Raw genomic sequence first — 72,089 nt, 5'->3', positions numbered from 1 at the left:
TTACCTTATACACACACCATAATAATACTCCTTTGTAGAAGCACAGCACAATCCATTTTAATAGATTTTTGAGCGCAGTGTGTAATGTTCTATTTTTTCTATGGAACATTTAAAATGTTGGTGTTGTGTACTTGAGTCATATTGCCATCATATTGCAGTCTACACGTATCTCTTATGTTTGACTGGTCACACTTATCATTAGACCATGTACCAAATAAAATTGCTTGGAGGTCGGTAAGAAACCAGTACTAAAACATACCGGTGCTTGGTATACATCCCGAATGAACAGCGTAGTAAGTTGATGACATCACCTCGCAGAGCCGTGGCCAAGTTGGGGCTGGAAATCTTTCCAATCAGTTGGTAGGTCTGCTAGCATTAGCATCCTTAGCTCCCTCATCGCCGGTGTCTCGATGCGTCACAACAGGTGAGTGCTGAGATTATTTGTGCTGCCACTACTTATTTAACGCTGATTCCAAACTTTACAAATGACCATACTTTTTATCCAATGGACCATTCTTTTTTTTTTTTTTCAATCCAAACTTTAACCACAATTTAAATGTAATATTCAGGGGTGCATAGTTGTGGGTTCTGTCAGTACCAACATATACTGTATGACCCAATCCAAAGCACTTTCCTCACGCATGATGTAGATGAACTATAACTGACAAATACATCAACACTTGGTGCAAACATCCTGCTCATTCAACTTTCTGGACATTATTAAACACATATATATCATTTAGAAATGCAGCATTGATGTAGACCACTGGGAATATCTAGCTAGCGATCGCAAAGTCTGGAGGCGTTTAGTTGCCCTCGGCACCAGCCGTCACAAAGTAAGCATGCGTCAGGACAATTTCAGGAGAAGAGAGGAAGCAAAAGGTGCGTGAAAGCAGAGCCAGCTCCTTTCCTCCATCAGGAATCACTGCTGCATTACATATATATATATATATATATATATATATATATATATATATATATATATATATATATATATATATATATATGTGGGAAAAATCACAAGACTACTTCGTCTCTACAGAACTGTTTCATGAGGGGTTCCCTCAATTATCAGGAGATTTACATACATATATATATATATATATATATATATATATATATATATATATATATATATATATATAATGTATCAAATGTATATAATCTATTGTATTGATATGTACACCTGTAATTGCCTTTTATAGCTGCAGCCTAAGGCACACCTGTGCAATAATCATGCTGTTAAATCAACATCTTGATATGCCACACCTGGGAGGTGGGATGGATCATCCTGGCAAAGAAGAAATGCTCACTAACACAGATTAAGACAGATTTGTGAACAATATTTGAGAAGAATAGGGATTTTTAGCTCTTTGCCTTAAAAAAAAAAAGTGTTGTGTTTATAGTTTTGTTCAGTGTATTTATGTTCAACCACGGTAGTCACTACTAATACCTAAAGAAAAAATGTTTACTAACACACACTTAGACAGATTTGTGAACAACATTTCAGAGGAATATGTACCTGTACCACTGTGCTGCCTGTATATATATATATATATATATATATATATATATATATATATATATATATATATATTAGTACAGGGCAGGCCAAAAGTTTGGACACACTTCCTCCTCATTCAATGTGTTATCTTTTTGTAGATTGTAGATTGTCACATCAAGACTATGAATGAACACATGTGGAGTTATTCTAGTTTCTTCAAAATATCCACCCTTTGCTCTGATAACTGATTTGCACACTCTTTGCATTCTCTCCATGAGCTTAGTTAGTTGATGAGTTGTTGTAAAACAACAACAAAACATACACACTCTGGTGGCGTGGTGCGGTGTTCCACGCCATGGTCTGCTGGGGTGGGGGGAGCATGGCCAGAGACAGGAGCAGACCCAACAAAGCAACCCAGAGAGCCGACTCCACCGTCTGCCGCACACCAACTTTTAGCCAGTGTCCAGTCCACTTGGAAGAGCGAGCATACGTCCAATCAGAGTGAGGCGTCCGACACACCTACACAAACACACACCTGTGCTGTATATGGTCATCGTAAAATTGCTAAATCAACAATTTCAATGTCAACGTGTGCAAAGTACTGTACATGTTTTTAAGAAATACAGCACCACTACCACTATTGTTACATGTGTACCTTCTCCCACAGTTTCATCTTGTGTTTATTAATAATTGTCAAGAGGAAGACACCGGGGAAGAGATGAAGACTCAACATGAGGGAAATGTGCTCTTCTGTATTATTCATAAGCCACTTGAATGTCTGCCAGACAAAAAGTCCCCTCTGTGAAAATGACTGGAGTCTCCGTAATAATGATGTGTTATTAGCACAGATGTTAGGAGCGTACAATGTCTGCCATGAATATAGATGTAGCATTGTGCCTACTAGCTTGTGATGCTGTTGCTGCGTCTAAAGACTCTCTTTCCTCCCACGCTGCAACGAGAGGCTATTTTCTGCACTGCTTTACAATTTCTAATAAAAAGGAACATTCATAAATTCCCCCTCTCTGCCGTCCTGTTGTTCTACCAGAGAAGGGACCAACAAAGTGTGCGGCATCGTCCAACACTACACCACCTTGCTGGGGTTGTATGAAGGCTGCACAGAGTTCCTCCTTCCCACACATTCTAATCTGGGGAGGTGAGATCATGGCGGGTGCAGGTCCAGCCTGAAGAGACAACACTTGAGGAGGACTTGGGCCTTGGAAATGAAGTGGGACTGCATCTGCATCTGCATCCGCATCCGCATCCGCATCCGCATCCACATCCTGCATTGACAGCTGCCTCCCTCTGGCTTGTGGAGCTGAAGCCCCCCCCCCCCCCCCACACACACACACACACACGCACACGCACACGCACACACACTCACAAAAACCCACCCCCTCCCCCACTCCTGCACACAGCCTGCAGCAATGCCAGCATACACGCCAGACTTCCATAATCCAATAAATGTTGCTTCCCGTGCTAGACTCGGTCAAGTTAGGCGCCCTGCAAGACTCCATTGAGAGAAGACTTCTTAAGCCTAGCTTGCAGGAGTGGGAGGGAAACACTTTTTTCTTCTGATTGGAAACCCCCCCACAACCTTGTGATCTCCGTCCTCTCTCTAATCCCAGACTATCCCATCATCTCCTCAGCCAGCAGGGAAGTGAGACATGATGCTGTGATGATGTGGAAGGAGGACATCTTGAAGACAGATGAAGGACTGAAGACAAATATATGTTTCATTTGTTTCATGAAGGAGCTCGTGAATTGAAATACTTGTAACTCAAGTCGGTGAATTGAAATTCTATTAGACTTCTGTGTCCCCCAAACCACCACAATTGGAACATGTTAAAATATGTGTTTTTTGTTTGAATATATTTTCTGTAGGAGGACAAACAAGACACAAACCTTCCTAATTGTTGTAAATCTCACTGTTTATATTATACATGCTTCACTGATGAGAGGATTTGGCCAGCACCATTTTGTCCTACTCATTTCAGCCATCCTTGAACTCATCGTAGTTTGTTTACATGTACAACTTTCTCTGAAGCTGCCACAGAAAGACGTGTTTTATGCCACGCCTTCTTTGTTTCATTTTGTCCAACAAACGTTTTATACTGTGCATGAATGCACAAAGGTGCGCTTTGATGTTTTTGACTTGTTGGAGTGCTAATCAGGCATATTTGGTCGATCCATGACTGCAAGCTAATCGATGCTAACATGCTATTTTGACTAGCTGTGTGTACATATTGCATCATTATGCCTCGTTTGTAGCTATATTTGAGATCATTTAATGTCCTCTAATTATGTCCTCTGTGTGTTTCATTTATATTTGCATGTCTCATGACACATTATCTGTATGTAATATTGGCTGCATTTCTCATAGTTGTTTGTGTACCATGTCGTTCCAGACCACAGCAAACGTTACCTAACTTGCAAAGATCTCCATAAATGATTCCCGGGCGCGGCACCGCTGCTGCTCTCTGCTCCCCTCACTTCCCAGGGGATGTTAAAGAGGATGGGTCAAATGCGGAGGACATATTCCAGCACACCTAGTGTGTGTGTGACAATCATTGCTACTTTAACTTAAAGGTTGTAACAAATATATTAGAAGAAGACAGCTTGTTGTTTCCTTTAACTTGGACACACACATCTATACATTTGGACATTCTGAGCCACTCATTTCCAGAAGTGACCTCATCCTGAGAAGCCTCCATTTTACTAAAGATATCCAATGTTGCAAAAATGTGTAGAATAAAAACTAAAATTCAACATTTCTGTCAACGGGGATTTGCATCAGCCTTTGATAGTTGGCTAATATAGCTAATAATATACACACTTACTGTACATTGATTGATTGATTGACACTTGTATTAGTAGATTGCACAGTACAGTACATATTCCGTACAATTGACCACTAAATGGTAACACCCAAATACGTTTTTCAACTTGTTTAAGTCGGGGTCCACCTTCATCAATTCATGGTATTCATCATGTGTTGACTTCATTATAACACTTATCAGATGTATTTTAAAGTCATTTTGATAGTAGGCTAATATAGCTAATATAGACACTTACATCATGTGTTGTCTTCATTATAACATTTATAGAAGACTTTTAATGTTTTTGTAGTTCCAGCCAGGATTGTATTTATTTTTTGGTCCAATATGGCTCTTTCAACATTTTGGGTTGCCGACCCCTGACTTAGACACTTATTACATCTTCTTACCGTATATTTATACTTACATATTATTATTACTAGACCTAATTAACTACATAGACTCTATCTGAGCATCCCCTGCTCTACTCACTGCCATTTTCTATCATGCCTGAGGCCAACTGGCTTACAAATCAAACAATTGTGGTTTTATTTATCATCTAAATTATTCACCTGTTTGTGTGTGTGTGAGTGTGTGTGTGTGTGTGTATTGTGCTCTGTTTATTTGTTGTCTTTCACCTTATTACCAGGGCCTGTTTATGCAAGTAAAGTAGCTTTTTATGAAAAAAAACTTCAGCATACAAACAATAAGGTTTTCAAAAGGATCTGCATTCAGACAGCGTCTTATCTAAAAATGCATGTTTAATATTTTACCCTGAGTATATATTTGGGTCAGCAATTTGACAGTAAAGTGTCTCCTTTTGTTGACACACACACACACACACACACACACACACACACACACACACACACACACACACACACACACACACACACACACACACAAACACACACACACACACACGAAACACTCTGCTCTGCTTTGCCATTTATAATGCTACCGTTTTCAAAATGCTGTTGTCATGACAACAAGCAGCCAAAACAAAATGTTTAGTAGCAGCCAATCACTTTCTGTCCTCTATTTCAAAGTCGCTCAACAAGTTATACAGGTGAAACTAAAAATAAAGTGAGATATGTCAAGCCTTGTTTTGTTATACTTTTCATGATCACAGCTTACATTTTTCCAGGTTGTTTCGTAAAAGACGTAAGACATTATCGTCAAAATGCAATCAAAAGAAGACTTGAAATGTCTTACTTTGCATGTTGTGAGTTTGTTTTCACCTTGTCAATGAGAATACTGGAATAAACAGACATTTTTGGGGAGTTTACACTGTCCGATGAAAAGGATCAAACAAGCTCTGCTTCTTCCTCCTCCTTTTCGGATGTTCTGTAATGAAAGGACTGGAAGTGTGTGATGCATAACATTGTGTGCTTTCATCTTCTGCATAAACTGAACTGAACTAAAATGAACACTTGCACAGTTCAAAATGTCCACAAAGGAACATAAAAAATCAGAGTTATTTAATTCCCCCCTTGCCCATCTCTCCATAATTACTGATATTTTTTACCATTTTTGTAATGTTAGCATTTTCATAACAGGGAGAGAAAATAATGGCAATAAATAGATGGCATGAGGAGTGAGAGAAAGAAGTGTATGGAAATATAAGTAAAACAGTTGAATGACATAAAACAATAAATAAAAACACTAATAGAGCATGAATACATAGATAAATAAATACAGAATATACTGTAGATTAAACAATAATTATAAATGAATGTAATGAGGATACATGATCATGACTTTGGGTGAGAGGCGGGGCTTACACTGGACAGGAAGTCACCTGACATTGACAGGAACAACCATTCACTTCCACATTCACACCTGTGGGCCATTTAGACAACCCAATTAGCCGAGCATAATTCTGTAAGGTGGGAGGAAGTCAGAGTGCCCACGCACGGGGAGAGCGTGACAAGATTTGACTGTGAGGCAGACGTACTCTCCTGCCTCAACTTTGACCGAGAAAGCCCACATTTAAAGCAACCACAGCTCGTGGGCTAAATTGCTGTGAAAAAGCTTTTAAAGTGGAGCGGCGTTGTCTGGCTACCTTTTTACCTTCGACAAGGACAGCAATCACATTTATCTTTTCATTGTCAACATATTTCTCTGCTAATGGAATATTCTCAATGAATTAGATTAGATTAGATTGTTTTGCTCATCTAATGAGTCACGATGGTCATCTAAATAGTCACTATGGTCATCTAATTAATTACTATGCTTATCTAATCAGTTACTATGCTCATCTAATTAGTCACCATGGTCATCTAATTAATTACTATGGTCATTTAATTAGTTACTATGCTCATCTAATTAGTTGCTATGGTTATCTAATTAGTCACGATGGTCATCTAATTAGTTACTATGGTGATCTAATTAGTCACTATGTCATCTAATTAGTGACTATGGTCATCTAATGAGTCACTATGATCATCTAATTAGTTACTATGGTCATCTAATTAATTACTATGGTCATTTAATTAGTTACTATGCTCATCTAATTAGTTGCTATGGTTATCTAATTAGTCACGATGGTCATCTAATTAGTTACTATGGTGATCTAATTAGTCACTATGTCATCTAATTAGTGACTATGGTCATCTAATGAGTCACTATGATCATCTAATGAGTTACTATGGTCATCTAATGAGTTACTATGGTCATCTAATTAGTGACTATGGTCATCTAATTAGTGACTATGGTCATCTAATTAGTTACTATGGTCAGCTAATTAGTCACTATGATCATCTAATGAGTTACTATGGTCATCTAATGAGTTACTATGGTCATCTAATTAGTGACTATGGTCATCTAATTAGTTACTATGGTCAGCTAATTAGTCACTATGATCATCTAATGAGTTACTATGGTCATCTAATGAGTTACTATGGTCATCTAATTAGTGACTATGGTCATCTAATTAGTTACTATGGTCAGCTAATTAGTCACTATGATCATCTAATGAGTTACTATGGTCAGCTAATTAGTCATTATGATCATCTAATGAGTGACTATGGTCATCTAATGAGTGACTATGGTCATCTAATGAGTTACTATGGTCATCTAATGAGTTACTATGGTCATCTAATTAGTCACTATGGTCATCTAATGAGTCACTATGGTCATCTAATGAGTTACTCTAGTAACGTAAGTCCCAGCAGCTCAGAGGAGGTACCAAGCAGTGTGGGCGGGGAGTGTTTCCACAGTGTTTCCACAGAGTGTGAAATGTGGGTGTCAGGGACAGACGTGGAAGGAGATTTTGACAACAAAGTTGAAAAGCGTAGTGATATATGACATATATCACATTGTAGTTTTTTTTTGATTTTTTTACCCTTTGCGTTTATATTTCACTGTTTGTTGCATTTTTGTTGTGTTTGGCTTGATTGTAAAATATGTGGATGCAGAGGGGGTGTGGCCTTCATATGTTAGATTAGATTAGATTAGATAGAACTTTATTTATTCCGTCAGGAGAGTTCCTTCAGGAAAATTAAAATGTTCAGCACAATCCCATTCAAGATCAAACATTACAGGGAGACAGAACAGGATCGCTGACGGGTCTGCAGCCTTCCAGCGCCCCTTACAAAAAAGGTGAGATACAGGTAAACAAGGGGGGGGGGAATGGGAGAAAAAAATAGAAGACTAAAATAAAATTTAAAAAATCTGTCTACGCCTGGGCCCTAAAGTGGGGGTCTAGACTTAGGCCAAGGGAAAAAAAAGAACTCATAGCCATAGAACACATCCCTCTCACATGTGTGTAAGAGGGCTTATTAGTGATTCCCAAAGCCCAAAAAAAGTCTGCGGGCTATAGAGCGTTTTCATTTCGGGCTCCAGTACTCTGGAATGCCCTCCCGGTAAAAGTTGGAGATGTCACCTCAGTAGAAGCATTTAAGTCTCACCTTAAAACTCATTTGTATACTCTAGCCTTTAAATAGACTCCCTTTTTGGACCAGTTGATCTGCCGTTTATTTTCTTTTTTCTCCTATGTTCCACTCTCCCTTGTGGAGGGGGTCCGGTCCGATCCGGTGGCCATGTACTGCTTGCCTGTGTATCGGCTGGGGACATCTCTGCGCTGCTGATCCGCCTCCGCTTGGGATGGTTTCCTGCTGGCTCCGCTGTGAACGGGACTCTCGCTGCTGTGTTGGATCCGCTTTGGACTGGACTCTTGCAACTGTGTTGGATCCATTGTGGATTGAACTTTCACAGTATCATGTTAGACCCGCTCAACATCCATTGCTTTCCTCCTCTCCAAGGTTCTCATAGTCATCATTGTCACCGACGTCCCACTGGGTGTGAGTTTTCCTTGCCCTTATGTGGGCCTACCGAGGATGTCGTAGTGGTTTGTGCAGCCCTTTGAGACACTAGTGATTTAGGGCTATATAAGTAAACATTGATTGATTGATTGATTGAAATATCAAACATCAAAGAACACAAAGGACATGAAAGCCATTAAAGCAGCCACTTCTACATACAGCTATGAATAAAAACTGAAAGAAACAAATACACCATGGTGGTCTCTGATGTGTTCCACTCCATGGTCTGCTGGGGTGGAGGGAGCATGGCCAGAGACAGGAGCAGACCCAACAAAGCAACCAAGGGAGCCGACTCTACTCTCGGCCGCCCACTAACTCTCGGCCAGTGTCCATGTTGTCAATAATCACTGTTTTATCCTTCAAAGTTAATATTTTAAATCCCATATTTTTTATTTTCATGTACATTCTGGGTGTCTCATTCAGTCCAAAAAATTAAGATTCCATTCCGTTTTTTAAGGCGGTTTGGAGCATTCAGACATTATTGTTAGGTTTTGTATTAGTGTTCCTAAAAATAGATATGCTGGCCCCCCCAAAAAAATGTTTTTCTCTAAATTTGGCCCCCGAAGCCAAATAATGCTCTAAAGGCTGCCTTGAGGGACGCATCAGTTATGTAAATGACAAGTTGTTTTATGTTTGCTGGTTGAAATGTCAACGCAGAGATCTGCCATGCTGGTGACAGTGGTCCTACTTCCTGTTTACCAGTGGTTATACAACTTGTTTTTGTTTCCAAGTCCCACATGAGCAAAGACCTGGTTCTCTGAGTACCACCATCATGGCCAACATTCACATTCAGTATCATAGTAGGCCCAAGTATTCAATATATCCAGGCAGGTTTTATTTAACATATATATTTAATATTTTGGCCACTGTAACATTACACACAGTTTGAACAGTAACACTTTGTCTGGAATAAATAAAACACTGTACTTGAATTCAGTGATTCTTTGGTTTACCGGCAGATAGAGGCCGCGCACCAGCAGTTGTAGACTTGCAGAACCACTGCTGCATACAACAGGAGCACTGGAGTGGTTTTCCTGGAAGGAATTTGCTGCAAAATGTTTTTCTCCCAAGTTTTGAAGTGAACTCGTACAGCCTCCGCACCGCCTGTTGCACACCCCTGCTGGATCATCAGTTCTTATTCTGTGTCTCTTTAATATATAGAAATCCAATATTGGTTTATTTCCAAATCAATATACTTCTAGAGGCACTTCTTTTTTTTTTTTACAACATTTCTTCTGTGAAGGTTCCCAAGGCGAGGTGATTAAGAATGTTGTTTCTTTGTCCTGCCTTGGTGGGAATCCTGCTTGAAGGGCATGAATCGGATGCAAATTCAGATTAAACCTTCTCATCGCTCTTCTTTCTTCTTTCTTCTTTCTTCTTTCTTCTTTCTTCTTTCTTGCTGCAAAGAAGTCCAGGGGGAGTCATGCAAGTACAGGAAGTGTCTTCTTGTGGTTCCCCGGGCAAATAAACTCAACACGCTTGTCTAAGATGAGGTCTTTTTTGAAATGTAGTGACAACTCTTTTACACCAGTTGATCTGCCGTTTCTTTTCTTTTCTGCTCTGCGGGCACAGGTCCGGTGGCCACGGATGAAGCGCTGGCTGTCCAGAGTCAGAACCAAGGGTGGACCGCTCGCCTGTGCATCGGTTGGGGACATCTCTGTACTGCTGACCCGTCTCCACTCAAGATGGTGTCCTGCTGGCCCCACCATGGACTTGATTCTCTCACTATTATCTTAGATCCACCGTGGACTTGATTCTCTCACTGTTATCTTAGATCCACCATGGACTTGATTCTCACACTATTATCTTAGATCCACCATGGACTTGATTCTCACACTATTATGCTAGAGCCACTCAAGGTCCACTGCCCTAGTCGCCCTGGGGGTTGGGGGGGGGGCACAGACAGGGGGAGCTCCCGGCCAGCAGGCTGGTCCTATGGGAACCAACACACGGGCCTGGATGGCGAGGACGTCCTGCACTGATGTACGTGGACATCCTGAAGAAAGATGCGGGAGATGAAAGTTCTAAAGAGCTGGTTGGGTGTATGGAGAACCAGAATGATTGGAGACTCCGATGGGAGCTCGTCTGAGGACGATTGAGAGAGACAATGTTTTATGGAAGTCAACGTACGTTTATTTTTATTAGGAAATGATGATCATGCCATGGCCGGCCTGTCCCCAAGGGTGAGGGGGTAAAAAAAAATGATAGGTCAGATTGGTGTAGCTAGAATTAAGCCAGCATCATACACGTATGTAGTAGGACCATGGGAGATATCTACATACATGTATGTAGTAGGACCATGGGAGATATCTACATACATGTAAGTAGTGGGACCATGGGAGATATCTACATACATGTATGTAGTGGGACCATGGGAGATATCTACATACATGTAAGTAGTGGGACCATGGGAGATATCTACATACATGTATGTAGTGGGACCATGGGACATATCTACATACATGTATGTAGTGGGACCATGGGAGATATCTGCATACATGTATGTAGTGGGACCATGGGAGATATCTACATACATGTATGTAGTGGGACCATGGGAGATATCTACATACATGTATGTAGTGGGACCATGGGAGATATCTACATACATGTATGTAGTGGGACCATGGGAGATATCTACATACATGTATGTAGTGGGACCATGGGAGATATCTACATACATGTAAGTAGTGGGACCATGGGAGATATCTGCATACATGTATGTAGTGGGACCATGGGAGATATCTACATACATGTAAGTAGTGGGACCATGGGAGATATCTACATACATGTATGTAGTGGGACCATGGGAGATATCTACATACATGTAAGTAGTGGGACCATGGGAGATATCTACATACATGTAAGTAGTGGGACCATGGGAGATATCTACATACATGTATGTAGTGGGACCATGGGAGATATCTACATACATGTAAGTAGTGGGACCATGGGAGATATCTACATACATGTAAGTAGTGGGACCATGGGAGATATCTACATACATGTATGTAGTGGGACCATGGGAGATATCTACATACATGTAAGTAGTGGGACCATGGGAGATATCTACATACATGTATGTAGTGGGACCATGGGAGATATCTACATACATGTAAGTAGTGGGACCATGGGAGATATCTACATACATGTATGTAGTGGGACCATGGGAGATATCTACATACATGTAAGTAGTGGGACCATGGGAGATATCTACATACATGTATGTAATGGGACCATGGGAGATATCTACATACATGTAAGTAGTGGGACCATGGGAGATATCTACATACATGTATGTAGTGGGACCATGGGAGATATCTACATACATGTAAGTAGTGGGACCATGGGAGATATCTACATACATGTATGTAGTAGGACCATGGGAGATATCTACATACATGTAAGTAGTGGGACCATGGGAGATATCTACATACATGTATGTAGTGGGACCATGGGAGATATCTACATACATGTAAGTAGTGGGACCATGGGAGATATCTACATACATGTATGTAGTGGGACCATGGGACATATCTACATACATGTATGTAGTGGGACCATGGGAGATATCTGCATACATGTATGTAGTGGGACCATGGGAGATATCTACATACATGTATGTAGTGGGACCATGGGAGATATCTACATACATGTATGTAGTGGGACCATGGGAGATATCTACATACATGTATGTAGTGGGACCATGGGAGATATCTACATACATGTATGTAGTGGGACCATGGGAGATATCTACATACATGTAAGTAGTGGGACCATGGGAGATATCTGCATACATGTATGTAGTGGGACCATGGGAGATATCTACATACATGTAAGTAGTGGGACCATGGGAGATATCTACATACATGTATGTAGTGGGACCATGGGAGATATCTACATACATGTAAGTAGTGGGACCATGGGAGATATCTACATACATGTAAGTAGTGGGACCATGGGAGATATCTACATACATGTATGTAGTGGGACCATGGGAGATATCTACATACATGTAAGTAGTGGGACCATGGGAGATATCTACATACATGTAAGTAGTGGGACCATGGGAGATATCTACATACATGTATGTAGTGGGACCATGGGAGATATCTACATACATGTAAGTAGTGGGACCATGGGAGATATCTACATACATGTATGTAGTGGGACCATGGGAGATATCTACATACATGTAAGTAGTGGGACCATGGGAGATATCTACATACATGTATGTAGTGGGACCATGGGAGATATCTACATACATGTAAGTAGTGGGACCATGGGAGATATCTACATACATGTATGTAATGGGACCATGGGAGATATCTACATACATGTAAGTAGTGGGACCATGGGAGATATCTACATACATGTATGTAGTGGGACCATGGGAGATATCTACATACATGTATGTAGTGGGACCATGGGAGATATCTACATACATGTATGTAGTGGGACCATGGGAGATATCTACATACATGTATGTAGTGGGACCATGGGAGATATCTACATACATGTATGTAGTGGGACCATGGGAGATATCTACATACATGTATGTAGTGGGACCATGGGAGATATCTACATACATGTAAGTAGTGGGACCATGGGAGATATCTACATACATGTATGTAGTGGGACCATGGGAGATATCTACATACATGTAAGTAGTGGGACCATGGGAGATATCTACATACATGTAAGTAGTGGGACCATGGGAGATATCTACATACATGTATGTAGTGGGACCATGGGAGATATCTACATACATGTAAGTAGTGGGACCATGGGAGATATCTACATACATGTATGTAGTGGGACCATGGGAGATATCTACATACATGTATGTAGTGGGACCATGGGAGATATCTACATACATGTATGTAGTGGGACCATGGGAGATATCTACATACATGTATGTAGTGGGACCATGGGAGATATCTACATACATGTATGTAGTGGGACCATGGGAGATATCTACATACATGTATGTAGTGGGACCATGGGAGATATCTACATACATGTATGTAGTGGGACCATGGGAGATATCTACATACATGTATGTAGTGGGACCATGGGAGATATCTACATACATGTATGTAGTGGGACCATGGGAGATATCTACATACATGTATGTAGTGGGACCATGGGAGATATCTACATACATGTATGTAGTGGGACCATGGGAGATATCTACATACATGTAAGTAGTGGGACCATGGGAGATATCTACATACATGTATGCAGTGGGACCATGGGAGATATCTACATACATGTAAGTAGTGGGACCATGGGAGATATCTACATACATGTAAGTAGTGGGACCATGGGAGATATCTACATACATGTATGTAGTGGGACCATGGGAGATATCTACATACATGTAAGTAGTGGGACCATGGGAGATATCTACATACATGTATGTAGTGGGACCATGGGAGATATCTACATACATGTAAGTAGTGGGACCATGGGAGATATCTACATACATGTAAGTAGTGGGACCATGGGAGATATCTACATACATGTATGTAGTGGGACCATGGGAGATATCTACATACATGTAAGTAGTGGGACCATGGGAGATATCTACATACATGTATGTAGTGGGACCATGGGAGATATCTACATACATGTATGTAGTGGGACCATGGGAGATATCTACATACATGTAAGTAGTGGGACCATGGGAGATATCTACATACATGTAAGTAGTGGGACCATGGGAGATATCTACATACATGTAAGTAGTGGGACCATGGGAGATATCTACATACATGTATGTGGTGGGACCATGGGAGATATCTACATACATGTATGTAGTGGGACCATGGGAGATATCTACATACATGTATGTAGTGGGACCATGGGAGATATCTACATACATGTATGTAGTAGGACCATGGGAGATATCTACATACATGTATGTAGTGGGAGCATGGGAGATATCTACATACATGTATGTAGTGGGACCATGGGAGATATCTACATACATGTAAGTAGTGGGACCACGGGAGATATCTACATACATGTAAGTAGTGGGACCATGGGAGATATCTACATACATGTATGTAGTGGGACCATGGGAGATATCTACATACATGTAAGTAGTGGGACCATGGGAGATATCTACATACATGTATGTAGTGGGACCATGGGAGATATCTACATACATGTAAGTAGTGGGACTATGGGAGATATCTACATACATGTATGTAGTGGGACCATGGGAGATATCTACATACATGTATGTAGTGGGACCATGGGAGATATCTACATACATGTAAGTAGTGGGACCATGGGAGATATCTACATACATGTAAGTAGTGGGACCATGGGAGATATCTACATACATGTATGTAGTGGGACCATGGGAGATATCTACATACATGTAAGTAGTGGGACCATGGGAGATATCTACATACATGTATGTAGTGGGACCATGGGAGATATCTACATACATGTAAGAAGGGGGACCATGGGAGATATCTACATACATGTAAGTAGTGGGACCATGGGAGATATCTACATACATGTATGTAGTGGGACCATGGGAGATATCTACATACATGTAAGTAGTGGGACCATGGGAGATATCTACATACATGTATGTAGTGGGACCATGGGAGATATCTACATACATGTATGTAGTGGGACCATGGGAGATATCTACATACATGTAAGTAGTGGGACCATGGGAGATATCTACATACATGTAAGTAGTGGGACCATGGGAGATATCTACATACATGTAAGTAGTGGGACCATGGGAGATATCTACATACATGTATGTAGTGGGACCATGGGAGATATCTACATACATGTATGTAGTGGGACCATGGGAGATATCTACATACATGTATGTAGTGGGACCATGGGAGATATCTACATACATGTATGTAGTGGGACCATGGGAGATATCTACATACATGTATGTAGTGGGACCATGGGAGATATCTACATACATGTATGTAGTGGGACCATGGGAGATATCTACATACATGTATGTAGTGGGACCATGGGAGATATCTACATACATGTATGTAGTGGGACCATGGGAGATATCTACATACATGTATGTAGTGGGACCATGGGAGATATCTACATACATGTATGTAGTGGGACCATGGGAGATATCTACATACATGTATGTAGTGGGACCATGGGAGATATCTACATACATGTATGTAGTGGGACCATGGGAGATATCTACATACATGTATGTAGTGGGACCATGGGAGATATCTACATACATGTAAGTAGTGGGACCATGGGAGATATCTACATACATGTATGCAGTGGGACCATGGGAGATATCTACATACATGTAAGTAGTGGGACCATGGGAGATATCTACATACATGTAAGTAGTGGGACCATGGGAGATATCTACATACATGTATGTAGTGGGACCATGGGAGATATCTACATACATGTAAGTAGTGGGACCATGGGAGATATCTACATACATGTATGTAGTGGGACCATGGGAGATATCTACATACATGTAAGTAGTGGGACCATGGGAGATATCTACATACATGTAAGTAGTGGGACCATGGGAGATATCTACATACATGTATGTAGTGGGACCATGGGAGATATCTACATACATGTAAGTAGTGGGACCATGGGAGATATCTACATACATGTATGTAGTGGGACCATGGGAGATATCTACATACATGTATGTAGTGGGACCATGGGAGATATCTACATACATGTAAGTAGTGGGACCATGGGAGATATCTACATACATGTAAGTAGTGGGACCATGGGAGATATCTACATACATGTAAGTAGTGGGACCATGGGAGATATCTACATACATGTATGTAGTGGGACCATGGGAGATATCTACATACATGTATGTAGTGGGACCATGGGAGATATCTACATACATGTATGTAGTGGGACCATGGGAGATATCTACATACATGTATGTAGTAGGACCATGGGAGATATCTACATACATGTATGTAGTGGGAGCATGGGAGATATCTACATACATGTATGTAGTGGGACCATGGGAGATATCTACATACATGTAAGTAGTGGGACCATGGGAGATATCTACATACATGTAAGTAGTGGGACCATGGGAGATATCTACATACATGTATGTAGTGGGACCATGGGAGATATCTACATACATGTAAGTAGTGGGACCATGGGAGATATCTACATACATGTATGTAGTGGGACCATGGGAGATATCTACATACATGTAAGTAGTGGGACTATGGGAGATATCTACATACATGTATGTAGTGGGACCATGGGAGATATCTACATACATGTATGTAGTGGGACCATGGGAGATATCTACATACATGTAAGTAGTGGGACCATGGGAGATATCTACATACATGTAAGTAGTGGGACCATGGGAGATATCTACATACATGTATGTAGTGGGACCATGGGAGATATCTACATACATGTAAGTAGTGGGACCATGGGAGATATCTACATACATGTATGTAGTGGGACCATGGGAGATATCTACATACATGTAAGTAGTGGGACCATGGGAGATATCTACATACATGTAAGTAGTGGGACCATGGGAGATATCTACATACATGTATGTAGTGGGACCATGGGAGATATCTACATACATGTAAGTAGTGGGACCATGGGAGATATCTACATACATGTATGTAGTGGGACCATGGGAGATATCTACATACATGTATGTAGTGGGACCATGGGAGATATCTACATACATGTAAGTAGTGGGACCATGGGAGATATCTACATACATGTAAGTAGTGGGACCATGGGAGATATCTACATACATGTAAGTAGTGGGACCATGGGAGATATCTACATACATGTATGTAGTGGGACCATGGGAGATATCTACATACATGTATGTAGTGGGACCATGGGAGATATCTACATACATGTATGTAGTGGGACCATGGGAGATATCTACATACATGTATGTAGTAGGACCATGGGAGATATCTACATACATGTATGTAGTGGGAGCATGGGAGATATCTACATACATGTATGTAGTGGGACCATGGGAGATATCTACATACATGTAAGTAGTGGGACCATGGGAGATATCTACATACATGTAAGTAGTGGGACCATGGGAGATATCTACATACATGTATGTAGTGGGACCATGGGAGATATCTACATACATGTAAGTAGTGGGACCATGGGAGATATCTACATACATGTATGTAGTGGGACCATGGGAGATATCTACATACATGTATGTAGTGGGACCATGGGAGATATCTACATACATGTATGTAGTAGGACCATGGGAGATATCTACATACATGTATGTAGTGGGACCATGGGAGATATCTACATACATGTAAGTAGTGGGACCATGGGAGATATCTACATACATGTATGTAGATATCTCCCATAGTCCCACTACATACATGTAAGTAGTGGGACTATGGGAGATATCTACTCAAACAATCTATGTGGTAATAGATGATATAATAGAAGCCCCAATGATGGAGTTATTGATTGATAGTAAGCACCATTTATGACATCAAACATTGAGGAAGCAAAGTCACTATTGCTTGTTAACAAAAGTATTCATGTTTTGTCAAAGTAGAACTTTCAGTCCATCTGAATTCCAGAAGAAAACAAGTTGTATCGAGTTCCCCCCGTGACATGTTGCTGGAGGACTTCCACCATCTTTCAGAGGACTGTCCTCATGCACGTCCTCCGAGTTACCAAGTCAAATTTCCCACAGTTCCTGGCACTTCCTTGCACTGACCTGCAGATGTAATAAACGCCACTGACACGTCCAAACAGAAGACATATTGCATGTGACGACTTTGGATCATAAATGAAGGAAGAACTGCGTCCACAAAGCAAGCGCACGGAATGAAATATTAAAAGACGTCCATTCAATCAGGCAAATCACATTTTCCCCACGCTCGACTGAGCAAGTTAGCACACGGTCATCGCATTGAAGACATTTTAATAGACACATTTACATATTGCGCAATCATTCCAACAGAAGGCAGATTCAACAATGAGGATTTTTACATTTCCTGCATTTTCTGTGCCAAATGCTGCAGAATCACCCCAGCAGAAAAGTTGGCCACAAGTTGGCACCCGCTGACAAAACCAGCTAAGTTATGTTCAATTGTCTTTCATTTCTGTCTGTGCCTCTTTATTTGACTGACGGCTGATGTGCCGCTTCTCAGTTCCTTACACACGTTGTGCTAAACTGCAGCTGCTGGGACCCTCTGTCACCAAAAGTAGGCTGGATTTTTGTAATTATTGTACGAGGTGTCACAAAAGTTCCAGCACTGGTGACTCGCAAAAGTAGTCGCCCAATTTGGATATTTTAGCCTTTTACTTCTTTTATTAAGTGGTCAATGTACAAAAGCCAAAAGCAGTCAAGTTGTCACCTTCTGTCAATGCTAAATAAAAAGAGAATACAACAAATCCTTTTCAACTTAAATTCACTTGAATAGACTGCAAAGACAAGATATTTCATCTTCACACTGAGAAACTTTAATTTTTTTGCAAATAATCATGAACTTAGAATGTAATGACAGCGACACATTGCAAAAAAGGCCTTTTTACCAGTGTGTTACATGGCCTTTTCTTTTAAAAACACTCAGTGTAGGTTTGGGAACTGAGGAGACACATTTTTGAAGTGGAATTCTTTCCCATTCTTGCTTGATGTACAGCTTAAGTTGTTCAACTGACACCCTTCTTATATTTTAGCCTGCACACATTTTCAGTGTCTGGACTACAGGCAGGCCAGTCTAGTACCCACACTCTTTTACTGTGAAGCCACGCTGTTGTAACGCGTGGCTTGGCATTGTCTTGCTGAAATAATCAGGGGCGTCCATGATAACGTTGCTTGGATGGCAATGTATGTTGCTCCAAAAGCTGTATGTACCTTTCTGCATTAATGGTGTCTTCACAGATGTGTAAGTTACCCATGCCTTGGGCACTAATACACCCCCATACCATCACACATGCTGACTACAACACTTTCACCCTACAACAATCACTAATACACCCCCATACCATCACACATGCTGACTACAACACTTTCACCCTACAACAATCACTAATACACCCCCATACCATCACACATGCTGCCTAGAACACTTTCACCCTACAACAATCACTAATACACCCCCATACCATCACACATGCTGACTACAACACTTTCACCCTACAACAATCACTAATACACCCCCATACCATCACACATGCTGACTACAACACTTTCACCCTACAACAATAACTAATACACCCCCATACCATCACACATGCTGACTACCACACTTTCACCCTACAACAATCACTAATACACCCCCATACCATCACACATGCTGACTACAACACTTTCACCCTACAACAATCACTAATACACCCCCATACCATCACACATGCTGACTACCACACTTTCACCCTACAACAATCACTAATACACCCCCATACCATCACACATGCTGACTACAACACATTCACCCTACAACAATCACTAATACACCCCCATACCATCACACATGCTGACTACAACACTTTCACCCTACAACAATCACTAATACACCCCCATACCATCACACATGCTGACTACAACACTTTCACCCTACAACAATCACTAATACACCCCCATACCATCACACATGCTGCCTACAACACTTTCACCCTACAACAATCACTAATACACCCCCATACCATCACACATGCTGACTACCACACTTTCACCCTACAACAATCACTAATACACCCCCATACCATCACACATGCTGACTACCACACTTTCACCCTACAACAATCACTAATACACCGCCATACCATCACACATGCTGACTACAACACTTTCACCCTACAACAATCACTAATACACCCCCATACCATCACACATGCTGACTACCACACTTTCACCCTACAACAATCACTAATACACCCCCATACCATCACACATGCTGACTACCACACTTTCACCCTAGGACAATCCGGATGTTTTTTTTCTTCTTTGGTCCGGAGGACACTACCTCCACAGTTTCCAAACCAATTGAAATGTCGACTCGTCAAACCACAGAACACTTTTACACTTTGCATCAGTCCATCTTAGATGAGCTCGGGCCCAGCAAAGCTGGCGGCATTTCTGGGTGTTGTTGATAAATAGCTTTGGCGTTGCATAGTAGAGTTTTAACTCACACTTACAGATGTAGCAACCAACTGTAGTTACTGACAGTGGTTTTCTGAAGTGTTCGTGAGCCCATGTGGTGATGTCCTTTACACACTGATGTTGATTTTTGATGCCTGAGGGATCAAAGGTCACTGGCATTTAATGTCTGTTTTCATCCTTGCTGCTTACATGTAGGGATTTCTCCAGATTCTTTGAACCTTCTGATGATATTAGAGAGTGTAGATGGTGAAATCCCTAAATTCCTTGCTATAGGTACTTGAGAAATGTTGTTCTTAAACAATTTGTTCAGGCATTTGTTTTGTATACCTATTCTTATTGTGGTGAAATTCCCAGCATATATTACAGAAATGCGTAACATTGACAGTATCGTTTAATACCGTTAAGCAAAATGCAGTGTAGCGATTGAACTAAATAATATTTTGAGCAGTAAATGTAACTGCCAATGACTAAATGTGCTTGAAGACTGTGTTCCTTGATCTTGGCTCGCTTGAGCGTCTAACCCGAAGCCTTTAGTACTCCCAAATAGTCCACAAAGATGAACAACATCCAAGAGCAATAAGTGATGTTTCCTTCCTTTCAGTGGCAGTTTATAAACAAGCAGCATCCAGCTCATTAACAGCTCTTGACTCTGCATTAAACACCGGGAAAACACAATAAAGAGCCATGTTAATGTGTCTACTCATTCAACAAATATCTATCTATCTATATCTATCTATTCGGGGGAAAAAGACAGCTGTATTTTTCTTGTTGGTAAAATATGAAGATTTCTGGTGAGTCAGAAAATTTAAGATATAAAAACACCAGGGGAAAAAAAATACTATTTCATGTTATATTTGATTTTAGTGCTCTGGTTCAATCTGCAATAAAGCCTTCTTTCTACTACTTATTCCATCCCTACTGCTCCACTGGAGCAGATATATGAACACATATTATCTACCTTTCCGGAGGAGATCCTGCTAAAGATGGAACATTTGGCAGAAATACCGGACAATTCCACAAACTTTATGGCTGGCTCACATCGTGGTCACTCCGTGATCACGTACGACCGCCAGACACTTCTGGATGTGGACACATCGGGCCGTTTTGGACTGATAGACGCGGGCGTGCTAAACATGCTAACTAGCATAGGAATACATCGGCGGCTACATCCAGCGGCCTGTGAAGCAGGGGAGTCCAGTAGCAGCGGGGGCCGTCTACGGAGCAGACGCCAGCGGTGTGATCGGAAACGCGGATGCCGAGCGGGGCTAAAAACAAAGCAGAAGGCTAATCCCCACAGAACACCACTTTCCTCCATCCCGAAGACGGATTTAGATGGAAAATGCGAGACTACTGGTCTGGGTAAGGAGTCTGTTAAATTAGAACAAGTTTTTTCTGCTTTGAGTGTTTCAGAGTTGGACATGTGTGTTACTGAGGTGGCTAACTATGATGCGTGCAGTTTATCAAAGCAACAAACAAACAATCGGAAAATCCCCGTTACTGAGGTGGCTAACCATGATGCGTGCAGTTTATCAAAGCAACAATCAAACAATCGGAAAATTCCTGTCGTATCAATTCCTAGATATGGTCGTAACTATACTAAATGCACTGGGCATAATAAACACAACATTATTAATATTGCTACTACGGATAATTTGATCAAAAACTCCCTAAAACAGCCCACTACCTATAATATAGGTTTTTTAAACATAAGATCATTGTCTCCTAAAACGTTGTTAGTTAATGATATTATCAGAGACAACAATCTTAACGTCATCGGTCTCAGCGAAACCTGGCTTAAACCAAACGACTTTTTTGCGCTAAATGAGGCATGTCCTCCTAACTTTACACATGCGCATATTGCCCGTCCGCTCAAAAGGGGTGGGGGGGTTGCACTAATATACAACGAAAACTTTAACCTTAGTCCTAACATAAATAATAAATATAAATCGTTTGAGGTGCTTACTATGAGGTCTGTCACACCGCTGCCTCTACACCTGGCTGTTATCTACCGCCCCCCAGGGCCCTATTCGGACTTTATTAATGAATTCTCAGAGTTCGTTGCTGATCTAGTGACACACGCCGATAATATAATCATAATGGGGGACTTTAATATCCATATGAATACCCCATCGGACCCACCGTGCGTAGCGCTCCAGACTGTAATTGATAGCTGTGGTCTCACACAAATAATAAATGAACCCACGCATCGCAACGGTAATACGATAGACCTAGTGCTTGTCAGGGGCATCACCGTTTCCAAAGTTACGATACTCCCGTATACTAAAGTATTGTCTGATCATTACCTTATAAAATTCGAGGTTCAGACGCATGTTCGTCAAACTAATAATAATAATAACTGCTATAGCAGCCGCAACATTAATACAGCCACAACGACAACTCTTGCTGACCTACTGCCCTCGGTAATGGCACCATTCCCAAAGTATGTGGGCTCTATTGATAACCTCACTAACAACTTTAACGACGCCCTGCGCGAAACCATTGATAACATAGCACCGCTAAAGTTAAAAAAGGCTCCAAAAAAGCGCACCCCGTGGTTTACAGAAGAAACTAGAGCTCAGAAATTATTATGTAGAAAGCTGGAACGCAAATGGCGCACGACTAAACTTGAGGTGCACCATCAAGCATGGAGTGATGGTTTAATAACTTATAAATGCATGCTTACCTTAGCTAAAGCTAATTATTACTCAAATCTCATCCACCGTAATAAAAACGATCCTAAATTTTTGTTTAGTACGGTAGCATCGCTAACCCAACAAGGGACTCCTTCCAGTAGCTCAACCCACTCAGCTGATGACTTTATGCAATTCTTTAGTAAGAAAATTGAAGTCATTAGAAAGGAGATTAAAGACAATGCGTCCCAGCTACAACGGGGTTCTATTAACACTGACACGATTGTATATACGGCGGATACTACCCTCCAAAATACTTTCTCTCGTTTTGAGGAAATAACATTAGAGGAATTGTTACAACGTGTAAATGGAATAAAACAGACAACATGTTTACTTGACCCTCTTCCTGGGAAACTGATGAAGGAGCTCTTTGTATTATTAGGTCCATCAGTGCTAAATATTATAAACTTATCACTCTCCTCGGGCACTGTTCCCCTAGCATTCAAAAAAGCGGTTATTCATCCTCTTCTTAAAAGACCTAACCTCGATCCTGACCTCATGGTAAATTACCGACCGGTGTCTCACCTTCCCTTTATTTCAAAAATCCTCGAAAAAATTGTTGCGGAGCAGTTAAATGAACACTTAGCGTCTAACAATCTATGTGAAACCTTTCAATCCGGTTTCAGGGCAAATCACTCCACGGAGACAGCCCTCGCAAAAATGACTAATGATCTATTGCTAACGATGGATTCTGATGCGTCATCTATGTTGCTGCTCCTCGATCTTAGCGCTGCTTTCGATACCGTCGATCATAACATTTTATTAGAACGTATCAAAACACGAATTGGTATGTCAGACTTAGCCCTGTCTTGGTTTAACTCTTATCTTACTGATAGGATGCAGTGTGTCTCCCATAACAATGTGACCTCGGACTACGTTAAGGTAACGTGTGGAGTTCCCCAGGGTTCGGTCCTTGGCCCTGCACTCTTCAGCATCTACATGCTGCCGCTAGGTGACATCATACGCAAATACGGTATTAGCTTTCACTGTTATGCTGATGACACCCAACTCTACATGCCCCTAAAGCTGACCAACACGCCGGATTGTAGTCAGCTGGAGGCATGTCTTAATGAAATTAAACAATGGATGTCCGCTAACTTTTTGCAACTCAACGCCAAAAAAACGGAAATGCTGATTATCGGTCCTGCTAGACACCGAACTCTATTTAATAATACAACTCTAACATTTGACAACCAAACAATTAAACAAGGCGACACGGTAAAGAATCTGGGTGTTATCTTCGACCCAACTCTCTCCTTTGAGGCACACATTAAAAGCGTTACTAAAACGGCCTTCTTTCATCTCCGTAATATCGCTAAAATTCGCTCCATTCTGTCCACTAAAGACGCTGAGATCATTATCCATGCGTTTGTTACGTCTCGCCTCGACTACTGTAACGTATTATTTTCGGGTCTCCCCATGTCTAGCATTAAAAGATTACAGTTGGTACAAAATGCGGCTGCTAGACTTTTGACAAGAACAAGAAAGTTTGATCACATTACGCCTGTACTGGCTCACCTGCACTGGCTTCCTGTGCACTTAAGATGTGACTTTAAGGTTTTACTACTTACGTATAAAATACTACACGGTCTAGCTCCATCTTATCTTGCCGATTGTATTGTACCATATGTCCCGGCAAGAAATCTGCGTTCAAAGGACTCCGGCTTATTAGTGATTCCCAAAGCCCAAAAAAAGTCTGCGGGCTATAGAGCATTTTCCGTTCGGGCTCCAGTACTCTGGAATGCCCTCCCGGTAACAGTTCGCGATGCCACCTCAGTAGAAGCATTTAAGTCTCACCTTAAAACTCATTTGTATACTCTAGCCTTTAAATAGACTCCCTTTTTAGACCAGTTGATCTGCCGTTTCTTTTCTTTTTCTTCTATGTCCCACTCTCCCGTGTGGAGGGGGTCCGGTCCGATCCGGTGGCCATGTACTGCTCGCCTGTGTATCGGCTGGGGACATCTCTGCGCTGCTGATCCGCCTACGCTTGGGATGGTTTCCTGCTGGCCTACGCTTGGGATGGTTTCCTGCTGGCTCCGCTGTGAACGGGACTCTCGCTGCTGTGTCTTGGATCCTCTTTGGACTGGACTCTCGCGACTGTGTTGTATCCATTGTGGATTGAACTTTCAGTATCATGTTAGATCCGCTCGACATCCATTGCTTTCCTCCTCTCTAAGGTTCTCATAGTCATCATTGTCACCGACGTCCCACTGGGTCATTATTGTCACCAATGTCCCACTGGGTGTGAGTTTTCCTACCGAGGATGTCGTTGTGGTTTGTGCAGCCCTTTGAGACACTAGTGATTTAGGGCTATATAAGTAAACATTGATTGATTGATTGATTGACCTTTACATTACAATATCATCATTAATCAAAATGATCATTATATCCCCACACCTACTTCACTGCTGACTCAACTGCTTCCTGTTGTACAGACCACGTAAAATATCAAATATATCCTTCTCTCTGCATCTTAAACAGCCCATATCTACCCTCTTTTTCGGACTATGAGGCGCACTTAAATCCTTTCATTTTCTCAAAAATCGACAGTGCGCCTAATGTACGGAATGATTCTGGTTGTGCTTACCGACCTCAAAACTATTTTATTTGCTAAGTGTGACCAGTAGATGGCAGTCACACATAAGTGACATGTGTGGACTGCAATATGACGCCAGTTAACAACACCAAAACTGTAAATGTTCCATTGAAAATAAAGAACGTTAGACATAGCACAGAAAAATCTGTCAAAATGTTTTAGTAGGACTTTGAAGCTGCACCGCTTGATGGATTGTTGGCCCATTGGGGCTACCGTAGTCAGAGATACAAGTATTACTATGGTGTGTGTATAAGGACTGCAACATGACACCCATTAGCTGACATATTATCTGTGGTTTTGTTTTGCAATGTTATGCAAAACCTACTTTTTTTATTTTATGGTACCTGCTGATGTTTATTTGGGCTCTGCATAAGTCCTGAAAATGTGCAAATCCCCGCCACTGTAGTCCATACAACGCCATAGTGGATAAGCTTCTTCTTTTTCTAACTTCTTGTTACATGACATTCATCCTCCGCTGTTGCCATTTCTAATATAAATTAGTGTAAAGTTCTTACTTACATCTCGCTATGAGTTTATGTAATTCACCCACAGAACTTTAGTTATTAGAGAGTTCCGGTCGGACGTTTTTTCACGGGACACATTTCCTGTGTTGTTGTTGCACTAGTGAGCCACGGATGAGGAGATGCTGCTCCGTTATTGATTGAAGTAAAGTGTGAATATCATTAAAACAGTTACCTCCACTTCTTCTCCTCCCGTCCTTGCACGCTACACCGCTACAACAAGGAGAAGACACTGTCGAAGTAGAGGCATGTAAATAAGAGCGGCCACAAAAAGGCGCATCCTGAAGAGACTGTCAGAAAGTGAGTTGAAGATGATGTGTAAAACATCAACTATGCAACATTTTCAGCAAAGAAGCACCATGACATGTTATGTAGACCACAAAGAAGTCATTTACGTTTAAAAAAAACCCATCACAATATGACTCCTTTAATGAGCTTTATAATCCAGTGTACCTTTTGAATGAAAAAAGACGAGACTAGACCTGCTCATTGGCAGTGCGCCTTATGATCCGGTCCGGTTGCTATTATGAGCGTGATCAAGGTGCTTGGCTTCCTCCACCTCAAATGTCTTCCATCTCATGACAGTTAATCATGTTGGATATGAGAGATTAATTGCATCACTGGTGACTAAAATGCTGCCCCAGCACATTTGCTTTGAGGTTCATACAATGAAGGTCAGATGATATTAAATTAAAAAAACAAGGAGTCTTGCTTTCTTGCTGCTGAAGGACACGGCGGTTGAAGTTTATCGCTCCTTTGGATGTGAAGTTGTCCATAAAATACTTATTGAGAATTGATCACTGCACTGAAGGAAACAGATTCGTTGATATTGCCCTGGTGATCAAAGATATCCATATTTGGATGGATCGACCCACTTCTTGCACACGTCAACAGTGTGAGGCTTGAAGTTCCTGATGATCTCTCCTCCGGCCTCATGAGGTGGACACATTCCTGCCTGTCCTGGGATCCTGGTGGGCCTGGGCTGCCGTGGCACACACTAACCACCTGCACCTCAGGTGCTGAGAACAGCCAAGCAGATCAATGGATCCCAGTTACCCTCCGTCAAGGAGAGTTCTCAAAAATGGCGTTTGAGCAGGCAGAGGAAGATGATGAAGGATGCCAGCTAACTTAATCATGGAGGGTTTATTCCCCCCCGCTCCTGCACTAGCAGGCTCAGAGAGAGCTTTGGCGTTTTGACCCTGATGAACGCATCAACATAAACATCTTTGCACCTTTTAAAATCAATCTTTTTTTATTTTAGTTTTACACATCTCCATTTTATTGGTATATAAATATTTGACACTAACTACCCCACTTGTATTACCTGGATTCTGAGCATGCAGTGGAATATGAAATGATCGCACAATACTGACCTTGAGGGCTTGTTGGAAATTTCCTCTCAGACGTAAAAGCAGATATCTCTTTATTTTCCTTGTTTTCAGTAAATCAATGTTATTTGATTGATTTGTTATTTGATGTTTTTAAACGTCATTGGTCTCAGAGAAACTTGGCTAAAACCAGATCCATGTTTTCTGCTTTACAAGGCATCTCCTCCTAACTATAAGAGAACACATATTGCCCGTCCCCTTAAAAGGGGTGCAGGGGTCGCACTAATATCCAATGAAAACCTTAAGCTTAGTCCTGACCTAAGCAATAAATATGAATCATTTGAGGTGCCTACTATGACGTCTGTCACACCACTACCTCTCTATCTGACCATTATCTATTTATCACTTTCCTCTGGCACTGTTTCCCAATCATTCAACAAGTGGTTATTCATCCTCTGCTCAAAAGACCTGACCTCAAGCCTGACTTCCTGGTAAACTACCGGCTTGTGTACAACCTCCTGTAGAACTCGAGAATCCTTGAAAAAATTGTTGCACGGCAGCTAAATGAACACTTAGCTTCTAACAATCTCTGTGAACCCTTTCAGTCCGGTTTCAGGGCAAATGACTCTACAGAGACAGCCCTCGCAAGAATGACTAATGATCTATCGCTAACGATGCTGTTTTCCAAACATAGGAAGGGGCCTCAAACTCCCCCGAGAGTGTCCACTCTTGAAGGGAATATCATAGAAGTGGTGTATGAATATAAACACCTTGGTGTTTTAATTGATAACTCGCTCACTTTGAAACTGGTGAAGAAACTAAAACTTGAATTAGGGGTTTTCTCCTGCTTCAAAATAGATGTTTTTCTTTTGGTGCAAAGAAGCGCCTTGTCTCTGCCACATTTGTATCTGTGCTAGATAATGGTGATCTTTTTGATATGAATGCTACTCGTTCCTGTCTTCAGACGGTCGACTCTATGCTTCTTTGAAGTTATACATTTATACATTTCCATGATCAGGAAGGAGCAGATGGAAGAATAATATTCTTATATTTATCTGCCCCTTTTTTAACACAAATGACAGTATTTTAGATGACTTTATAACTGTTCCCTCCACCAACACCCAAACTCCAACATACTTTTCCATTTTCCTTTAAGCATTTTCACAATGACACGTCCAATCTAAATCAAAACTCAGTTTGATATAATTCCAGGTTTCTCTTTTTATAACTCTTTTTAAATACAAAGATATTCTTACAGCTTTTCAAGTCTTTGTTTAGAGAATTCCATGCTTTCACAGCAACAACAGACAAGCACGTTTGTTTCAAATTTGTTGGCGCTGTTGGATGTTTAAAGTCATACGGCTTTCTGTGGTTCTCATCTTCAGATGTGGACACACATAACTTTTGGATGTCCTTCGGAAGAACTTTATTTCTTGCTTTGAACATCATTAATAGAGTATTCAATTCTACAATGTCTTTTAGTTTTAGTAATCCTGACCTAATGAAGAGTGGATTTGTGTGGTCTCTATATCCTACTTTAAAAATGATTTGAATTGCTCTTTTCTGTGAAAGAAATAACGGCACTATGTTGCTATGATATGTATTTCATCACAATCTGAAGGGTCGTGACTGACACACCACTGTGCCTTGTACTCTCCGGTGGGATGGCCTTCTAGTCCACTTGGAAACAGTCTCATTGGTACATTTTTATTTACGAAACTCTTCTGGGACTATTGCCCGATTACATTTGTACATCGATTAGTGAGGGAAGTATGGACTCTTATACTCTGAGATCCAACGATCAGCTGCTCCCTTTTGCTGGCACTGAGCTGGGGGAAAAGCTTTTGTGGTTGGGACATGTTACAAAGAGACTGGAAGCTGACTGAGTTGTTATCTTTAAGTGCTTTTTAAAATCTAAACTGAGATCATTTGATGGCGCCTCAGTCATCTGTAACTCTTTTACCTGATGTCCATCCTGTCATTTTAATGTGTAATGTGAATGTAACTTTCTGTGTAACTTTGCTGCCTCTTGGCCAGGATTCCCTTAAAAATATGTTTTTAATCTCAATGGGACTTTTTTCCTGGTTAAGTACAAAAAATGTATGCTGAAGCGTCATCTATGTTGCTGATACTTGATCTCAGCGCTGCTTTCGATACCAATGATCATACTATTTTATTAGAACGTATCAAAACACGTATTGGTATGTCAGACTTAGCCCTGTCTTGGTTGAACTCTTATCTTACTGATAGGATGCAGTGTGTCTCCCATAACAGTGTGACCTCGGACTATGTTAAGGTAACGTGCAGAGTTCCACAGGGTTCAGTTCTTGGCCCTAGACTCTTCCGCATCTACATGCTGCCGCTAGGTGACATCATACGTGTTAGCTTTCACTGTTATGCTGATGACACCCAACTCTACATGCCCCTAAAGCTGACCAACACGCCGGATTGTAGTCAGCTGGAGGCGTGTCTTAATGAAATTAAACAATGGATGTCCACTAACTTTTTGCAACTCAACGCCAAGAAAAGGGAAATGTTGATTATCGTTCCTGCTAGACACCGACCTCTATTTAATAATACAACTCTAACATTTGACAACCAAACAATTATCCTAGGTGACTCAGTAAAGAATCTGGGTATTATCTTCCACCCAACTCTCTCCTTTGAGGCACACATTAAAAGCGTTACTAAAACGGCCTTCTTTCATCTCCGTAATATTGCTAAAATTCGCTCCATTCTGTCCACTAAAGACGCTGAGATCATTATCCATGCGTTTGTTACGCCTCGTCTCGATTACTGTAACGTATTATTTTCGGGTCTCCCCATGTCTAGCATTAAAAGATTACAGTTGGTACAAAATGCGGCTGCTAGACTTTTGACAAGAACAAGAAAGTTTGATCATAGTACCGCTATACTATATATACCTTTATATACATATATACATATGTATATACCTTTACTGTATATACCTTTATGTACATATATACATACATATATACCTATACTGTATATACCTTTAGATACATATATACATACATATATACCTGTACTGGCTCACCTGCACTGGCTTCCTGTGCACTTAAGATGTGACTTTAAACTTTTACTACTTACGTATAAAATACTACACGGTCTAGCTCCATCCTATCTTGCTGATTGTATTGTACCATATGTCCCGGCAAGAAATCTGCGTTCAAAGGACTCCGGATTATTAGTGATTCCTAGAGCCCAAAAAAGTATTTGGGCTACAGAGTGTTTTCTTTTCAGGCTCCAGTACTCTGGAATGCCCTCCCTGTAACAGTTCGAGATGCTACCTCAGAAGTATTTAAGTCCCATCTTAGGACTCATTTATAAACCCTAGTCTTTAAATAGACCCTACTTTTAGACCAGTTGATCTGTCGTCTCTCTTCCTAGTCTGCCCCGACTCTGTTTTGTGAAGAGGTTATTAGGTGACCACAGATGATGGACTTCGAGTGGACCGCTCATCTGTGCATCAGTTGGTGACGTCTCTGCACTGCTGACTTGTCTCAACTCAAGGTGAGCCCCTGTTGGCCCCACCATGGACTGGATTCTCACACTATTATGTTAGATCCACTATGGACTGGACTCTCACTATTATGTTAGATCCACCATGGACTGGATTTTCACACTATTATGTTAGATCCACTATGGACTGGACTCTCACTATTATGTTAGATCCACTATGGACTGGACACTCACACTATAATGTTAGATCCACTATGGACTGGACTCTCACTATTATGTTAGATCCACTATGGACTGGACTCTCACACTATTATGTTAGATCCACTATGGACTGGACTCTCACACTATTATGTTAGATCCACTATGGACTGGACTCTCACTATTATGTTAGATCCACTATGGACTGGACTCTCACACTATTATGTTAGATCCACTATGGACTGGACTCTCACACTATTATGTTAGATCCACTATGGACTGGACTCTCACTATTATGTTAGATCCACTATGGACTGGACTCTCACACTATTATGTTAGATCCACTATGGACTGGACTCTCACACTATTATGTTAGATCCACTATGGACTGGACTCTCACTATTATGTTAGATCCACTATGGACTGGACTCTCACTATTATGTTAGATCCACTATGGACTGGACTCTCACACTATTAAGTTAGATCCACTATGGACTGGACTCTCACTATTATGTTAGATCCACTATGGACTGGACTCTCACTATTATGTTAGATCCACTATGGACTGGACTCTCACTATTATGTTAGATCCACTATGGACTGGACTCTCACTATTATGTTAGATCCACCATGGACTGGATTTTCACACTATTATGTTAGATCCACTATGGACTGGACTCTCACTATTATGTTAGATCCACTATGGACTGGACACTCACACTATAATGTTAGATCCACTATGGACTGGACTCTCACTATTATGTTAGATCCACTATGGACTGGACTCTCACACTATTATGTTAGATCCACTATGGACTGGACTCTCACACTATTATGTTAGATCCACTATGGACTGGACTCTCACTATTATGTTAGATCCACTATGGACTGGACTCTCACACTATTATGTTAGATCCACTATGGACTGGACACTCACACTATTATGTTAGATCCACTATGGACTGGACTCTCACTATTATGTTAGATCCACTATGGACTGGACTCTCACACTATTATGTTAGATCCACTATGGACTGGACTCTCACACTATTATGTTAGATCCACTATGGACTGGACTCTCACTATTATGTTAGATCCACTATGGACTGGACTCTCACTATTATGTTAGATCCACTATGGACTGGACTCTCACACTATTAAGTTAGATCCACTATGGACTGGACTCTCACTATTATGTTAGATCCACTATGGACTGGACTCTCACTATTATGTTAGATCCACTATGGACTGGACTCTCACTATTATGTTAGATCCACTATGGACTGGACTCACACTATTATGTTAGATCCACTATGGACTGGACTCTCACACTATTATGTTAGATCCACTATGGACTGGATTCTCACACTATTATGTTAGATCCACTATGTACTGGACTCTCACTATTATGTTAGATCCACTATGGACTGGATTCTCACACTATTATGTTAGATCCACTATAGACTGGACTCTCACTATTATGTTGGATCCACTATGGACTGGACTCTCACTATTATGTTAGATCCACTATGGACTGGACTCTCACTATTATGTTAGATCCACTATGGACTGGACTCTCACTATTATGTTAGATCCACTATGGACTGGACTCTCACACTATTATGTTAGATCCACTATGGACTGGACTCTCACACTATTATGTTAGATCCACTATGGACTGGACTCTCACTATTATGTTAGATCCACTATGGACTGGACTCACACTATTATGTTAGATCCACTATGGACTGGACTCTCACTATTATGTTAGATCCACTATGGACTGGACTCTCACACTATTATGTTAGATCCACTATGGACTGGACTCTCACTATTATGTTAGATCCACTATGGACTGGACTCTCACACTATTATGTTAGATCCACTATGGACTGGACTCTCACTATTATGTTAGATCCACTATGGACTGGACTCTCTTTATTATGTTAGATCCACTATGGACTGGACTCTCACACTATTATGTTAGATCCACTATGGACTGGACTCTCACTATTATGTTAGATCCACTATGGACTGGACTCTCACACTATTATGTTAGATCCACTATGGACTGGACTCTCACACTATTATGTTAGATCCACTATGGACTGGACTCTCACACTATTATGTTAGATCCACTATGGACTGGACTCTCACACTATTATGTTAGATCCACTATGGACTGGACTCTCACACTATTATGTTAGATCCACTATGGACTGGACTCTCACTATTATGTTAGATCCACTATGGACTGGACTCTCACTATTATGTTAGATCCACTATGGACTGGACTCTCACACTATTATGTTAGATCCACTATGGACTGGACTCTCACACTATTATGTTAGATCCACTATGGACTGGACTCTCACACTATTATGTTAGATCCACTATGGACTGGACTCTCACACTATTATGTTAGATCCACTATGGACTGGACTCTCACTATTATGTTAGATCCACTATGGACTGGACTCTCACTATTATGTTAGATCCACTATGGACTGGACTCTCACTATTAAGTTAGATCCACTATGGACTGGACTCTCACTATTATGTTAGATCCACTATGGACTGGACTCTCCCATTATTAAGTAGATCCACTCGGCATCCAATGCCTCAGTCACCCATGGGGGTGGTACCTACACCTGCGCCCCTTGCCAGGTTTTACGTTGTTCCCATTGGGTTGAGTTTTTTCTTGCCCTGATGTGGGATCTGAGCCGAGGATGAAGTAGGGGCTTTTGCAGCCCTTTGAGACACTTGTCATCGAGGGCTAATTAAAGTCTACTTTGCTGGATTTGATTGACTGAATGAAGACATAACTGCAATATTTGTGTTTTCTGCATGCCTCCCAGGCATTAGACCCAATAAATCCTGGTAAATAATTAGTTAAATTACAAGAGCGAGAGTTCCTTCCATATTTGATCTGGGTCTTACACTTCTGCTGCTCACATGAAAGCCTGCAAACAAGATGGAGTAAGAACCTACTTTCAGCCTTTTCAGTTTCTACGCCGATGGTCTTTACAAAATGTTGAAAATGTGTAAGCCTTTATTTGTGGTGGTGATCATCTATGGGTACCTGTCACTTGTACCTGGAAGACATAATCCTCTTCTCACAGCGTTGGCTTGTTAAAACCCAGGAGAATCAGAGGCAAGATGTCCTTCCATTTGTTTTAAGTGAATGCCTGAGTAATGTGGTGAAGAAGGTCAAACCTGTAGGTCACATCATCAGGAATGAAGCACGTGATGACAATAATGTGCACTGTGCAACAAGCCTGCATGATTGTATACGTGTTAAAATAGCCTGCTCATCGCAATCCTGCAGCCCACATGTGCTGCAGCTACACAACCTTCCAAAAAAAAAGGCTTTAGGTGGCCTATAATAACAAATTCAAAATCTTGCTCAAGCCAAGACACACAAGAGCCGTTTGAAACTTGTAATCTTCTATACTCCTTTCTCCTTTGCTGCTGTGATGAGGGATTCTATGTATAAACTTATAATATATATGCATATTAATTATATATATGCATATATATAATATATATGCATATATATGTATACATATATGTATATATATATGTGTGTTTATATGTATATATATATATATATATATATATATAATTTAACAGCAATCACTTTTCATTTGGACAGGAACATGTATTTACTTTATATTGTGTATCTGTTAATAATACAATTCTCTGGAAAAAACTAAAGTATTGATATTTTGAAGTGAGAATTGAAATTAGAGCATAATGATTTGGTATCGGCAGTATGGATATTTCAGTATCGGTCGGCCCGTCAGCACTGCCTGAGTATGGGATGTAAACGTGACCATTCAGAAGTTTTTTTTTTTACACAAAAGTAATAATTTAGGTTGACAAAAGCAGCTGTGATGAAACAAGCGATGATTCAGGTTTGTGCGTCTTATTTGGAGAGTGTCTGATGTTACTCAGCTGCTTAGCTAAAAATGTTTGTTTATTATCAGTAAAGTTCCATCCATCCATCCATTTTCTACCGCTTGTTCCTATCGGGGTCGCAGGGAGTGCTGGAGTCTATCTCAGCTGCTTTTCGGGCGGAAGGCGGGTTACACCCTGGATAAGTCGCCACTTTGTCGCAGTATCAGTAAAGTTATGTCACAAATAAAGTGAATGATAGCAAGATCATTTTTGCGACGTGTTTACACGGGAAGACTTCAAACAAGCTTGGATAATAATAATAATAACAATATTGTTCCTTTATTAAAACATGCTAGTTTTAGAAGTATAATTAAGGGAAGGTGCTCAGTTTTGCTGGGTTGCATGTGATGTCACATCCGGCTCATTAAGTATGCGTGGGGGTCAAGCCATCAACTAGACTTTCTTGAAGAAAAATGCTAGGCTGGTGTTGTTTTCGACTTCACCAACTGTTCAAATCGCAAAAAGGATAAACGTTTATTCAGCGTTCCTTGTGAGGCAATCAAGAAGGGCGGAAGAGTGCAATATTTTACACTCCAGTCCAAGGGAGCACAGTCGAAGAATGCACCAGTTTGCAGGGATTGCTTTGTTAAAGGTTTGTTTGATATACTTTTCATGCTTATTATTACTCATTTAAGTATTGGCTTCAGAATCAGAAATACTTTAATAATTCCTCAGAGGAAATTAACATTTTCAGCACAATCCCATTCAAGATCACACAAACATTACAGGGAGACAGAACAGGATCAAACATTACAAGGAGACAGAACAGGATCAAACATTACAGGGAGACAGAACAGGATCAAACATTACAGGGAGACGGAACAGGATCAAACATTACAGGGAGACAGAACAGGATCAAACATTACAGGGAGACAGAACAGGATCAAACATTACAGGGAGACAGAACAGGATCAAATATTACAGGGAGACCGAACAGGATCACTGATGGGTCTGCCAACTTCCGGCACCCCTTATAAAAAAGATGATAAACAGGTAAACGCTTGGGAAGAGAGAGGGGGTCTAAGTCTAAACCTAGGTCCCTAGAGAGGGGTCCAGACTGAGGCCAAGGAAAAAAAAAACTCATAGCCATAGGGCACATAAACATGTGTGTAAGAGGGAAACATCAAATAACACAAAAAGAAATTAACGACATTAAAAGAGCAGACTTCTACACACAGCCACAAAAGTAAAACAACAACAGCAATAACAAAAAATAACCAATCAATAATGTACATTGCGCACGCACGATTGCACCATGAATAGACAAGCAACCAAACAAAAACATCACTTCAACACCCACACACACTGTGGTGGCCTCTGCGGTGGTCCACACCATCGTCTGCTGGGGTGGGCGGAGCATGACCAGGGACAGGAGCAGACCCAACAAAGCAACCAAGAGAGACGACTCCACCCTCGGCCGCCCACCAACTCTCGGCCAGTGTCCAGTCCGCATGGATGAGCGAGGATACGTCCAAGGAGACCGAGGTGTCCGATACCTGCTCATTCAGCCAAGACACTGTGAAGTTTGTCCGTCCCGGAGCTCAGCACCAGCTCCGCGGTCCTGTCTCTTCATCCACATCTCCTCCAGTCTCTCCAAACTCTGCAGTCCTGTCTCTTCATCCACATCTCCTCCAGTCTCTCCAAACTCTGCAGTCCTGTCTCTTCATCCACATCTCCTCCAGTCTCTCCAAACTCTGCAGTCCTGTCTCTTCATCCACATCTCCTCCAGTCTCTCCAAACTCTGCAGTCATGTCTCTTCATCCACATCTCCTCCAGTCTCTCCAAACTCTGCAGTCCTGTCTCTTCATCCACATCTCCTCCAGTCTCTCCAAACTCTGCAGTCCTGTCTCTTCATCCACATCTCCTCCAGTCTCTCCAAACTCTGCAGTCCTGTCTTTTCATCCACATCTCCTCCAGTCTCTCCAAACTCTGTAGTCCTGTCTCTTCATCCACATCTCCTCCAGTCTCTCCAAACTCTGCAGTCCTGTCTCTTCATCCACATCTCCTCCAGTCTCTCCAAATGGACTCTGGTGTGGCAGAGACCCAGAAGCTGCTCTCCATGTCCAAAAGGCTCCCAGAGGAAGATCCAGAAGTGCACAAAAAAGCACAGCAGAAGTCACTAAAGTGCCACCTTTTGTCACACGCTCCGTAACCTTGTGGACAGCCTTCCCAGAAGAGTTGAAGCTGTAATAGCTGCAAAAGGTCTTATTGAACCCTATGGGTTAAGAATGGGATGGCACTTCAAGTTCTTATGTGAGTCAGGGCGGGTGGCCAAATACTTTTGGCAATATAGTGTAGACTTTGAGAACATTTCAAAATGTACGATACACAACGGAGTGTCCAAATTGTAGCTTCGTTGGCCCGCCTGTTGTGTGTTGGTCGTTGGCAACTTCTACAAATAAAATGCCCTGATTATTAACGAGACATTTGACTATATTCCACTCATGTTCTTTGTCATGTAAACCACAAAGCTAAAATGTGGATGTTTTTGCAGACAACTTAGGAAAAGGCTCTTCAATTAAAAGGGAGTAAGATGGTTCATCACACAGCTTTCTTTAGATGACATCCAACAGACTATGCAATATTAGCAACTACTGCACGTCAACAACATTCATTGAGCACCTGCAGTACTGACAGAAACCAACATTCTTAATAATAAAAGGTGCATCTTTCATTGTTGGTTCTCTCCGATGTATGCAAATCTTGGTTAAAAACAAGAAAACCCCAACTTATCTGAAAGCGACTGCAAAAGCCTCCTGTTCCATCTGTTCATCCTTGGCTCAGGAAGGGCAGACATGCAGCCTTCAGAAGACCTGCAACAGTACATCTTCTGTTAAATTGTCTTATTATGGCTGGAGCTTACATTAGGCTTGGCTGGACTTTCTAACACAATTGATGTACGGTCTCGGCAGCAGCGTTCAAACACTCTCTCACAATTCTTCCGCCACAAAAGGACTTCTCAGGATGCTCCACAAGCCACACGATGCTGAATGAACAGCCGTTGCCGTGTTGCTGTGCTGTAAATCTGCTGTGTCGTCATTCTGTGGCCCAGGATGGTTGGATGGTTCTTTCAAAGGACATGATGTGTGGACTGGCTCCGGAGATAAATGATGCGAGATGATTCAGCACCACTGTCGTTAAAGTCACGAGAATTGAAGCTTTATGTCCCAAACTTCCTAATGACTTTAGAAAGGTGACTTCCATCGCTGCAGCAGGAAATATGAGGACTGCTTCACAACTTTTACCAGGGGCGGCAAGCCACAATGTTGAAAGAGACATGGGACCAAAAACACACCAAATTAAAGCTGCAAGCAGCGATGAACAAGACTGCTTTGGCTGCTGCCCCCGCGACCCAAGCCCAGAAAAGCGGTAGAAGATGGATGGATGGATTATTCCACAGAGAAAAAGTTGTACACACATGTGTTATACATCAGTCTCATATTAATAACAGTTGGAAAGCTGCTTGGACATTTTATAAGGACGCCTTGGTGCCGCCATTTTGAGACTCTAATGCAGGGCTAGGGAACTTACGGCTCTAGAGCCAGATGTGGCTCTTTTGATGACTGCATCTGGCTCTCAGATCAATCTTAGCTGACATTGCTTAACACCATAATTATGAATAATTCCGCTGGAATTCACAGTGCTAAAAATAACGTTCAAAATATAAAACATTCTCATGCATTTAAATCCATCCATCCGTTTCCTACCGCACCTGTTCAAGAAGTCACATTAATGGTAAGAAGTATTTTATGTCATGATGGGGGGGGGTTGCAGCTTTCTGCGGGGTCGTTCTCCCAGGAAGGCAGACGGACTACTCGGGACATGGCATTTAGGTAAAAACATGACTTCATTTTAACTAAAAAAAGATACAAACAAAAATCGCTCACAGCGGAGGCATAACTTGGGCTAAGGAAGAAAGCTAACGCATAAACAGACTATGAACATAAATCAAACAAAACTTACTTGGCATGGCATGAAGTACGAAACTATGGCAAGGCATGAAACAAGTCAGCACGGAGCAAGAAAAGATCGCATTGACGCCAGGGCGACTGACTGGCAAAGACAAGCTTAAATACTGCCTCTAATTAGTGCTCGGGTAGCAGGTGAGCGGGCATTTTGTCCACCAGAGACAGGTGGACAAAATGAGTAACCAAGGAAACCAGACAAGGGAGTGGAAACAAACAGGAACTTAAAGAGTCCAAAAGACAAACAGCACATAACCAAACAAAAACATGATCAACAGACATGACATTTGATTTATTATTGGTTAGCTTCAGAATAACAATGTTATTAAAAAGAATAAGAGACTTATTATACTCTAAAAATGTTGGTCTTACTTAAAAATGCACGCATTTAGTTGTATTCTGTGTTAAAAAATATGATATGGCTCTCACGAAAATACATTTTGAAATATTTGGCTTTCATGGCTCTCTCAGCCAGAAAGGTTCCCGACCCCTGCACTAATGCATTAGGAATGTAATGCAGTTGTTGTATTGAAGTGAGAATAGCAAACTTCCTGTTGATTTTAGTTGGGGGCGCTCAGTGAGACCTAAATTGAGGTTTTTGTTTCATGTGTGTGTAAGACAGTCCACAGTTTTGTCTGAGCAGAAAGCCGCCATTTAGTGACAGCAGTACACACAACAGCAGCAGCAGCGCAACGGTTCTTTGCGGGCTCATGAAATCCAAACCAGGGTAGTAATTAAAACTCTTTCATCAAATTTTAATCAGAAGGGTTCAATCTCTCTTCTCTTGCTTTTTTGAAGCCGAAACGACAAACGGCCTCAGAGGAGATTATGTTTGAAAAAAATCTACATTTTTTAGCCTCCTTTAATATTGAAGTGGGAATTGCAAACTTCCTGTTGATTTTAGCTGGGAGGTATGAGTGTGTGAAATATAGGTCTAACTGAGACCTACGTAGTGGTTTTTGTTTCATGTTGCTACGACGTTCCTACTGGAAGTTACAGAAAGTTATGTCTGTGTTTTCTTCCTAGGGGGCGTTAGAGCGCAATTTAGAGTCTTGGGGTTTGTTTTTTTAATTAGATTGCAGTTTTAACCAGTCCTAATGTGTGTGTCAAATTTGGTGAGTTTTGAAGCATGTCAAATTACAGCTCAAAGAAGCGGCCGTATAATAATAAAGAAGAATAGTAATAATAATAATAATAATAAAACCTTAGGAATTCAATAGGGTCCTCTGTCCAAAATAAATCTGTCTGGAGCCCCAAAAAAATGAAAAGCTGTAAATAAGTCTTATAATGAAAGCAACACATAGTGTAAGTGTCTATATTAGCTTTGATAGCCTACTATCAAAATGAGATATATCGCAGGCTGACACAAATCTTTGTTGACAGAAATGTTGAAATGTAATACTTATTGTACACATTTTTACAACATTAAAAAACATTAGTAAACCAGAGGCTTCTCACAGGATGAGAGAACTCCTGGAAATGAGTGGCCTAGGATGGCCAAAGGTAAAGATGTGAGTGTCCGACTTACAGGTAAGGCAGGTTGTCTCTCTTGCGGTCTCAAAAAAAGTGAGAATCCAAATGCAGATCCGTAAAAATCTCTGTTTAATAAGACAAAATCACTGGAGGGCTTCACGGTGGCAGAGGGGTTAGTGCGTCTGCCTCACAATACCAAGGTCCTGAGTAGTCCTGGGTTCAATCCCGGGCTTGGGATCTTCCTGTGTGGAGTTTGCATGTTCTCCCCGTGACTGCGTGGCTTCTAATCTGGCTTCCTCCCACCTCCAAAGACATGCACCTGGGGATAGGCCCCTCCCACCTCCAAAGACATGCACCTGGGGATAGGTTGATTGGCAACACTAAATGGTCCCTAGTGTGTGAATGTTGTCTGTCTATCTGTGTTGGCCCTGAGATGAGGTGGTGACTTGTCCAGGGTGTACACCGCCTTCCGCCCAAATGCAGCTCAGGACACAACGGACGTGACGAGGTTGGTACTAGCTGGGGATTGAACCAGGGACCCTCGGGTTGCGCACGGCCACTCTCCTACTGCGCCACGCCGTCCTTTGTTGATGGTACTGACTTGTTGGAGTGCTTACTTAGCATATTTGGTCACTGCATGACTACCCTTGCTCCTGATGGGTGCTGGTTAGTGCCTTGCATGACAGCTCCCTCCATCAGTGTGTGAATGTGTGTGTGAATGTGGAAGTAGTGTCAAAGTGCTTTGAGTACCTTGAAGGTAGAAACGTGCTATACAAGTCCAACCATGTATCATTGAACAAAGCTCACCTTTGTGCGTTCAGGCACTGTCATGTCCGATCATGACTTTGTGTGACCTTGCTGCCCTCAGCATCCCAGATCTCGTTGGTTCTGGAAGCTAAGCAGTGTCTGGCCTGCTTAGTACTTGGATGGGAGACTGCCTAGGAATACCAGGTGCTGTTTGACCTTTGGACTCTTTAAGTTCCTTTTTTTTTCATTCCCTGTTTTGTCACCATGACGACCAATCAGTTCACCTGTCATGTCTCACACCTGCTTTCAATCACCACATCTCTATTTAAGCCTGTCATTTTATGTTGGTCGTCATGGCGTCATTGTGTTTCTTTTCATGCTCTGTCCATGCCAGTTTGTTCATGCCAAAGTCCTTGCTACTTTTGTCCAGCCATAGATGGGGGGGGGGGGGGTTTGCAGCTTGCTGCAGGGTCGTTCTCCCAGGAAGGCAGACAAACTACTCAAAACATGGCGTTCAGGTAAAAACATGATTTAATTTCAACTAAAAAAAGGTACAAACAAAAAGCACTCGCAGAGGAGGCACAACTTGGGTAAAGAGACAAAACTAACACTTTAACAAACTATGAACACAATGCAAATAACACCGGACACGCACAGCATAAAACGTTTGGTGGACAAAATGAGACAAAGAAAGAGTGGCATAAAATGTGTCTTTCTCTGTTATCTTTGAAGAAAGTGATAAATATAAAGAAACTACGGTGAGTTTAAGGACCACCAGAATTAGTAGAACAAAACGCCGCTTGCCAAATACTCTCATCAGAGAATCATGTTTTAAACAGTTATTAAAGATACTTCTCTGTGCCATTATTCACGATTAATTATAAGTTAAAAGGGACAAAATGCAATTAGTCACAATTAAGTATATCAATGGTTTGACAGCCCTAATGATATTATATTAGTCACGGGTACAGTAGGGAAGGTCACCATTGGCTTTTATTGATCTACATTCAAAGAGTTTTAGCAGCTTTTATGCACAAAATGTATTAAAGTGGCACAATATCCATCAAAGTGTCCCCATCTTTATTTTTTTTTACAAAAGTTTTGGGCCCCCCTACCCACGGTACAAACCACACACCATATTGTTTATCTTGTATATTTGTGTGTGTTAAGTTTTCAGGCGTACAATAAATCCTCTGCGAAAAAAGCCACACTTATTTTTAATAAAGAGAGTTATCAAAGACAGAAGTTTTATTGCAGAGGAACCAGCAAGATGACTACAGCAGTGTGCTTGTAAATCACATGCGCTTAATTGTTGTGCTTGTTTGATTTCCCAGCTGTTGCCAGCGGAACTTGTGAAGAATGATGGCAAATAAATCACTTGAAGTTGCAGTTGCAGTTCTTTGGAGAAGCAATATATTCTTCTTCCAACTCCCAGTCTGCATGCTCACTAATGTCATGGGGCGTAAACTGCAATCTTTTAACGAGCATCATGTTGCACATCACTCACTACCTTAGCTTTCAACCAAACTTGTTGTGGCACCTCTTGCAAGGTCATTAGGATTCATATTGCTTATAATGAAGAACTTTATTTCAAGGCTCTTTTCTGAATCCTTATTAAAAAAAAAAAAGACTTCGATTCTTACATGATAGTTTCTAATTCAACATTGTGACACTCTGGTGTTTGTCTGGACCCCGAGATGCAAAGACGGCAGGCAAGTGCACAAAATAGGCCGTTTTTTATTAGGGAAAAGGGCGGATAGCACAAAAAAGGAAGAGGTGCAGCTGGAAAGTGAACAAAGAGCAAGCGTGTGTGAAGTGCAAAGCAAACCAGGCAAAATAATAAGAGGCATCCTGATTGGCAACCATGTGCATGTGCGTCCTGATTGCCAATCAGGGACAGGAGAGGGAGCCAGCACTCAGATTGCAGGCATTCAGGCAAACAGGAACTGGAATGGAAAATATGAGCGTTGGATAGGCAGTATCATGCTAAGACATGCACCTGAGGATAGGCCCCTCCCACCTCCAAAGACATGCACCTGAGGATAGGCCCCTCCCACCTCCAAAGACATGCACCTGGGGATAGGCCCCTCCCACCTCCAAAGACATGCACCTGGGGATAGGCCCCTCCCACCTCCAAAGACATGCACCTGGGGATAGGTTGATTGTCAACACTAGTGTGTGAATGTGAGTGTGAATGTTGTCTGTCTGTCTGTGTTGGCCCTGCGATGAGGTGGCGACTTGTCCAGGGTGTACCTCGCCTTCCCCCCGAATGCAGCTGAGATAGGCTCCAGCACCCCCCGCGACCCCAAAAAGGACAAGCGGTAGGAAATGGATGAATGGATGGATAGGCAGTATACAAAGTACAAGAAACTAATAATAACTGTCATTAACGCACTGACAGACTGGTCTCCTAAAGCTTCAGTAAAACTCGATAATATTCCTATTCTGTTTTGATAGTCCTTATGACTCAACCTGTATGTCAAAGACTGATGCAACAATACAGTATATATATATATATATATATATATATATATATATATATATATATATATATATATATATATATATACATGACAATTATTATTATTATTATTATTATTATTATTATTATTACAAGGGCAAACTCAATAAAGCAGGGGTGTCGGGGGCCACATGGAGAAAAACCTGGTAAATTCACGGCACAATAACTTAAAAATAAAGTCAACTTCAGACTCTTTTCTTTGTTTAAAAATAGAACATTCTGAAATTGTACAAATCAAAATGTTGTTGTTATTTTACACTTACATGTTGCGGTTAATAGTTTGTCCTTATTCATATTCTCTGAATGAATGATGTGATAATGTTCATCAGTCAGTTCGTTGGTGTTCATTTTCAATCCATCAAGATAAACAAATATATATCAAAATCAAATTACAGGATGCTATTTTTGATCATTTTCCTGGACTGGTGCACTAACATCATGTGCTTTATTTTGTACATATGTAGCATCATCTACAAAGATACAAATAATTGCTATTGTGACATCTAGTGGACACATTTAGAACAGCAGTTTCTTTTATTTTAACATTTCAGGTTAATTTGTATATTTAGCAAAGTATGTGGGCCAGATAGAACTTGTTGGCGGGCCTGATCCGGTCCTGACACCCCTGCAATAAAGTCTATATGACTGTGTATGAAAAGTCTATTCCCATAGAGCGGTATTAGCGACATAAAGCCGCTAAAAGTACTCTTTTTGTACAAAGTGTATAATGAGGAGAGTAACTGCACTTATGAAGTCGAGTGAACTTTCTGATGTAAGAAGCAAGGAAAGGAGGACAAGCCTTTTTCTCCTCTGCGACTTTGCTGACATTTGCAACAATAGATGTGATGCATTAGTCTTAAAAGAGACTTTACAGGTGGGCATTAGTGTTCAAAGAGACTTTACAGGCGGGCATTAGTCTTAAAAGAGACTTTACAGGTGGGCATTAGTGTTCAAAGAGACTTTACAGGTGGGCATTAGTGTTCAAAGAGACTTTACAGGTGGGCATTAGTGTTCAAAGAGACTTTACAGGTGGGCATTAGTGTTCAAAGAGACTTTACAGGTGGGCATTAGTCTTAAAAGAGACTTTACAGGTGGGCATTAGTGTTAAAAGAGACTTTACAGGTGGGCATTAGTGTTCAAAGAGACTTTACAGGTGGGCATTAGTCTTAAAAGAGACTTTACAGGTGGGCATTAGTGTTCAAAGAGACTTTACAGGTGGGCATTAGTGTTCAAAGAGACTTTACAGGTGGGCATTAGTGTTAAAAGAGACTTTACAGGTGGGCATTAATGTTCAAAGAGACTTTACAGGTGGGCATTAGTGTTCAAAGAGACTTTACAGGTGGGCATTAATGTTCAAAGAGACTTTACAGGTGGGCATTAGTCTTAAAAGAGACTTTACAGGTGGGCATTAGTGTTAAAAGAGACTTTACAGGTGGGCATTAGTGTTCAAAGAGACTTTACAGGTGGGCATTAGTGTAAAAAGAGACTTTACAGGTGGGCATTAGTGTTCAAAGAGACTTTACAGGTGGGCATTAGTGTTCAAAGAGACTTTACAGGTGGGCATTAGTGTTCAAAGAGACTTTACAGGTGGCACAGGCCACACAAAAGGTGGCAGGACAAAGAAACCCCGTTTGGTAGAAGCAGGGCACAGGAAACTTTATACTTTCATACTTGGCTGACTTCATTTTCAGTGGACTTTAATCATTTTAATTTCACAGCCTGGAACTCATTACTTTGTCCAGGTAGCTGCAAGGAAGTCAGCGTTGGAATGTTTCACTTCCTGCACGAGAGGCTGCGATTCCACTGCTGTGACAGGGAGGAAGAAGCAGGACATCTTGTCTGTCTTGTCAACTCACTTTGTCCAATTTAGGACTCAGTCAGACGTGAAGAAGTCCCCTCCAGTGGACGGGCGGCTGCAGAGTATAAAATGAAAGCAGTGGCCCTCCAGACAATTGAAATATAAACTCTGGTGTCCATTCCAGACAATTGAAATATAAACTGTGGTGTCCATGACACAACATAAGCATGTGATGTAACACAACCCCTGGAGTTGGACTCAGGATGTTCATTCAGTTCTTTATTTATTTCCTTATTTTTTTTTTAAAAAGCAGATAAGGGAGAAACGATTTATGTTAACAACGATTTGATTGAAAATATAATTTGATGTTGCTAATTAGGGTTGTACTGTTTATCAGTATCAGTACAGTACTGCGATGCTAATGAATCATCTCCGCTACTATACCGCCTCTAGAAAGTAACGCCTCTGAGTATGTCCCTGGACACATGAGGACTTTGAATATGACCAATGTATGATCCTGGAACTACTTGGTATCGGATCGATACCAAAATGTGTGGTATCATCCAAAACTAATGTCAAGTATCAAAGAAGAGAAGAATAAGTGATTATTACATTTTACCAGAAGTGTAGAGAGAACATGTTAAATAAAAAGTAAGCAGATATTAACAGTAAATGAACAAGTGGATTAATGATCCCTTTTTACAGTTTGTCCCTCCTAATGTGTATAAAATAATAGGTGTATAAATGACACAATATGTTACTGCAGACTAATTAGGAGTCTTTGTTTGTTTACTTACTACTAAAAGACAAGTTGTCTAGTATGTTTAACATTTTATTGAAGCACTAAATGACAATAATAAACACTCACTTTTCATCTTATCAGTTTAGAACGATGAGGCTGTATTCCTTTCTGGGCGGACGGGTCTTGTTTTCGTACTAAATAAGCTGTCTCTTCCCGTTTGATTTTCAGACTGCTTCTCGATTGATTGATTGATTGAAACTTTATTAGTAGATTGCACAGTACAGTACATATTCCCTACAATTGACCACTAAATGGTAACACCCCAATAAGTTTTTCAACTTGTTTAAGTCGGGGTCCACATTAATCAATTCATGGTACAAATATATACTATCAACATAATACAGTCATCACACAAGTTAATCATCATAGTATATACATTGAATTATTTACAATCCGGGGGGTGGGATGAGGAGCTTTGGTTGATATTTTTAGAATGCAGATGTCTTGCCGGGACATATGGTACAATACAATCGGCAAGATAGGATGGAGCTAGACCGTGTAGTATTTTATACGTAAGTAGTAAAACCTTAAAGTCACATCTTAAGTGCACAGGAAGCCAGTGCAGGTGAGCCAGTATAGGTATATATGTATGTATATATGTATATAAAGGTATATACAGTATAGGTATATATGTATGTATATATGTATATAAAGGTATATACAGTATAGGTATATATGTATGTATATATGTATATAAAGGTATATACAGTATAGGTATATATGTATGTATATATGTATATAAAGGTATATACAGTATAGGTATATATGTATGTATATATGTACATAAAGGTATATACAGTATAGGTATATATGTATGTATATATGTATATAAAGGTATATACAGTATAGGTATATATGTATGTATATATGTATATAAAGGTATATACAGTATAGGTATATATGTATGTATATATGTATATAAAGGTATATACAGTACAGGCGTAATATGATCAAACTTTCTTGATCTTGTCAAAAGTTTAGCAGCCGCATTTTGTACCAAATGTAATCTTTTCATGCTAGACATGGGGAGACATGAAATTAACACGTTACACATCAAGATAAAGAGCTAAACACTGACATTTATTATAGGAAACATATTGTTATTTACAACTGAAAGGGGACGTACAAAAGTGCCCGACCGTCATGAATTCATCATTTTTTGAGGGGATCACTTAGTGACTCTTGGACTAAAGCCTGAATATGCAATCACAATTTGGTACACTTTGTTTTTAAATCATATCATTTCATATCTTATTGCTTTGTTCTTCATTGACTTACAGTTTAGTAGAAGAAACATGGCCTATTGTTGTCTGTTTAAATGTCTGTTAATAAAATATTCTAAACCACTCGGCTAGCAAGACCTGTGATGACAAGTTTGGACTTTTTATTTTGTTCATGTTTTGACTTTTTGGTTCTTTTTCTTCCCCTTGTGCTTCCTTTGAAACACATTGACATTCCTTGCTGAGCGATGACTGCATGTGATTAGTTGATTAGTCAGGAAAAGTCACAGCTACGAGAGATGACTAATTAATGAGCTACTAATGCCAGCCCGGTCCTGAGGATGATTCGGGATGATTGTGCCATCAACTGTATTGTGCACTTCCAAGCTGCACTACTTTTCTTTTTGCACCCCCTGTTGTGCCAGTTTCTTGTTGTCTACTCACCTGTGGTCACTGAGCTGTAGATCCCGGGGTTGGACATGATGCATTTACTATTTGCCTGCACTCCTCCCCCAATCTTTGGCTTTGGGCTCACATTGCCAGACACTATCTGAGCGTAACAGTAACTAGTAATTGCATCTAATTACTCTTTCAAAGTCATTTCCCGGCCCAGATTGCAGGACCTCCGTGCTCAAATATGAGGGCAGGACCTCCGCCTTTGTTGTTCTCCATCTGACTTTTCTTTCTGTAACTCAGTAGCATCAAACTCTGTCAGGATGGTCTGTTCTGGGATTGATACTAGCCGCATAAGATCATTATTTTTTCCAGTTCTATTCTGTTTATTTTCACAAATATCAGAATTTCTTGTTTTGAAATAATTGTGTTTATATATTGATTAAAATCTCTGTAAATATCTTCTTGGAAACTTTGGGGCTTTGGGGGGAAAGCCAAAGGATTTGAATGAGGGTCAATACTAGTTTTTGTTTACTTATGCTACACTTCTGACTTGATGTTCCTCCAATTGGAATACAAGGAGGATTGTATTGTTTTGTGGATATTGTTACGCTGTCTTGTATTGTTGTATTTTATTTTTTATATTCATACAACACAATGTAAACATTGCATTATTATATAAACACAACAGCAATGACTGGATTAATTAGCTGTGTCCCAACTCATCAGCCAGAGTGCAGATGTTTATGGTGATGTCATCTCTGAGCACCAAGGATGTCCCAAGTTGAAAAAGTTCCAAAGATTCTTTGAATCTGGTCCGACAAATGCATCCTTCAAATGTCCAAGATCATGCCTTCCTTCCACATTCCGAGATCCTCTGTGAGCTCACCTCTCAAAAGGATTTGTTAACATAACAGAGCTACATCTTGGAAACTTGGAAAGAATGACTTTTAAATGGAATTATAGCCTTTTTTGTTGAGAAAAATGCAAGCCTGGTGTGATAGTAGTAACCTAAATGTGTTTTAAAACACAAGACCTCGACTATGGTAAAGTTGACTCACCTCCATGTTGTTTGCTTGTCTTAGCACAGAACTTTTCTCAGGGTTTGGAAGTGAAGCCTTTTTTTTTTCCTTTCAATTTTTAGACCTACAAATGTGAAATGATGTCTTATTGTCAGTGATTGGCAAGCTACTTAGAAAATTGAAGTTAAAGTAGCAATGATTGTCACACACACACTAGCTGTGGCCAAATTATTCTCTTTATTTGACCCATCACCCTTGTTCACCCCCTGGGAGGTGAGGGGAGCAGTGAGCAGCAGCGGTGGCCGCGCCCGGGAATCATTTTTGGTGATTTAACCCCCAATTCCAAGCCTTGATGCTGAGTGCCAAGCAGGGAGGTCATGGATCCCATTTTTATAGTCTTTGGTATGACTCGGCCGGGGTTTGAACTCCCGACCTACCCATCTCAGGGCGGACACTCTAACCACTAGACCACCGAGTAGGTTTGTGTCTGTTCACACGTTGTTGATTGTGAAGGCCTCGGGCAGATTCTGTGCAGCATGGCAACAAAAGCTAGCTGAATTCTGATTGGATGCAAACTCTAAACTAAAAACAACAGCACCGGAAGGAGCATAAGGAAGGAAACATGAATATGTTTAGATATTTACGGAAAGTCAACTACTTTTATCTTTAATTATGATGATTTGTGGTTATATTAGGTCAGCAGAGAAGGTCTTGTGGGTCCTGACGCCACATCACTGCTGTGCAGTCTATTCAATTGAATATAAGTTGAAAAGGATTTGCTGTATTCTCTTTTTATTTAGCATTTACACAAGGTGGCAACTTGACTGCTTGTTGGTTTTGTATATAAACTAAGAAACAATGCACTGAAACTACTCGTGTTGTGATAAATGTCTTCTGCCCTAATTTGAGGATTATTGTCACACATGAGATGCAGGCACCAAATGTATGACTCCAGGTCTCTGATTTATCCCAATAAGTAGCTCAAGAACGATGAAAAACGATATGAAGACAATGGGTTATAAATAGTGTAGCTTAATAGAAACATATTTCAATAGAATGGAATAAGTAGAAAAAATGAATAGGTTTTAATCCTGTAGAAGAAATGACGGCAAATGGAAGCTGCCGTGGGGAGTGACTCACACGTTTAGCAAGGCAGTCATAGGTTAGCGGTGTGAAGAAGAGGGGGCTCAGCACACATCGTGGGGGTGGGGGGCGGGGGGGGGGGGGGGGGGGGGTTACAGTGATGAAGGGCACGTTGGAGAAGACAGAATTGGACCACAAGGTGGGCTCGGGCCATGTGGACCACAAGGTGGGCTCGGGCCATGTGGACCACAAGGTGGGCTCGGGCCATGTGGACCACAAGGTGGGCTCAGGCCATGTGGACCACAAGGTGGGCTCGGGCCATGTGGACCACAAGGTGGGCTCAGGCCATGTGGACCACAAGGTGGGCTCGGGCCGTCCACATCACTGGCGATCGGGTCATCAGCGGACCAGTTTTTCCTGCAGGCAAACTGATTAGAGTCCACAGTGACATCGCTGGAGGTCTTAATCTGCCCATGACCAGCTTCTCGGAGCACTTCATGACTATCAGAGTGAAGGTAGTCATGCACACCTGTCCATCTGGAGCCCTTTGGTAAAAAATCGCAAATACAGAAAAATACGAGAGGATAGTCTGCTATTCAAAATAACATTCCACAAAGTATTTACAAGTACAATTGAATGTACAACCATTAAAAACAGAATTAAAGAAAAAAATCATCAACTACCATATTGCAGGGGGGGGTGGTCGCTGTTCAATGCCGTGGGAGGCAACTTTATCATTATCATGCTTCAAACCCTGTTTCAAAAAGTTGTGTACTACAAACATGCTCATTGTATCAATCAATCAAGGTTTACTTATATAGCCCTAAATCACAAGTGTCTCAAAGGGCTGCACAAGCCTCCACCACATCCTGGGCTCACATCCCATTTGTAGTCATTAATCCTGACTTTCTCATCTTTATTTATAACCCCAAACAAATCTGCAGAAATGCCATCCATCCCATCCATTTTCTACCTCTTGTGCCTTTCGAGGTCGCAGGATGACCTGGAGCCTATCTCAGCTACAATTGGGAAGAAGGCGGGGTACACCCTGGACATGTCACCACCGCATCACAGGATAATCTGCACAAATGTTGAAATTAATTTTTGCACTGTAGCTAAAAGTGTTCTACAGTATATGTTGTGCTCCTGAGTTAATGTTGCTTCACTATTATTTATTGAACTTATTTAGGTTTGTCAAAAACATTTTATAGTTTAAAAATTATTTTAGATTTTTTTTTTATATCAGTCAAATGTATGCACTTTAAATATTTTGTTACAGACTAAAAACAATGTTAATAAACCAAATCTTTGTCATAAGTTGATCTATATGTCTTTCATTTTGTTTTGTTTTCCTTAATATTAATAAGAATCCAATGTTATGCAGAGGTGTACTTACAACACTTTTATGGAGAAATGCTACACTTTATAGTCGCATCAAAGAGAATGGAGGCGCTGAAAGTGTTCTTCTTCTTGGGGGGCAGCAGAAAGTATTTGAGAAGCGCTGCAGTGCCGTAGTTGGTCAGAGAAGTTGTGGGCTCATGAAGTTTGTCTGCAGAGGTCAAGAAGGAGAAGTTTGTATCTTTCCACTGCAGCTCTTTTCTTCTGTCAGGGCCACAGTTCTTGCCTGCAAGATAACGGAAGTGAATGTTCCCAACTTCAGTGCTTGGAGAAAAATATGACGACAATAACACATTCAAGGACACTTCCAAGCCTTGTGGAGGTCATTTTCTTTCTGTGAGAGCAAGACACAATTATTTCAGCACACAATTGTGTTGCCAGCCATTTACACAATCATGCTGGAGACTCATTTACAGCTAATTCGTTCCGGACAAAGAATCATTTTAACACAAGACACATTTTATAGCAGGGGTCTCAAACTCAATTTACCTGGGGGCCCCTGGATGCAGAAACTGGGTGAGGCTGGGCTGCAAGAAAATATTAAAAATATATTTATATAACATGCACTTTTGAATGGCTTTCCCGCCTTAGTAACATACTTGCCAATTCTCACAATCTTTCCGGGAAACATCCGAATATCAGTGCCCCTCCTGGCAATCTCCCGGGGCAATCATTCTCCTGGTTTTCACCTGGACATCAACACTACGGGCTTGCCGTGATGACACTGACTTTAGCGTCCTCTAAACCTGCAGTCGTCCGCTTTTCCACCACACCAACATTTTGCCAGCCCAGTAACATATTGTATGAGGATTCTGCAGATCCACAGAAGTGAATACTAGACATAACTGATCAACAACCATACATGTCACACTGAGAGTGGCCGTATAAACAACTTTATCACTGTTACAAGTATGCGCCACACTGTGAACCCACACCAAACAAGATTGACAAACACATTTCGGGAGAACATCGGCACCGTAACACAACATAAACACAACAGAACAAATACCCAGAATCCAATGCGCCCCTAACTCTCCCAGGCTACAATATCAATCAATCAATCAATCAATGTTTATTTATATAGCCCCAAATCACAAATGTCTCAAAGGACTGCACAAATCATTACGACTACAACATCCTCGGAAGAACCCACAAAAGGGCAAGGAAAACTCACACCCAGTGGGCAGGGAGAATTCACATCCAGTGGGACGCCAGTGACAATGCTGACTATGAGAAACCTTGGAGAGGACCTCAGATGTGGGCAACCCCCCCCCCCCCCCCCCTCTAGGTGACTGAAAGCAATGGATGTCGAGCGGGTCTAACATGATACTGTGAAAGTTCAATCCATAGTGGCTCCAACACAGCCGCGAGAGTTCAGTTCAAGCGGATCCAAGACCGCAGCGAGAGTCCCGTCCACAGGAAACCATCTCAAGCGGATCAGCAGCGTAGAGACGTCCCCAACCGATACAGGCGAGTGGTCCATCCTGGGTCCCGACGAGCGGTCCATCCTGGGTCTCGACTCTGGACAGCCAGTACTTTATCCATGGTCATCGGACCGGACCCCCTCCACAAGGGAGGGGGGGACATAGGAGAAAGAAAAGAAGCGGCAGATCAACTGGTCTAAAAAGGAGGTCTATTTAAAGGCTAGAGTATACAGATGAGTTTTAAGGTAAGACTTAAATGCTTCTACAATAGGGGGCGAGGTTGGGGGGTCGGGGGTGTATATTGTAGCCACGAAGAGTTAGGGCTGCATGGGATTCTGGGTATTTGTTCTGTTGTGTTTATGTTGTGTTATGGTGCGGATGTTCTCCCAAAATGTGTTTGTCGTTCTTGTTTGGTGTGGCTTGAAAGTGTGGTGCATATTTGTAACAGTGATAAAGTGGTTTATACAGCCACCCTCAGTGTGACCTGTATGGCTGTTGATCAACTATGTCTTGCAGTCGCTTACTGCGTCTACAGAAGCCAAATACAACATGTGGCTGGGCAGACACATATGTGTACAGGTTGTCGAGGACTCCAAAAGCAGTGCATCAATGATGCCCCCTTAATATTGTTGCATGGGTGAAAGTCGAGAGAATGATTAGCATGGAGGGGCACTGAAAAGTGGTAGTCTCCCGGAAAAACTGAGGGTATACAAGTATGACGCAGTAAAGCGCCATTTATATAAAACTCGCGGGCTGCACCAACATTAAATTTCATAGTAAGGTGCGGGCCGGAAAATAACCTCTCGCGGGCCGCAATTAGCTCACGGGCCGCGTGTTTGAGACCCCTGTTTCATAGGTACCGTATTTTCCGGACTACAAAGCACACATTAAGCGACTCCAGGATGATGTGTAAAACATCATCTATGCAACATTTTGAGCAAAGAACCACCATTACATGTTATGTAGACCACAAGGAAGAGTTTTCAATTCAGGAAAAAACATAAAATAATATGACTGGGGATAGGCCCCTCCCACCTCCAAAGACATGCACCTGGGGATAGGCCCCTCCCACCTCCAAAGACATGCACCTGGGGATAGGTTGATTGGCAACACTAAATTGGTCCTAGTGTGTGAATGTGAGTGTGAATGTTGTCTGTCTATCTGTGTTGGCCCTGCGATGAGGTGGCGACTTGTCCAGGGTGTACCCCGCCCTCCGCCCGATTGTAGCTGAGATAGGCGCCAGCGCCCCCCGCGACCGCAAAAGGGAATAAGCGGTAGAAAATGGATGGATGGATGACTCCTTTAATGCGTCTTATAATGTGTTGCGCCTTATGTATGAAAACAGATCAAAAATAGATCATTCATCAGCAGTGCGCCTTGTAATAATGATAGTTGTACATGTAATATATATAAGATGCATATAAATGAGGACTCAAATTGATAAATAAACATTTAACATTACTTATACTTTTATTTAAACCTTGGGATAGAAATTGATAAGAAATTCCAGGTTCCGATTCCACTTTCGATTCTGCCTAACGCTTTGGTTCTTTATTACATACATAAATACACAAATGGGTTTATTGATTTTTAAATCAATAAACCTGCATCAGCAATTAAAACATATCTTATGTGGTACTGTCAAAATTAAAATGGCAAAAAAACATATGAAACGTGAAAAAAATAAAGGAATAAAATATTTGAACTCTAAATTTGTAGAACCCCTTCAACGTCGTATAAGCCAGTGTTGCCGCTTGTTGTGTGGCGGGCAATTCACCATTTCATCGCCAGGACAGCTGAGCTAGCTTCTCACAAGATGTAGTTTCTCTTTAAATATCCTTCTTGAAAATAGCATTGCAAAACTATATCTGCCACATAATCAACACTTTGTTCTCCTTCTCGGCTCTCCCGGTCTGGCAACATTTCCCATTTCCTGCTAAATTGAAACTTGTGATTGGATTCTCACTTTGGAGTGACAAGTGAGTATCCAATCACAGTCTTTCTAACATCAGGCTACCTAAAAAGGCTACTGTCAACAACTTGTGATCTGATTGGCTGTCACAACTGTCTATCAACTCTGTGTTCTCAAATTCATCTGCTAACGGTCCTGGTGATTATCCAAACACAGGATGCATAAAAACTTTTGGCCATCTAGAAGGTCTTACTGACAACAACTGGGGATCTGATCTGCTATGGCAACTGTCTATCAACTGTATGTGCCCGATGACTTACAGTGGGCACACATTGTTGATTGTGAAGGCCTTGGGCACATTTGGTCCAGCATGACAACATAAGCTAGCTGAATTCTGATTGGACACAAACTCTATAAAGTAAAAAGAAGAGCAGTGGAAGGAGCAAAATATGACATGAAGACAATATCAACACTTTTACATATTTAGGGAAAGTAAATCAAAAATCAATATGATCTCTAATTCTGATGAGGATTTCTGGTTGTGGAAGTCCAGCAATGAAGGTCTTGCTGGTCCTGATGACACAACACTGCTTCATATTCATATTCATATTCATATTCATATTCATGTTTGTGAGGACACCTTCAATGATCCAGACACTCATTTCCTCACCTCTTGCTGTCCAAACATAGTCCTCTGACTCCTTGCTGTCCAAACATAGTCCTCTGACTCCTTGCTGTCCAAACATAGTCCTCTGACTCCTTGCTGTCCAAACATAGTCCTCTGACTCCTTGCTGTCCAAACATAGTCCTCTGACTCCTTGCTGTCCAAACATAGTCCTCTGACTCCTTGCTTTCCAAACATAGTCCTGTGACTCCTTGCTGTCCAAACATAGTCCTGTGACTCCTTGCTGTCCAAACATAGTCCTGTGACTCCTTGCTGTCCAAACATAGTCCTGTGACTCCTTGCTGTCCAAACATAGTCCTCTGACTCCTTGCTGTCCAAACATTGTCCTGTGACTCCTTGCTGTCCAAACATAGTCCTGTGACTCCTTGTTGTCCAAACATAGTCCTGTGACTCCTTGTTGTCCAAACATAGTCCTGTGACTCCTTGCTGTCCAAACATAGTCCTGTGACTCCTTGCTGTACAAACATAGTCCCCTGACTCCTTGCTGTCCAAACATAGTCCCCTGACTCCTTGCTGTCCAAACATAGTCCTGTGACTCCTTGTTGTCCAAACATAGTCTTCTGACTCCTTGCTGTCCAAACATAGTCCTGTGACTCCTTGCTGTCCAAACATAGTCCTGTGACTCCTTGTTGTCCAAACATAGTCCTGTGACTCCTTGCTGTCCAAACATAGTCCTGTGACTCCTTGTTGTCCAAACATAGTCCTCTGACTCCTTGCTGTCCAAACATAGTCCTGTGACTCCTTGCTGTCCAAACATAGTCCTGTGACTCCTTGCTGTCCAAACATAGTCCTGTGACTCCTTGTTGTCCAAACATAGTCTTCTGACTCCTTGCTGTCCAAACATAGTCCTGTGACTCCTTGCTGTCCAAACATAGTCCTGTGACTCCTTGTTGTCCAAACATAGTCCTGTGACTCCTTGCTGTCCAAACATAGTCCTGTGACTCCTTGCTGTCCAAACATAGTCCTGTGACTCCTTGCTGTCCAAACATAGTCCTCTGACTCCTTGCTGTCCAAACATAGTCCTCTGACTCCTTGCTGTCCAAACATAGTCCTCTGACTCCTTGCTGTCCAAACATAGTCCTCTGACTCCTTGCTTTCCAAACATAGTCCTGTGACTCCTTGCTGTCCAAACATAGTCCTGTGACTCCTTGCTGTCCAAACATAGTCCTGTGACTCCTTGCTGTCCAAACATAGTCCTGTGACTCCTTGCTGTCCAAACATAGTCCTGTGACTCCTTGCTGTCCAAACATAGTCCTCTGACTCCTTGCTGTCCAAACATAGTCCTGTGACTCCTTGCTGTCCAAACATAGTCCTGTGACTCCTTGTTGTCCAAACATAGTCCTGTGACTCCTTGTTGTCCAAACATAGTCCTGTGACTCCTTGTTGTCCAAACATAGTCCTGTGACTCCTTGCTGTCCAAACATAGTCCTGTGACTCCTTGCTGTACAAACATAGTCCCCTGACCCCTTGCTGTCCAAACATAGTCCTGTGACTCCTTGCTGTCCAAACATAGTCCTGTGACTCCCTGTTGTCCAAACATAGTCTTCTGACTCCTTGCTGTCCAAACATAGTCCTGTGACTCCTTGCTGTCCAAACATAGTCCTGTGACTCCTTGCTGTCCAAACATAGTCCTGTGACTCCTTGTTGTCCAAACATAGTCCTGTGACTCCTTGCTGTCCAAACATAGTCCTGTGACTCCTTGTTGTCCAAACATAGTCCTGTGACTCCTTGCTGTCCAAACATAGTCCTGTGACTCCTTGCTGTCCAAACATAGTCCTGTGACTCCTTGCTGTCCAAACATAGTCCTCTGACTCCTTGCTGTCCAAACATAGTCCTCTGACTCCTTGCTGTCCAAACATAGTCCTCTGACTCCTTGCTTTCCAAACATAGTCCTGTGACTCCTTGCTGTCCAAACATAGTCCTGTGACTCCTTGCTGTCCAAACATAGTCCTGTGACTCCTTGCTGTCCAAACATAGTCCTGTGACTCCTTGCTGTCCAAACATAGTCCTCTGACTCCTTGCTGTCCAAACATTGTCCTGTGACTCCTTGCTGTCCAAACATAGTCCTGTGACTCCTTGTTGTCCAAACATAGTCCTGTGACTCCTTGTTGTCCAAACATAGTCCTGTGACTCCTTGCTGTCCAAACATAGTCCTGTGACTCCTTGCTGTACAAACATAGTCCCCTGACTCCTTGCTGTCCAAACATAGTCCCCTGACTCCTTGCTGTCCAAACATAGTCCTGTGACTCCTTGTTGTCCAAACATAGTCTTCTGACTCCTTGCTGTCCAAACATAGTCCTGTGACTCCTTGCTGTCCAAACATAGTCCTGTGACTCCTTGTTGTCCAAACATAGTCCTGTGACTCCTTGCTGTCCAAACATAGTCCTGTGACTCCTTGTTGTCCAAACATAGTCCTCTGACTCCTTGCTGTCCAAACATAGTCCTGTGACTCCTTGCTGTCCAAACATAGTCCTGTGACTCCTTGCTGTCCAAACATAGTCCTGTGACTCCTTGTTGTCCAAACATAGTCTTCTGACTCCTTGCTGTCCAAACATAGTCCTGTGACTCCTTGCTGTCCAAACATAGTCCTGTGACTCCTTGTTGTCCAAACATAGTCCTGTGACTCCTTGCTGTCCAAACATAGTCCTGTGACTCCTTGCTGTCCAAACATAGTCCTGTGACTCCTTGCTGTCCAAACATAGTCCTCTGACTCCTTGCTGTCCAAACATAGTCCTCTGACTCCTTGCTGTCCAAACATAGTCCTCTGACTCCTTGCTGTCCAAACATAGTCCTCTGACTCCTTGCTTTCCAAACATAGTCCTGTGACTCCTTGCTGTCCAAACATAGTCCTGTGACTCCTTGCTGTCCAAACATAGTCCTGTGACTCCTTGCTGTCCAAACATAGTCCTGTGACTCCTTGCTGTCCAAACATAGTCCTGTGACTCCTTGCTGTCCAAACATAGTCCTCTGACTCCTTGCTGTCCAAACATAGTCCTGTGACTCCTTGCTGTCCAAACATAGTCCTGTGACTCCTTGTTGTCCAAACATAGTCCTGTGACTCCTTGTTGTCCAAACATAGTCCTGTGACTCCTTGTTGTCCAAACATAGTCCTGTGACTCCTTGCTGTCCAAACATAGTCCTGTGACTCCTTGCTGTACAAACATAGTCCCCTGACCCCTTGCTGTCCAAACATAGTCCTGTGACTCCTTGCTGTCCAAACATAGTCCTCTGACTCCTTGCTGTCCAAACATAGTCCTCTGACTCCTTGCTGTCCAAACATAGTCCTCTGACTCCTTGCTGTCCAAACATAGTCCTCTGACTCCTTGCTGTCCAAACATAGTCCTCTGACTCCTTGCTTTCCAAACATAGTCCTGTGACTCCTTGCTGTCCAAACATAGTCCTGTGACTCCTTGCTGTCCAAACATAGTCCTGTGACTCCTTGCTGTCCAAACATAGTCCTGTGACTCCTTGCTGTCCAAACATAGTCCTGTGACTCCTTGCTGTCCAAACATAGTCCTGTGACTCCTTGCTGTCCAAACATAGTCTTCTGACTCCTTGTTGTCCAAACATAGTCCTGTGACTCCTTGCTGTCCAAACATAGTCCTGTGACTCCTTGTTGTCCAAACATAGTCCTCTGACTCCTTGCTGTCCAAACATAGTCCTGTGACTCCTTGCTGTCCAAACATAGTCCTGTGACTCCTTGCTGTCCAAACATAGTCCTGTGACTCCTTGTTGTCCAAACATAGTCTTCTGACTCCTTGCTGTCCAAACATAGTCCTGTGACTCCTTGCTGTCCAAACATAGTCCTGTGACTCCTTGTTGTCCAAACATAGTCCTGTGACTCCTTGCTGTCCAAACATAGTCCTGTGACTCCTTGCTGTCCAAACATAGTCCTGTGACTCCTTGCTGTCCAAACATAGTCCTCTGACTCCTTGCTGTCCAAACATAGTCCTCTGACTCCTTGCTGTCCAAACATAGTCCTCTGACTCCTTGCTGTCCAAACATAGTCCTCTGACTCCTTGCTTTCCAAACATAGTCCTGTGACTCCTTGCTGTCCAAACATAGTCCTGTGACTCCTTGCTGTCCAAACATAGTCCTGTGACTCCTTGCTGTCCAAACATAGTCCTGTGACTCCTTGCTGTCCAAACATAGTCCTGTGACTCCTTGCTGTCCAAACATAGTCCTCTGACTCCTTGCTGTCCAAACATAGTCCTGTGACTCCTTGCTGTCCAAACATAGTCCTGTGACTCCTTGTTGTCCAAACATAGTCCTGTGACTCCTTGTTGTCCAAACATAGTCCTGTGACTCCTTGTTGTCCAAACATAGTCCTGTGACTCCTTGCTGTCCAAACATAGTCCTGTGACTCCTTGCTGTACAAACATAGTCCCCTGACCCCTTGCTGTCCAAACATAGTCCTGTGACTCCTTGCTGTCCAAACATAGTCCTGTGACTCCCTGTTGTCCAAACATAGTCTTCTGACTCCTTGCTGTCCAAACATAGTCCTGTGACTCCTTGCTGTCCAAACATAGTCCTGTGACTCCTTGCTGTCCAAACATAGTCCTGTGACTCCTTGTTGTCCAAACATAGTCCTGTGACTCCTTGCTGTCCAAACATAGTCCTGTGACTCCTTGTTGTCCAAACATAGTCCTGTGACTCCTTGCTGTCCAAACATAGTCCTGTGACTCCTTGCTGTCCAAACATAGTCCTGTGACTCCTTGCTGTCCAAACATAGTCCTCTGACTCCTTGCTGTCCAAACATAGTCCTCTGACTCCTTGCTGTCCAAACATAGTCCTCTGACTCCTTGCTTTCCAAACATAGTCCTGTGACTCCTTGCTGTCCAAACATAGTCCTGTGACTCCTTGCTGTCCAAACATAGTCCTGTGACTCCTTGCTGTCCAAACATAGTCCTGTGACTCCTTGCTGTCCAAACATAGTCCTCTGACTCCTTGCTGTCCAAACATTGTCCTGTGACTCCTTGCTGTCCAAACATAGTCCTGTGACTCCTTGTTGTCCAAACATAGTCCTGTGACTCCTTGTTGTCCAAACATAGTCCTGTGACTCCTTGCTGTCCAAACATAGTCCTGTGACTCCTTGCTGTACAAACATAGTCCCCTGACTCCTTGCTGTCCAAACATAGTCCCCTGACTCCTTGCTGTCCAAACATAGTCCTGTGACTCCTTGTTGTCCAAACATAGTCTTCTGACTCCTTGCTGTCCAAACATAGTCCTGTGACTCCTTGCTGTCCAAACATAGTCCTGTGACTCCTTGTTGTCCAAACATAGTCCTGTGACTCCTTGCTGTCCAAACATAGTCCTGTGACTCCTTGTTGTCCAAACATAGTCCTCTGACTCCTTGCTGTCCAAACATAGTCCTGTGACTCCTTGCTGTCCAAACATAGTCCTGTGACTCCTTGCTGTCCAAACATAGTCCTGTGACTCCTTGTTGTCCAAACATAGTCTTCTGACTCCTTGCTGTCCAAACATAGTCCTGTGACTCCTTGCTGTCCAAACATAGTCCTGTGACTCCTTGTTGTCCAAACATAGTCCTGTGACTCCTTGCTGTCCAAACATAGTCCTGTGACTCCTTGCTGTCCAAACATAGTCCTGTGACTCCTTGCTGTCCAAACATAGTCCTCTGACTCCTTGCTGTCCAAACATAGTCCTCTGACTCCTTGCTGTCCAAACATAGTCCTCTGACTCCTTGCTGTCCAAACATAGTCCTCTGACTCCTTGCTTTCCAAACATAGTCCTGTGACTCCTTGCTGTCCAAACATAGTCCTGTGACTCCTTGCTGTCCAAACATAGTCCTGTGACTCCTTGCTGTCCAAACATAGTCCTGTGACTCCTTGCTGTCCAAACATAGTCCTGTGACTCCTTGCTGTCCAAACATAGTCCTCTGACTCCTTGCTGTCCAAACATAGTCCTGTGACTCCTTGCTGTCCAAACATAGTCCTGTGACTCCTTGTTGTCCAAACATAGTCCTGTGACTCCTTGTTGTCCAAACATAGTCCTGTGACTCCTTGTTGTCCAAACATAGTCCTGTGACTCCTTGCTGTCCAAACATAGTCCTGTGACTCCTTGCTGTACAAACATAGTCCCCTGACCCCTTGCTGTCCAAACATAGTCCTGTGACTCCTTGCTGTCCAAACATAGTCCTGTGACTCCCTGTTGTCCAAACATAGTCTTCTGACTCCTTGCTGTCCAAACATAGTCCTGTGACTCCTTGCTGTCCAAACATAGTCCTGTGACTCCTTGCTGTCCAAACATAGTCCTGTGACTCCTTGTTGTCCAAACATAGTCCTGTGACTCCTTGCTGTCCAAACATAGTCCTGTGACTCCTTGTTGTCCAAACATAGTCCTGTGACTCCTTGCTGTCCAAACATAGTCCTGTGACTCCTTGCTGTCCAAACATAGTCCTGTGACTCCTTGCTGTCCAAACATAGTCCTGTGACTCCTTGCTGTCCAAACATAGTCCTGTGACTCCTTGCTGTCCAAACATAGTCCTGTGACTCCTTGTTGTCCAAACATAGTCCTCTGACTCCTTGCTGTCCAAACATAGTCCTGTGACTCCTTGCTGTCCAAACATAGTCCTGTGACTCCTTGCTGTCCAAACATAGTCCTGTGACTCCTTGTTGTCCAAACATAGTCTTCTGACTCCTTGCTGTCCAAACATAGTCCTGTGACTCCTTGCTGTCCAAACATAGTCCTGTGACTCCTTGCTGTCCAAACATAGTCCTGTGACTCCTTGTTGTCCAAACATAGTCCTGTGACTCCTTGCTGTCCAAACATAGTCCTGTGACTCCTTGCTGTCCAAACATAGTCCTGTGACTCCTTGTTGTCCAAACATAGTCCTCTGACTCCTTGCTGTCCAAACATAGTCCTGTGACTCCTTGCTGTCCAAACATAGTCCTGTGACTCCTTGCTGTCCAAACATAGTCTTCTGACTCCTTGCTGTCCAAACATAGTCCTGTGACTCCTTGCTGTCCAAACATAGTCCTGTGACTCCTTGTTGTCCAAACATAGTCTTCTGACTCCTTGCTGTCCAAACATAGTCCTGTGACTCCTTGCTGTCCAAACATAGTCCTGTGACTCCTTGTTGTCCAAACATAGTCCTGTGACTCCTTGCTGTCCAAACATAGTCCTGTGACTCCTTGCTGTCCAAACATAGTCCTGTGACTCCTTGTTGTCCAAACATAGTCCTGTGACTCCTTGCTGTCCAAACATAGTCCTGTGACTCCTTGCTGTCCAAACATAGTCCTGTGACTCCTTGCTGTCCAAACATAGTCCTGTGACTCCTTGCTGTCCAAACATAGTCCTGTGACTCCTTGTTGTCCAAACATAGTCCTGTGACTCCTTGCTGTCCAAACATAGTCCTGTGACTTCTTGCTGTCCAAACATAGTCCTGTGACTCCTTGCTGTCCAAACATAGTCTTCTGACTCCTTGTTGTCCAAACATAGTCCTGTGACTCCTTGTTGTCCAAACATAGTCCTGTGACTCCTTGCTGTCCAAACATAGTCCTGTGACTCCTTGCTGTCCAAACATAGTCCTGTGACTCCTTGTTGTCCAAACATAGTCCTGTGACTCCTTGCTGTCCAAACATAGTCCTGTGACTTCTTGCTGTCCAAACATAGTCCTGTGACTCCTTGCTGTCCAAACATAGTCTTCTGACTCCTTGTTGTCCAAACATAGTCCTGTGACTCCTTGTTGTCCAAACATAGTCCTGTGACTCCTTGCTGTCCAAACATAGTCCTGTGACTCCTTGCTGTCCAAACATAGTCCTGTGACTCCTTGTTGTCCAAACATAGTCCTGTGACTCCTTGCTGTCCAAACATAGTCCTGTGACTTCTTGCTGTCCAAACATAGTCCTGTGACTCCTTGCTGTCCAAACATAGTCCTGTGACTCCTTGCTGTCCAAACATAGTCCTGTGACTCCTTGCTGTCCAAACATAGTCCTGTGACTCCTTGCTGTCCAAACATAGTCCTGTGACTCCTTGCTGTCCAAACATAGTCCTGTGACTCCTTGTTGTCCAAACATAGTCTTCTGACTCCTTGCTGTCCAAACATAGTCCTGTGACTCCTTGCTGTCCAAACATAGTCCTGTGACTCCTTGCTGTCCAAACATAGTCCTGTGACTCCTTGTTGTCCAAACATAGTCCTGTGACTCCTTGCTGTCCAAACATAGTCTTCTGACTCCTTGTTGTCCAAACATAGTCCTGTGACTCCTTGCTGTCCAAACATAGTCTTCTGACTCCTTGTTGTCCAAACATAGTCCTGTGACTCCTTGCTGTCCAAACATAGTCCTGTGACTCCTTGCTGTCCAAACATAGTCCTGTGACTCCTTGCTGTCCAAACATAGTCCTGTGACTCCTTGCTGTCCAAACATAGTCTTCTGACTCCTTGCTGTCCAAACATAGTCCTGTGACTCCTTGTTGTCCAAACATAGTCCTGGGACTCCTTGCTGTTCAAACATAGTCCTGTGACTCCTTGCTGTCCAAACATAGTCCTGTGACTCCTTGCTGTCCAAACATAGTCCTGTGACTCCTTGCTGTCCAAACATAGTCCTGTGACTCCTTTTTGTCCAAACATAGTCTTCTGACTCCTTGCTGTCCAAACATAGTCCTGTGACTCCTTGCTGTCCAAACATAGTCCTGTGACTCCTTGCTGTCCAAACATAGTCCTGTGACTCCTTGTTGTCCAAACATAGTCCTGTGACTCCTTGCTGTCCAAACATAGTCTTCTGACTCCTTGTTGTCCAAACATAGTCCTGTGACTCCTTGCTGTCCAAACATAGTCTTCTGACTCCTTGTTGTCCAAACATAGTCCTGTGACTCCTTGCTGTCCAAACATAGTCTTCTGACTCCTTGTTGTCCAAACATAGTCCTGTGACTCCTTGCTGTCCAAACATAGTCCTGTGACTCCTTGCTGTCCAAACATAGTCCTGTGACTCCTTGCTGTCCAAACATAGTCCTGTGACTCCTTGTTGTCCAAACATAGTCCTGTGACTCCTTGTTGTCCAAACATAGTCCTGTGACTCCTTGTTGTCCAAACATTGTCCTGTGACTCCTTGTTGTCCAAACATAGTCCTGTGACTCCTTGCTGTCCAAACATAGTCCTGTGACTCCTTGCTGTCCAAACATAGTCCTGTGACTCCTTGCTGTCCAAACATAGTCCTGTGACTCCTTGCTGTCCAAACATAGTCCTGTGACTCCTTGTTGTCCAAACATAGTCCTGTGACTCCTTGCTGTCCAAACATAGTCCTGTGACTCCTTGTTGTCCAAACATAGTCCTGTGACTCCTTGCTGTCCAAACATAGTCCTGTGACTCCTTGTTGTCCAAACATAGTCCTGTGACTCCTTGTTGTCCAAACATAGTCCTGTGACTCCTTGTTGTCCAAACATAGTCCTGTGACTCCTTGTTGTCCAAACATAGTCCTGTGACTCCTTGTTGTCCAAACATAGTCCTGTGACTCCTTGTTGTCCAAACATAGTCCTGTGACTCCTTGTTGTCCAAACATAGTCCTGTGACTCCTTGTTGTCCAAACATAGTCCTGTGACTCCTTGTTGTCCAAACATAGTCCTGTGACTCCTTGTTGTCCAAACATAGTCCTGTGACTCCTTGCTGTCCAAACATAGTCCTGTGACTCCTTGCTGTCCAAACATAGTCCTGTGACTCCTTGCTGTCCAAACATAGTCCTGTGACTCCTTGCTGTCCAAACATAGTCCTCTTACTCCTTGGCAATGCTGGGCGGACAGAGGCAGCAGGTGGTCCCGGCACCAGAGACCATGGAGGATGTCAGGCATGCACACAGCTGCTGGCACAAGAAAGTCTCCTGCGTTGTAATAATTGATTGAGTAATCAAGCGAGAGTCCAAGTCTTTTGTATCCTTTGTGATACGCTGGCATGTTTGAGCTGCAAGTGTCATTTTTCCTGATGTGAGCACAGAACTGCACGAGCCTGACATGGCGTTGAAGCGACCATCTTTTCAAACGCTCATTTCTCACTTTCTCACTTTTGCCCTCGCACATCTATCTTCTTCTTCATTTTCTTCCTGACGCCACCGTTTCTATTTTTTAATTTCAGTGTGTGTTCAGTTCTCAGAGAGACTGAAATGTCAGGCTGCCAACGACTCTGTCTTTGCTGAAAAGACGAGGAAGGAGCTCTTCCTAGTGACTTGTGATTGGTCGGACGGTGACTACTTACAGTATGATTTGTATGTGTAAGGGGGCGTGGCCTGGGCGTCACGCCGATCTGTGGCCGATTTGAAGTAGATTGCGGTGTGAGGAAGAAATGTGTAACCCGCAGCTCTTCAGCGCCGCCCTAGTGGCTCCCTGGACCTCTTTCAGAGATGTGTGAAAATGGAAAAAGATGAAGAAAACAATTTTTCGGGTTTTACTATATTTTCTGTAGGAGAACAAACATGACACAAACCTTCTTAATTCAGCAATCTTTGAACTCATCATAGTTTGTTTACATGTACAACTTTCTCTGACTTTCTAGGACGTGTTTTATGCCACTCCTTCTTTGTCTCATTTTGTCCACCAAACTTTTTATCCTGTGCGTTAATGCACAAAGGTGAGCTTTGTTGATGTTATTGACTTGTTGGAGTGCTAATCAAGCGTTTTTAGTCAATCCATGACGACAAGCTACTAAATGCTAACATGCTATTTAGGCTAGCTGTATGTACATATTGCATCATTATGCCTCCTTTGTAGTTATATTTGTGTTAATTTACTTATGTCCTCTGTGTATTTAATTTATATGTGCATGTCTCATAACACATTATCTGTATGTAATGTTGTTCCAGACCACAGCAAATGTTACCCAGCTTGCAAAGATTGTAATAAATCCATTAGAAGAAGACAACCTGTTGTTTCTTTTAACTTGGACACACACATCTATACCTTTGGACATTCTGAGCCTCTCATTTCCAGAAGTTACTCATCCTGTGAGAAGCCTCCATTTTATTAATGATTTCCAATGTTGCAAAAATGTGTAGGATCAACATTAAAATATAACATTTCTGTCAACAAAGATGTGTGTCAGCATTTGATAGTAGGCTAGTATAGCTAATATAGACACTTACATCATGTGTTGTCTTCATTATAACATTTATATAAGACCTTTCATTTTCATAACATTAATAGAAGGCTTTTAATTTTTTGCGGCTACAGACAGATTGTATTGTTGTACTTTTGGTCCAGTATGGCTCTTTCAACATTTTGGGTTGCCGACCCCTGACTTAATACATCTGAATGTTTACTTGCGCAGGTGTGTTCTCTGGATTTGAACTTGCGTTGTATTTAGTAAGAAAAGCAGGCAACATTTGCTGCATGAGGCCCAGGTGTACACAGCTGGAATATCTGACAAAAAAAGACACACAAAACACCAAAGTTGTGACTAACTTTATTACTGAAACTGATCAAACATTTTATATTCACATATAAATATGCAATTTGAGGTCCAGGGGGAGATATTTTGTGGTGATCTACCAACGTTTTGTTAGAGTTGCATTTCAACAGTGCCAATTAAACTGTTGCTGTCTCAAATGTTTACCACACACAAACTCCTGCAGCATTTCTGAAAAAAAAAATGAAATCTTAAATGGCAATCTGTTGATTTCTTTAACCTCGAATAATGGCAGAATTAGTGAAGGCAGGATTAAAACCTCCAGCTGCCATCAGTGCTGCTGATTTCTTCCTGCCTTCTAAATGAGGCTGCAACCTGTGGCAGAGCGGAGGAGAACATAGCACGCATGTTATGTTGCAGAAGGAGTGTGCAGTGACAAATGTAAATCACAATTTCACGCCTGCCAAGAGAGAGCCGGCCCTTCAGAGTCGGACTTGAACAGGAACACGGCAAAAAGCAATCATATTGCTGGATGTTTGCCGGCAGGGAATGTGCAATCCATTCTTTTGGCCCTCGCCGTCAGCTTGTTTCTGTTTTCTGCACTAAGAAACTTACATCAACTCCATTTCAGGAATATGGCGGCCAACATGGTTGTTGTTGGTTTAGCAGGTGGAGCGTGGTTGTGTTTGTGCATTGTTGTTGCTAAGTCAATACCCTGCAATATTTCAGCCAAACAAACCCCCCGATAATGATCCACAAGACCACCACGCTCTGATCAGCATTCTTCTCTTGGCTGCACAAACGCCACCAAAACATTTCACAACACGTGGAATTGCTTTTCATCAGTCACAATTTGTGGAATCAAACAATAATTACAATATCTGTCAAACTTGGATCAACAAATCATTTATACTGCTGGTCGCAATTTGTTTGGTTTGGTTGCATTTGCGGATGTTTCCTGTGAAGAATGAAAAGAAACCTTACAAGCACACATGGCAAGATAGGAGAGAAGGATCTTTTGGCCTAAATTGTTCAAATTCTGAGTAGTGAGGACCTCTGGTTTGAAAGAAGTGTGAAAGAATCCATCCTGGTTAAACAAGAAAGGCTCTTTCTGTAGAGGAGAGATCTGTATACATCTCTCCCCCAACGATTGTCTCATTCCACCTAAACAGTGGCCACAAACAAGCTGGAAGACTAACGAGCTGTTGGTTCACCACCACGAGGGGACATCAATTGTAAGAATGGCAATCTTGCAACTGACCATGCCGTTCCAACTGGGAATCGATCCTCAATTCAACAGGATTCTCATTTCAAACCAATTCTCCCAACATATTATTTGGTATCTTGGCCCTGCGATGAGGCGGCGACTTGTCCAGGGTGTACGCCTTCCGTCCGATTGTAGCTGAGATAAGCACCAGCGCCCCCTGCAACCCCAAAGGGAATAAGCGGTAGAAATGGATGGATGGATGGATTATTTGGTATCCAAAAAATAAAACCAAGTTGTATTAATAAACAAGTTCCTCTCGGCTGCTGATGATGCAAGCAGAATATATAGTCTGACATATATGTTCTTAAATTAAACAAAGCAGAATATATAGTCTGACATATATGTTCTTAAATTAAACAAAAGAAAAAATCTCAAAAGAAGATGCAACTAGACTGATGACTCGGGCACAACATTATGTTCGTGTGGAAGGCTAGTTTGGGCTCTTCATTGGAAAAAAATACAGTATATATATATATATATATATATATGTATATATATATATATATATATATAAATGGGTTGTACTTGTATAGCGCTTTTCTACCTTCAAGGTACTCAAAGCGCTTTGACACTACTTCCACATTCACACACACATTCACACACTGATGGAGGGAGCTGCCATGCAAGGCGCTAACCAGCACCCATCAGGAGCAAGGGTGAAGTGTCTTGCTCAGGACACAACGGACATGACGAAGTTGGTACTAGGTGGGGATTGAACCAGGGACCCTCGCGTTCCGCACGGCCACTCTTCCACCGCGCCACGCCGTCCCTATATATATATATATATATATATATATATATATACAACCAGCCATAATACACTCTCGCTGCCTGCGTGTGTGTGTGTGTGTGTGTGTGTGTGTGTGTGTGTGTGTGTGTGTGTGTGTGTGTGTGTGTGTGTGTGTGTGTGTGTGTGTGTGTGTGTGTGTGTGTGTGTGTGTGTGTGTGTGTGTGTGTGTGTGTGTGTGTGTGTGGAATTGATACCGTGTTGAATCTTATTGCAGCTCAGAGAGAACAGAGAAGTCAAATGTGAAATTCTGCACAACACAAGTTGATCAATATTTTCACCTGCAAACATTTTTATCGTCAGCACTTTTTTTTATTACAACTTTACACACAATGGCTAATAACCACATTTGTTTTGTCTCTACATAAATAGGTAGGCGTAAGGATCAATACGATCAATACGATGACAAGTACACCACAACATTAAAATGACTTGCACACTAATGCAAGAACTGTATCGTGACTTGGAGTTTTTACAAGGACCGCCATGCCCCGGTTTCAATGGCAGGTGGACCCAGGTCTTACTTGGACTACTGTCGGGTCCATCAGGGCCAGCAGGGTGTTGTCTGTCCGACTAAACACTATCAGGAACTACATTTACTACTTCAATTCTTCTATTTGCTCAATTCAATTGGATTCATTTATTGCCCAACAAACTATTATTTTCACACATTAGGGGCAGGGGTCAGCAACCCCAAATGTTGAAAGAGACAAATTGGACCAAAAATAAAAGAAGAAATTTGTCTGGAGCCCCGAAAAATTAAAAAGTCTTCTATGAGTGTTATAATGACGTCATCACATAATATAAGTGTATATATTAGCTATATTAGCCTACTATCAAAATGACAATGTGTCGCAGGCTGACACAAATCTTGGTTGACAGAAATGTTGAAATGTAATATTTATTCTACACATTTGTACAACATTAGAAAACATTAGTAAATCACAGGCTACTCAGAAGGTGAGATAACTCCTGGAAATGAGTGTCCAAAAGTATAGATGTGTGTGTCCAAGCAAAGGAAACAGCACGCTGTCTTCTTCTAATGGATTAATAACAATCTTTGCAAGCTGGGCGACATTTGCTGTGGTCTGGAACAACATGGCACACAAACAACTATGAGAAATGCAGCCAATATTACATACAAATAATGTGTCAGGAGACATAAGTAAATGAACTCCAATATAGCTACAAAGGAGGCATGATGATGCAATATGTACATACAGCTAGCCTGAATAGCATGTTAGCATCGAATAGTTTGCAGTCATGCACCGACCAAATATGTCTGATTAGCACTCCACACACGTCAATAACATCAACAAAGCTCATCTTTCTGCATTCATGCACAGTATAAAACGTTTGGTGGACAAAATGAGTCAAAGAAAGCATGGCATAAAACATGTCTTTCTGTGGCAGCGTTGAAGAAAGTCGTACAGGTAAACAAACCACGGTGAGTTCAAGGACCACCAAAATTAGGCGCTCGCCAAACACGCTCATCAGAGAATCATGTTTAATACAAACAGTGGGATTTCTAACAATTAGGGAGGTTTGTGTCATGTTGCCCTCCTGCACAAACAATATTAACACAAACATTTATTTTCCCCCCCATCTTTTTGTATTCTCATACATATTTGAAAATGTTCCAGGAAGTCACTAGTTGCAGACCCTCGTTGTCTCTCGGCTGTCATGTTGGTTTTATTTCCTGTCCAGTCAGACTTCACTTTCTGTGTTGCCATGTCGATGAAATGTTCAGAAGCAGAAGTGCGGCCCGTGTCAACGAAACTTGAATTGCAATGAGGCTCTTTCTTGAAACCATTTCAGCTCAAGGCCCTGCTAGCATACACCTGTGGTAGCATCAACCTTTTTTCAGCCCTCTGATTGGTTAACCAGAGCAACGTTTGTAGCAATCTGCACACAATACATTAAAGTTAGAATTGTAAATAAAAGGGCAAACATAATGTATTTTATTTCAATTGTTGGGACAAGTGGTTTAGAAAACTGTTTTATTTTAGATATGTAATCCTCTATGTTAAAAGTGCAAGCGAGAGGAAAAAATAAACAATCGTTGATCACGCTTGCTGTTTGTTGTCACTTGTTGTCATCGCTGCTTACTCTTCTTTTTAGCATATTCAATAGCTTGGACCTTAAATCCTACTGAAAAGATCTTAATCTTCTTCCCTTTATGCGATTTCAAATGATTGAAATCAGCCTCCTCCATTTTGAAAATGATGACAGGTGAAGTTTGACCCGGCGGAAATTCTAGACATGCGCTAATAAAAATTATATTTTGCGAAACGAGTTTGACCCGGCAGAAATTCAAGGAAATAATCAAGTACTCAAGTCTCTAATTGATTGTCCAGGTCCCAAATGGCAGCCTGAATGTAACAACATGTCTATTATTGTAGTTTCAGATTGCAATCCTGTTTCTAACAATGTGACTATCTACTGGAGCAACTACTACTACACACTGGGCCTGATTTACTACAAGCCAAATAGCGAGTGCTAAACAGTGTGTGCTAACAATACAAATGTGTGTACCAGTGTTGTCCCGGGACCAATATTTTGATAAAAATATTGAGTTTTCCTTGCCGTTATGTGGGCCTACCGAGGATGTCGTAGTGGTTTGTGCAGCCCTTTGAGACACTAGTGATTTAGGGCTATATAAGTAAACATTGATTGATT

Source organism: Nerophis ophidion, linkage group LG07 (genome assembly GCF_033978795.1).
Source record: "Nerophis ophidion isolate RoL-2023_Sa linkage group LG07, RoL_Noph_v1.0, whole genome shotgun sequence".
Taxonomy (NCBI): Eukaryota; Metazoa; Chordata; class Actinopteri; order Syngnathiformes; family Syngnathidae; genus Nerophis; species Nerophis ophidion.
The sequence above is the reverse complement of the archived record's forward strand: the minus strand, read 5'-3'. Positions refer to the sequence as shown.